Raw genomic sequence first — 62,516 nt, forward strand, 5'->3', positions numbered from 1 at the left:
TCAGGTAAGTGAGTGATGGGTAGAGAACTGATACTAACACCTTGGTTACAAAATGCCTGCTGCTATTTTCCAAATTTCTGGACAAGGTTGGATACAAATGGGATCGTGTTTATATGGTGGGATAGGGTTGAGGGCACAAGTTCATTCCAAGTGGACCATTTAAAAAGATGAAAAAGAAAAAGAAACAACCGTATAAAATGTAAAATGTACATCATCATTCATTGTATAATTGATCATCCAGCATTTACTTCCGGAGGATATCAATATGTTCCACAATCATCACCCATCTCACAATATATTATAATATGTGATATCCACCAATTTTCAATAACTTTTAGTTGGTTGGGGAAAGTGTAGATACAGCATTTGAGCATGTGTGATACTGTTATCCAAGTCACATCCATGTCACAATATATTATTTGTTAATTTAAGATATATTGATCCTCTAGCCTCAAGATTTGAGTTAAGTCAATAATTATTGACTTGTTTTCAGCATGAATACTGTGACCTTAATAATTTTCACTCTATGGATGGACATCTTGTTCATGAACATTATACAGTAGCGAGCATGTAAATCATATCTTCTATCTAAGAAGACCCACCTACACATACATACAGATATCCCATCTTCAAGTTACAAGTATTTCTATGTTGCGTGTATGTGATATTCTGTTAGTAGAGATTGCTTACGGGTTTATTATGGAATCCTAGCTGAGCCCAGGTGATGACTTCCAAGAGCTCTTCTATGGTTCCACACCCACCTGAAATAGGAAAGGAAATAAGAAAACCTGAAGGCTTTAGGAATCTAATTAAATGGGTTATTGAGAGAAGAAGAATAGAACCTAGTAATGTGATGAAAGCGTTGGAATGGCGGGACATCTTTGCCTTCCTTTGATGCACGCTGGCCATTGGTTTCACCTCTCCTTCTGTTTCTCCTGTAATCTGCCATTAAAGAACATCTTTCAGCAGCATAAGAAAATGAGAATAGTTGAAAGAAGCAAGAGAAGAAAGGCATATCTACTTCTTTGCACATGAGAGTCTTCGGTATGATCCTACAAAGAAAAGCCATCAAAGAAAAGGTCAAAAAACGTTCATTAATCCAATGAAAAACAAAACCCATATAAAAAATCATTCCTTTCTTTTATGATTGTGTTGGCTTTTCTCACCCTGAACATGTCCTCCTCCTTTATGAAACGAGTGAGAAAAGAGTGACAAACTCAGCTCCTTTCTTTCAACCAACAGTTATGAAAAATTTTATTTTCTTCATCAAGGAAACAATGATAAAGGTTGATAGAAAGAGTAACAAGACCTTGAGGAGAAAATAAAGTGACGATGAAATGATCAATGCCCCAGTCGCGATTACAGGATTCAAATGTCTAAAAAGCAAGACATGCACACATGCCACTATGATTAATGCCCTAGTCGCGATTACAGGATTCAAATGTCTAAAAAGCAAGACATGCACACATGCCAATATGTTAGCATTAATAGTATAAAAAGCTATGTATCAAAAAAAAAAATTTATAAAAACCTACCGAAAAAAAAAACCAACAAGCTTTTTTCTCTTCACAATTTGTTGAGAGAAACCAAGAAGACAAATAGTTTGATCCGGGTCCAAAAGAAATAGTACCATGCCTGATCAAATGACACCTGATCATCACATCAAGGATTAAAATAGTTTGTGTGATGACTTCCAATGTGTCCACACATGCAAACATGGGTAGAACCCAATTGTCAAACTTAATTCTACAGCATTTAAGCAACCATGAAAGGTAAAGATAAAGTAGTACGGGGTGCACAGGATGAGATTTAGCTTACAGGAATGATTAGCTTTTGCCCCCCACAATGGAATTCAATTCTCCAAAAGGTTCCCTACAAGGACGGTTTGAGTCTAAATACATTATTGAGCATGACGAAAGGAAAAACAAATCTCAGCAGGATAAATGGTGCTAATTCAAGGTAATTACGAACCATCAACTAAAAGATGCTTTTTTAGAAATTGAAACGGGAACTGAAGAAATGACAAATGACAAATGACAAATGACAAAGTAGTAAAGGGTGCACAGGATGAGATTTAGCTTACAGGAATGATTAGCTTTTGCCCCCCACAATGGAATTCAATTCTCCAAAAGGTTCCCTACAAGGACAGTTTGAGTCTAAATACATTATTGAGCATGACGAAAGGAAAAACAAATCTCAGCAGGATAAATGGTGCTAATTCAAGGTAATTACGAACCATCAACTAAAAGATGCTTTTTTAGAAATTGAAACGGGAACTGAAGAAATGACAAATGACAAAATGACAACGAAAACAAGAAAAGAATTCACATTTAGATACAAATGGCAAAACAAAATACCTTTGACAAACACAGTATTGTAATGGAATCCCAATTTCGTAGTATTCATGATGAGAAAGTAGCCCTCAAATTATAGATAGATTCTTTTCAAATCCAACTTGAAAGTAATGCAATTGCAATTTGGAGCATGGTTCCTCAATATGAATGCTGAGGAAGGTTAATTACAATTAGGTTGTTTCTGCTTTATTAGTCTGAATGGGCTCTATTTTTAGTGATTTTCAGCTCCATTGCTGAGCATTGGAGGAAAGTCGATGTGGGTGTCGTCGTTTGCGGCCCGCCAAGCCTTCAATCAAGTGTTGCAGCAAAGTGCAGATCACGAACCATATGGGGCACATCCAATGGACCAATATTCCACTTCAATAACCACAACTTTGAGTTATAGAAACTTTCCACTAATGTATAAAAGATGAGAAACAGTAACAGATCAAACCTCGAGAACAAAACATGGCGAGCACATCTAAGGTCTTGTACCAATCATTTGAAGCTTCAAATTCGAACCTACAGTAGGCCAATGCCGTTTGGCCGGCTTGGTTATTGCAAGATCCAAATGCGATTGAATTAGCTATATATGGGTAGTAATTGTTAGTTGATAGTCAACAGCAATTAGATCATTTGGAACATTACTCATGTGAAAACTCAGTTGTAATTTCTATATTCAACCAAGACCTGACTCAAGACCGACCCAAACCCAAACCATGTGATAAATGGGTCGGGTTTGAGTCCTCTGCTCTTACTGATCACACCAGCAAGAGTACTGCAATGAAATCCCAACAACAGTCTAGCAGGAGTATTGTAATGAAATCCACAACAAATATACATCAGCAGTTAAACATACAATGCAATGGCAATATACAAGTGAGCTTATCCTTTAAGAATCCATCTTCATCTTTCAAAAAGAAAAGGAAAAGAAATAGTTCAACAGTCCATACTCAAACGTAGATGTGTGGCTCATGGGTGAGTGTCCTGCCCTGATTTTGTTTTTTTTTTTTGTTTTTATGCATTTGCCCAGATTTGCTTCAGATTTATCAGAACCGATATGAGTGTCCATCTGGGCAGGGGATAGCCCAAAAACTGGGATATTGGCTTCATGACCTCCATGTTGGATTTGCTTAATTACAACTACATAATTGTGACTAAGTAGGGAACTCCGTCACCTTTGGAAGGAGTTAACCATCTCTTGTCAAGGGGGCATGGAGGATGAATGGTTGTACATGCACAAAGGTCCCCTATGGAAAAGAAAAACAGATATTGTAAAATAAATTAAGCTATATTTACAAAGCTCATCCATGACCAAGCAAGATGGGGCCTATTCACAATTGAATGGTGAGGATTGACAGCCCTACCAACCAATCAGGTGAGTCCGTGTGTGTGAGTGTGTTTTATACAAGCTTCAGTTTCTCCTCACTTGATCTATGAAAACACTTATGTCCATTTGCAAAACTCCAATATGTTAAGTAGGGTTCGTCTGGCATTTGTGATTTCCACACTGTAACTTGGCCATATTGGGTTATGCAAATGATCGAATATGATCATCAAGTACAACATCATTCTAACCGTTGATTCGCACATCCAAGCATTCAGACAGTAAGGATTTCAACCGGTGAAATGGCCCATCTGAAGTGGGACACAATTAGTGAAATTCCAATCACCGAGAGATAGGTTTACTTGAACGGTGAATCATTCAGAAAGAAGGTTAGAAAAGCTTCTCAGGGTTTTCTAATCATTGATTTTTCATCAAATCTAGCCGTTAGGTTCCAGTCCAAAACCAATCCGATCGTACAGCCAGGAGTTGGGTCTGGGTTTTAGAACTGGTTCTAAGATCACCAAAAGAAGGTAAATGAAACAGGATCTAACCAAAAGAACTGGTTCTAAAATTTTCTCAAATATATTGGACTAGTTGTTAATTTCAGGGATGTAACATGTGAAAATATAACAAAATCCAGAGGAAAAAAATAAAACATACTTCTGATAGAATCTCCAAGTCTTTCTTCAGAGAACACGCTTCAAGAACATGCTCATACTTCTCCCTATCCATTTCCTTACCAAACAATACATTTTCTTCAATTTTCCCTCTCTGTATCCAAGTTGATTGAGCAACATAGGTTAAGAAACTGTCCAAGTTATGGTGTACATGTGTGGAGAGAGAGAGAGAGAGAGAGAGAGAGAGAGAGAGAGAGAGAGAGAGAGAGAGAGAGAGAGAGAGAGAGAGAGAGAGAGAGAGAGAGAGAGAGAGAGAGAGAGAGAGAGACAGAGGAGAGAACGATGGGAGAGAGAGAGAGAGAGAGAGGGGCCGAGAGAAGTATCCGTTGAAATTGGAACTGTATGCTGGCGCCGATGGGGGCCGAGAGAAGTATCCGTTGAAATTCGAACTGTATGCTGGCGCCTGGCTGTCACCGTTACGTTGATATGCTGGCGCCTTCCAGCTAGCGCTGGCTGTTACCGTTACGTTGATATGGGTTTGAAACTGGAGGAAGTTCTTGCGCTGGGAATTCAGGTGGGGCCCACTGCGATGTTTATGAGAAATCCACCTCGTTCATCCGTTTTTTGTATTAATTTTAGGATATTAGGAAAAAAATGAACCGGATCCATTGCTTAAGTGGGCCGATGACATGAGAATTGAACGCCCACAGTTGAGATATTCGTGGGGCCACATAAGTTTTGAATCATTTTAATATTTATTTTTTCAGTTAATCCTAGTAGGAATGAGGTTATGAACGGTATAGATGTCACGTAAACATCACTGTCGACTCAGGAAGGTTTCAACGGTAGGAAATTTCCTAAAACCTTCTCTTTTATTACGGCACACTTGATCTTGAATCCTGTTCAATTTTGATTTGATATCCGAAAATGAGCTCATAAAACGGATGGACGGAGTGGATTCCTTAATAACATTAGGGTGGGCTCCACCTCGGTTTCCAGTGCAGGAACTTCCTGCGAAAGGAAATCGGCGTCATTCAAAATTGCGCGCGGATTAGGTGCTACCGCCGCAGAGTGCGGTGCAGGCGGAGGGGTGCGGATTGGATACTGACAAGGTCAGTAGCCAAATCGCTACTGAAGTGACGTCACCATGTTATGTGGACCCACCATGATGCATGTGTTGTATCCATACCGTCCAACCATTTTTATAGATCACATTACAAAGAGAATGAGATAGATCTAATGTTCAAGTATACCCCACCATAGAAAATAATGAGGACAATGACATCCACTGTTTAAAACTTGTAAGGGGCCAAGGTAGTTTCTGATCAAGCTGATATTTTTGTTTTCACTTAATCTATCTTTATTTTAACTTATGAATAGGATGGATCTCAAAAATACATCACTTCGGCCCTGTAAATGTTTCAACAGTGGGTGTGACAGCTCCCACGGTTTTCTCTCACTTGAGATTTAGATATATCTCATTCTCTTTTTAATGCAATAAAACGATTTCTAAAAATGGTTGAAACGGTATGGATATACAACACATGCATTATGGTCGGTCGACAAAGCTTAGTGATGTCACTTCAGTAGCCATTTGCTACTGGCCTTGTCAGTATCCAATCCACGCCCCAGGCAGAGGATCCTACGGCAACTTATGTATGAGCTTTATTGACACTGACCATATATTTTTTCATATTATCCCAAAAATTGAGAAAATAAAATTCTTGAATGGGCCACAGTGGATATGAAATTTCTACGGTTGAAAAATTTTTAGGACCACAGAAGTTTTGTATCAAGATGATATTTTTTTAACTTCATCCCGGTGTATATGACCATATCAAGGGATTGGATGAAAAATAAACTAGAAAATGAGCCCAAAAAAGATTTCAACGATGAGCATTCTTAGCACCTCTGCTTCCTATGGTGTCGACCTCTTGGGAATTGGATATGCCTTATTTTCTATCATTTTTCTAAAGGATTATGTGTTGGTCCTACTTCAATGTTTGTTAGAAATCAAACACGGGCCATGGGAGATGAAATAATGGGGAAATGATTGCCTGCCGTTGTAACCTTCCTAGGCTCCACCTTGCCATTTATATTAGGGCTGAAAGTCGGGCGGGTCAGGTTGGGTTGGGTTGGGTTGGGTTGGTGCTCAACCCTAACCCAATCCAAGGTTCCTGTACCCCAACCCCAACCCAACCTCGGGTTGGAAATTCTCAACCCAAGCCCAACCCAAGCGGGCTTGGTCGGGTTGGTCGGGTTAGTCAAGTTGGTCGGGTGAATACATGCTAGCATTTTCGTTATTACATTCGTCTATTATATTTCAATACACACTTATTTTTTGTATATATGATTTTATTAATTATATATGTAGTTATTTATGGTTAAAGAATTTTATTTTTTTCTAAACAAACAAGCTAAAATATAAGACAACTACTCCCTTAAAAGATGTGTTGTGTGGCATGCAATCTATATGCACCAATGAAATTCGATGGCACTAGAATTTCTTGTGCCTTCAACACCGATGATCCACGTTCAATTATAATTTATAAGTAACTTATATATTGATCGGGTTCGAATTGGGTCGGGCAACCCGAGTCCTCAACCCAAGCCCAACCCAAGTTTTATCGGGTTAGTGTTTGTATAGTCCAAGCTTGAGATCGGACTCGATACATCCTGCCCGAGCCCAACCCAATGTCGGGTCGGTCACGGGTCGGTCGGGTTGAACCCGCCCAACTTTCAGCTCTAATTTATATGCCATCTAAACAGTTTATAAAGTCATTTTCACTTAAATAAAGTAAAAATACCAAAAAAATTATACCGTTACAAACTTTAATGGACATATAAATGTTTCAAAGGTGGCACTAAATCTCCATTGTTTATTCTCGTGTGGCCCACTTGAGTTTTGGATCCTCTAAATTTTTAGTTTCATCTAATAAAATGAGCTTTAAAAACGGACAGAGGGGTTGGATTTCTCACAAACACCTAAGTGGGCCCACAAAGAATTCCTGCGCAGGAACTTCCCACTGGACCAGTTTCAAACCCATATCAACCTAACGGACGCGGATTTCGGATTTCCTGCCTTTCGCAGGAGGTTCCTGCGCTGGAAATCTAGGTGGGGACCCACTGTAATGGTCGTGAGAAATCTACACCGTCCATCCGTTTTGTGATCTCATTTTAGCACTTGAAACAAAAAATTAGAGGGATCCAAGATTCAAGTGGGCCTCACTAAAGGAAAAGGTGGGTAGGGAAGTCGACAGTGATGTTTACATGCCATCCATACCGTTCATAACGCCATTCATGCTGGGATGAACTGAAAACATAAATATTAGACTGATTCAAAACTTCCGTGGCTCCATAAATATTTCAACCGTGGAAGTTTAATCCTTACGTTTTCGGCCCACTTGAGTATTGGATCAGGATCATTTTTGGTCCCATAGACTAAAATAATGTCACAAAACTGATGGACGGGGTGGATTTCTCACAAACATCACAGAGGTCCCCACCTAGGTTTCCAGCGCAGGAACCTCCCGCGCAGGAAATCCGCGTCCCAACCTAACGGTCACAGCCAGCTGGAAGGCGCCAACGGATACTTCCTTTCGCGGAAATCCGCGTCCCAACCTAACGGTCACGGCCAGCTGGAAGGCGCCAACGGATACTTCTCTCGGCCCCCATCGTTCTCTCTCCCTCTCTCCCTCTTCCGAACAGGCGGGAGTATCAAAGTTGTTCGGTCTCTGTATCATGTATGTTTGCCACCGTTTACCGTCCACCATACATGTGTACGATTATCCCGACCATCCAAATTGTGGGTCCATGGTGGATTGAGGATAGCCCAACAAAAAATCGCAATAATTGGACGGTTCCTAGCCACCTCTGCCGATAAAATGGGTTGCTAGTAAGAAAACTGCAAAATTAAAAAAAAAAAAAAAAACTCTGTGGGGTCCACTGTAATGTGTGAGTGACATCCACTTCGTCCGTCATTTAGAATGCCAATCTAAACCTCAAGTAGACCCCACACAGAAACTGGAAACAGGGCCACCTACTAATGAAATCTTAACTTACAATGTGTTGTATTGGTCCCACTATGATGGGTGCATGACACCCAATCCATCTATCATCAGTGTTTTCTTGGGTCATCCTTGCCTCCCAAAAAATCAGATGGTACATATCATGAAAAATCATGCCTAAACCTTTAAAATCCAGTGGTGAGGTCCAACCGGATTTTGAACTGGTCTGATTTTCTCTGTATCAATTCATCCTTGTGGGAATTATCTTGTGAATGGATTAGATGACATATAAATAATAAAGTGTGCCCCCACAAATAACCTAAAAGGTTTCTAATGTTGGGTATTCTCATTCCAACTGTTCCTGTGGCATGGCCTACCCGCCTGGTATTTAGTTTCTAATAACAACACGAGGGCCCACAGACAATGGATGGATTGGATGTGATGCATATATACATCATGGTGGGCACCACACGTTGAGTTGTACGTTGAACTTAACTTACCAAACATCCTATTGGATCCAGCCTCGTTTATCAATGTGGTTTTTGGTCAATGGCCCATCCACAATGGAGCCTGTAATTTGGACGGTGCAGATTGGTGAAATCTAACCCTCCAATGGGAAGTCCCAACTCCCGAGCAATCAGAGAGCTCCCTTCCACCAATTGAAAGTATCCAAGTTATCAATCATGATATCGATGCACGTATGCACGTTGCATACGTGTACAAGATCTGGACCATTCATCTATCAAGCCTTACCTAAGATAGGCCATACCCCAAAAGCTATAGTCATATAATTTTAGCCAAGTGAATGACACGTGGATGGATGGAGATGGATTTTTCAACCTTAGGCCATCCAAGCACGTAACCAGTGGATAGACGGTTTGGATCCACCGCCTAACCTGCCAGGTGTCAAATACTAGGGGCGCACGTCTGCAAGATAATGACCGCTCATCTCATCTGATGGGGGCTCGGACACGTGACATGTTGACACAGATTATGTGCTTCGTCACCGCCAGGGGAAGTGGACACGGATTGCCTAGTTCTGTAGTGGGAAGTTGTGTGGGGCCCACAGATATGCGTGTGACAAATCCACTCCGTCCATCGGTTTTGCAAGGTCACAATAGGATAAAATCATGCAGATACAAACTTATGTGAGCCACACCAAACGAAACAGTAGGAATAGAAATGTCCACCGTTGAAACCTTCCCGGAGCCCGACCATGATATTTATATGCCATCCAAACCGTTCACAGGGTTGACACAAATATCATCTTGTTACAAAACTTCTACGGTAATCACAAAGTTTGCAATGGTGGGTATTCAATCGCTGATATTTCATGAAACGAAACCTCATTGGTGTTTAGGACGGCTGTAAACAATTGGGACACACTTGAGCTTTCCATCAGGCTGATATTCGAGTTCCCCCACCTTTCCAACGGGTTGGATATCATATAAACAAAATAGTGGGCCTCAGGACGGTTTCAATGGTGGGCAGCAAATGGCGTTGTAAATGTCATACAAGTAATGAGAGGTACCTTCACTTCACTTAGTCCTTATAAAAATATGGTTGGTTTCATAAAGGTTTCATACGTTAAAAGTTGTACTGTGTAGCTAGCAATTTATTTAGAAGAGAGAAATCCAACCTATCTTATTAGGAATCTGGATTTTCTTTTTGCAACAAACAGATTTTTTTTTCCTTGCATTATTATTGATCCACATCCTCACTATTAATGCTGTTAGCAGTACTATATTAAATGCAGTATGTGATAATGTGGCCTAATCACATTGCAATAAACAGATTTTTTCTATTTGTAGCAATCAAAGCATCCGGAAATAACATGGACAATGAGCAGTGACACCATTGGATTTTCCTGTGCCTTTAACACAAATGATCCACACTCAAGATCAACATCAGGACATCTTGATATTATTGAAATGTTGACAAAGTGGCCGGTGATGTTCAGATGGACAGTTTAGATTGATAATTGTATTGTCCACATGACCAATGCAATTTACAAAAGGCTAAAGAGGAAATCTAATTTCACATAGATTAAAGCTACATAACTTCCTCACTAAAAGCTGCAGTAAACAGCTATATTTATTGTCATGTTGTAACATATCTTAATATTATTGAGCATGAATGCTGGGCACGTCTCTCTCTCTCTCTCTCTCTCTCTCTCTCTGACCCGCCAAACAAATGGCCTATTGTTGGAGGAGGCGACGGTGCGGGACCCGCGAGACTCGCAGGCCACTAAGGCCCAAGTACGGGTCGGGAGTATCGTAGGGTCGACGGCCCAAAAGATAGGCCTGTTGGCATTCCATGTATAGGACCCAAGGGCACCATATGAAGATAGTGAGGTGAATTCCTCCGTTGCGAGTTACGCATTGAGGCCAGCTCGCCTTAGCGCATCGCACCCATGGGTTTCGATCTGTGTACGGTGCGTTGAGGAAGATCTTCAAGTGATAATACCATTTCCTGAAATCATTCTGGTTCAAGAACGGATGAATCTTGTACACCATCTTATTTCCCATTTGGATCCACCACTTCTCTGCTCTCAGGTACCAGTTCTTGAAGCCATTAATCTGTCTTCGGAATTCACGGCCGAGATTGAAGGCACTGTAACTGAACGAGAAGGACCAGCACTCCGCCAGCCCTGGCAGCTCGGATGCCGCCAACAGCACTAGGAATGCCACTGCCAGATCCTTGCGCTGCATCTTCGGCTGGTTTGGAATGCGAGGAAGAGGTGCAAGGATGGGTATTTATAGAGGAGAGGAGTGGTGGTGTACCTTCTCTCTGGTTGGGTTTTGGAGGGAGATGTGACTGTCAGCATAACGGTTTCACTTTCATGGGTTTTTAATAACGGTGGTTATACTTAATAGGGTGCATGGCACGTGCGATGCACGTGGAGGGAGGTACCCACCTGTTTTCTTTCACTTGGGTAGACGACTTAACATGTATAAAATCTAGACCGTCTATCAGATAAATCACACCTTATTTGGCCTTGATATAAAAAAATTACTCGGATTCAACTCTCATGCCACCTATACCTAAAATCTTTTAAGTCTAGCTGTTATGGCCCAACTAGATTTTGGAATACTGATTTTTGGGTAATTCATTTGTCACAATGAGGCACATTAGATGAATGGATTGAATGGGACATAATTAAACACTTCAGTCAAAACTGTGCTCCTTCTCAATTTTATTGCGTGGGGTTATACTTGAGTTTTAAAGGATTGTGAAATGTAGAGCTGGGCATAATTTGATCCGATCCTACGAATCCGAACCGATTTGATCCGAACCGAAGGCTAAGATCGGACCGGATTGAGTTCGCCTAGTCAGATCAAACCGTTTATCGGATCAAGTTTGGATTAATGTTAATTCGGACCGATCCAATCTGAGCTCAAGAGTGCGGGGTGGCCTTGGCCGACCTGGATACTCAAATGAGCTTCAAGCCTCCCATTATTATTAGGTAGCTGTTTGACTTGTTAACCTGCCTTCATATGTCGTAGGTGACCGACCTCTCTTTCTTGGCCATTGATGAACTCATTAGTCGTGATCGGCACTGGCCGACCAGTGTCTCGTAGAAATGTCCAAGCTGACTTTTTCTCTTTAATTAATTCATTTTTACCCATGACAGTATGGTAAGACATATATTTGGATCCGCTTAAGTTTTGAGATAACATCCTTAAGTGAGATGATAAAACGGATGAGCAATATAGATACGAAATAAATTCTCATCAAGGCAGGCCCCACATGTTAAGGGTAACACCCACTACGGTGTTACCCCGTAACAGCTAATCCGCTCTTTAAATGGTTAGAGTGGAATAGCATACTTGATGGACGCATCAAGTTTTACTTAAAATGTCTTTTCATGTTTTTTATATTCATGTGAAGTTATCTACTGTTTGGGGTGGAAAAATATCTTCCGCTATTCATTATTTAATATTAGATGGACCGAAGAAGGGATAGAAAGAAAAAAAAAAGGGGGGGCCGGGGGAAATAGAGAAATAAAATAGAAGGATGTTAATGCAAAGATCTCTTACGTACGTCTTGATCGTGCCGAGTCACGTCTGGATCTTCAGTGATGTACCATCGCACATGCTACCCACATACATTACACGACGTACACGTGTACACAGATGTTCATTCCAATCGTGTACGTGGGATGATTTTATCATACGCAGTCCCATTGAAGCTCCTTCATGATCGTACGGTCTATACTTCCAAACATCCCAAATCCCGTACGCGTACACACATACATGCACGCACACAAGCGTATTCTATCACACGTGCGCTTGTCATTCCAACGGAAGATCCAAGCCATCCATCAGGTGGGCCCCACTTTCCGGTCACCGTATTCTGAAGATAAGACGCATCGAGTGGCTAATCTTAAATATGCAATAAAAGTCACGTAAAACGTGAGTACCGCCGCAAAGATGACGGTCAACTTGTTAGGTGGACCGCACCTATATAGATCGTCAAATCCATTGATTTTGATGATGTCATCCGCCTTACGAATGGCTAATCTGACTTTTCACGTCAATTGATCCTATTGGACGACCCTACAGATTACTTTATGGACTTTGATTTGATTGGTCCACCTGTATGTATCAATCAGGTCCATCAATCTGTGGGACCCACTGAATTGGTTTCTTGTTCACATCAAATCAACGTTTTAGATTTGTGATCCATGGGACCCACATGTGATCTTAACTGGCTTATTGGATGCTGAGTCATCAGGTGAGATATATGTGTACAAGATAAACGAGTATTGGATCCTTGCTCTTGCACGGGTGGTAGACTCTGGTGAGTTTCAACACCCGGTCAAGGGTTCAAGTATCAGAGGGGGTGAAATCCCACTACCGCGTGAGTGTGCGCGTGTGTTTAAAAAAAATAATAAGATAAGATAGACGAGTATTGCCGGTCAAGGGTCCACCATGATGTAGCCCGCACCATGATATATAAGTTAACACAGACATGAAAGTAGGGAAAACACAAATATCAGCTTGCTCGAAGACTTCGTGTGGATACAACACATATATCAGGGTGGGAACTACAGAACTTGGTGACATTAACTCGGCTCAACCTTTCTTTTTTTTTCACACACGCACACAAACATCCCCCCACACACACTCACACACCCCACACACGCACGCAGTGGGATTTCACCACTGGTGGGTACTCAAACCCTTGACCCAGTGTTGAAACACCTGGGAGTCTACCACCCGGGTATGAGTAAGTACCCGACTCGCTACTCAACCTGTCAGTAGCTAATCCGCATCCGAGGAGATACTGCCAACGTGGCAAAAAAGTGCCCAAGCCACTCACCAGGTGGGGGCCACTCTGAACAATAGCTGGCCCAAAATTCAGGTTGGTACTCATCATCTGATCATGAAAATGATTGAGTGGTTATAGAAAGGAGGATCAATGGTCTATATTCAATGCAAACATGCAGCCCACTTATGAACGGACTGGATTGCTTCCTGGACAACGACAGATACTCGATCCTTCATCAAACCTTCCTCGCACAAGAACGTTTGTCACAACTGCTGTTCTAAACCATAAAAAATCCTATGAATTGGAAAATCCTAGCCACCCATATCAGGACCCTTTTCAATTGAATATGGACCATTGTTGTATTTTTTGTTCTTGACCATATACCCGTACCAAAGTTGCCATTGTACCTGTAAAGATGATCTGGTTAATGTCTATCCACGGTGGGACACAACATGTGAATGGTTTGGATTATCAATCTATGGGCCCCACTCATCAGAATTGAAACTATGTAGCATTACCATATACCGTATATTAGGATTAAGAAGGATGTGTGTAACATATGTTTCACCTTTATCTACGTCTTATTGATTTTGATTCTATCTGCATCTCTAGTAACATCCGGTTTAAGTAGGGGAAGGTTGGTAGTCCTCGGGAGTATGTAAAGATTGGATGGTATCCCACGCCCACCCTGTATTTGGGTGTGGTTCAATTATTAGGTGGGCCCCTTCATCCAAATGCAAAATAGCAGAATCCATGGACAGCCTTGTCCATGCACCCTTGTGCACCCTTGGCCCCAAATGTGGATGGACCATGAACCAAAATGTCTTAGATTGGAAGATCTCACCATCCACTCCTGGCCTATTCTAACTTGGGATCTAGGCCGTTGTATTTTTTCTTGACTATCCATCTGCAGGTCACAAGGGTTGGGATTATCCCATAGAGAAGATTTTTGGGGCGTGGTCCATCCATGGTGGGGCTAATCAGGCCATTGATCTAGATCTCTAAGCTGTGGGTCCCATTTATACTCATGGGCCCATGGTTCATTTATCCAGACGCTGGGTCTAATGGACCCCGCTGTGGGAGATCTTTGGTCATTTCTCAGTTGAATGCAGACCGTTCCTATCAATTTTCTTAAATGTCTGTTTATGTCTATTTGTAAATCACGGATGGAAACGTTCGCATCGGCAAACTGAGGATATTTTTTGGCAATGGTCCATCCACTGTGGGGCCCACCATATCAACGGTCCTTATCACCATAGCATTATTGTATCAGTTGTTCTTTTCATTCGCAATATTATATGTTGCTTACAAGCTAGGAAAAAGCGTTATCTATTAACTTATGCCAAGATGGCATATGTTGAGGGTCATAAATTTATATATACGTTGTAAATGTTAGCAGTAGGGTGATTACTTGTTCTCCTCCAATTTGGCACTCGTGTACAGCTATCCAGACCATCCAAATTTTGGGTAATGTTGTGGGTGAGGCATGTGTAAAAAATCATGCTAATCGAGTTGTTGGCTGCTCAGTTTGTTTTCAATTATGTGGGCGCACTAGAATTAATACAGCTGCTCAATCCAACCAATTAACTTTGACCTCAAGTATCAAAATAAGTATTAGATATATCCAAAATGAATATATATGACTAGCTTTTAAGAAAATTGATAGTTGCAATTATTAGAGGGTGGAGTTCTTCTTGAAAAGATGGGTTACTTTGTGACTTTCAGATAACAGTGCAAATAAATAAATAAAAATTCAAAGTCATTTATTAAGAGCAACTGTAAGAATGTATATCTTGAAAGAACAGTTTGATATTGGATAAATGACAAATTCAATATATGAGTATAAACTTGAATTACAAGTAAAGATTATAATTAAGGATCACTAATACTCCTAAGGTAGATAAAAGAAACATTTAAAAGATATGTTTGATGTGTTTATTGTGTTGGATTTATTGTTTGTTTGGTTTTTCTATATCGAATTCTAGTATCTTCTTATTTTATTGCAATCGGTTATAACAGTCGAAAAGTCTTTTAAGGCTTTTCTTCTTTTCTCTACACTTTTTTTTGAGTATATTTGTCGTGTGACTGTTCCTCTTCTGAATGCCTCTTAACCACTTGCTTCTCTTTTGCCTGTTAAGGTTAATTTTTTATTATCCTTAATTACCTTTTATATTTATATTAGCTTGACCGTGCTTCTTGTATATTGACAGTAACATTTCATCGATTATCTACTCACATATAAAATTAGACTTGTGCCACCCATAAGTCTACAAAAAGCGCTCCAAATCTCCAAAGATCTTTAAAAAAAAAAAAAATTCACTTTCTATGTCTCATGCAATGCCACGTGTCGCCATTCCATTGGCTTTTCGAAAATTACCATAAATAAGGTACAACACAAGCAAGAATAACCAATTGACTTATGGCTGTAATATCTTGAATGGTCCAAATTGGAAGAGAAATCAGATGGTTGCTATTATCCTCTCAGTGTTTCTTTTTTGTTCCTTTTTGGATTTTGCCCCATTCATGGTTGGATCATCAATTTGGATGCTCTGGATTGCCATACAAATATGTTATGAGTGTGGTTGAAAAATCTCCTTTTTAAGTGGTGGGAAACTGACGTGGGAGTCAATCCCATGTTTCATCCCTCTCTTGTTGAAGGCAAATGGGAGATGCTTCACGTTAAGAAGATAGATCAAGGTGGGGTTTTGATAGTGCACAGTGCCATACGTTCCACGCCCGGACTTTAAATGAAGATCTAAACCGTTCACATTCCATCGTAAGCAACATTTGTCGAATGAGTGATTGTCTACGAAAATATGGAAAATAAAATAATATTTTTAGAAAAGGAAAGTCTAACCAATTGGACCACAAGATACGGTCCACCCAATAGATAACTTCCAACCTACCAACTCTTCCAATAGGGTGGCCCCACCATGAGAATCACCTTGGGGAAAAATCAGCCCCATCAATCCATCCGGTGGGCCATAAGATAGATGATCATTTCTATCCATTGATAAATAATAAAATACAATTGTGGTCCACTTGATAAGCAGATGTGGCTGATTTTTTCCCAAGGTGATCCTCGTGATGTGACGAACCTATTAGTTGTGTTAGATGTTTTACACACATACATAAAAGGTTGGAACTTCTCTGTTGGGTGGACCATAAATTAAAGTCCAACTAGTTGGACCTAAGACCTTCACATATTTTATAATGGCTCATATATCTAAAATTTAAAGGTGCATGATGACAACATGCTTATGATAGTAACGAAAACAAGAACGGTTCAGATCAATCTAAGGATGCAATCCGGTGACGGAAACAGGCTGCCAGTTATAACCAACTAATGCCACGATGCAACCCATAGCGGGCAAAGAACTGTAATCCAGCGGACTACCAGTTCAGGTGGTCCGAAAAGGCTTACATGGGAATAGATGAGCGGTGGGCCCACACAAGGATAATTAATCTCCAAAAGTAGTCTTGGATCTTTCCCTGAAAGCGAAAGTTTGGAAACTCTCAACTTCCAAGAGCTAAAAAGGGATTGAAAGTGATGGACAGGATCATCCAATGGGGGTGGTTCTTTAACCATGGGCCACCTATGATAGCAAAGACTGCAGATGGACGGTCCTGATTAGTTTGTCCTACCATATGGAGGTTGGAGAAACGGGCCGGCTCCCTTGTTAACTAGGGTGGGAACACATCAATGATAAGAGTAAGCATTTTTTGCCACGTGTACAAAATAATGCGCCAGATTGAGAGCTTTAGTGGCACACGAAGGAGCGATCTGGGCCATTAAGCAAGTGGGTCCCACCATGAACGTGGTATATGGGATTTTAGTCGTATTTCTCTGATGTGATAAAAGGACGATCCATTTATTAAAGCATGTGTGATGGAGAAAACTCCACGTGTCACGTGACCAAGTGGCCTAGTGCTCTTGGGGCAACGGTACACAAAGGTGGTCAGGAGGTATTATGTTCGCGCCAGAAGGTTCGAGTTTTACAAGTGGGCCCACTTAGCGATCCAAGCTGTTGGTGTTATGGGCCCCACTGTCGATGGCCCATGCCCAAAAGCGTGCCAGATGAAAAACACATCGTTGACGTTCCAAGATAAACATCTTAAGGACATCTTGATATTATTGAAATGTTGGCAAAATGGCTTGTGATGTTCAGATGGACAGTTTAGATTGATACTTGGACTGTCCACATGACCAATGCAATTTACAAAAGGCTAAAGAGGAATTCTAATTTCACATATATTAAAGCTACATAACTTCCTCACTAAAAGCTGCAGTAAACAGCTATATTTATTGTCATGTTGTAACATATCTTAATATTATTGGGCATGAATGCTGGGCATCTCTCTCTCTCTCTCTCTCTCTCTCTCTCTCTCTCTCTCTCTCTCTCTCTTTGTGGCCCACCAAACAAATGGCCTATTGTTGGAGGAGGCGACGGTGCGGGACCCGCGAGACCCGCAAGCCACTAAGGCCCAAGTACGGGTCGGTAGTATCGTAGGGTCGACGACCCATAAGATAGGCCTGTTGGCATTCCATGTATAGGACCCAAGGGCACCATATGAAGATAGTGAGGTGAATTCCTCCGTTGCGAATTATGCATTGAGGCCAGCTCGCCTTAGCGCATCGCACCCATGGGTTTCGATCTGTGTACGGTGCATTGAGGAAGATCTTCAAGTGATAATACCATTTCCTGAAATCATTCTGGTTCAAGAACGGATGAATCTTGTACACCATCTTATTTCCCATTTGGATCCACCACTTCTCTGCTCTCAGGTACCAGTTCTTGAAGCCATTTATCTGTCTTCGGAATTCACGGCCGAGATTGAAGGCACTGTAACTGAACGAGAAGGACCAGCACTCCGCCAGCCCTGGCAGCTCGGATGCCGCCAGCAGCACCAGGAATGCCACTACCAGATCCTTGCGCTGCATCTTCGGCTGGTTTGGAATGCGAGGAAGAGGTGCAAGGATGGGTATTTATACAGGAGAGGAGTGGTGGTGTACCTTCTCTCTGGTTTAGTTTTGGAGGGAGATGTAACTGTCAGTATAACCGTTTCACTTCCATGGGTTTTTAATAACGGTGGTTATACTTAATAGGGTGCATGGCACGTCGCACGTGGAGGGAGGTACCCACCTGGTTTCTTTCACTTTGGGTAAACGACTAAACATGTATAAAATCTAGACCGTCTATCAGATAAATCACACCTTATTTGGCCTTGATTTGAAAAAATTACTCGGATTCAACTGTCATGCCACCTATACCTAAAATCTTTTAAGTCTAGCTGTTATGACCCAACTAGATTTTGGAATACTGATTTTTGGGTAATTCTTTTGTCACAATGAGGCACATTAGATGAATGGATTGAATGACACATGATTAAACACTGCACTCAAAACTGTGCTCCTTCTCAATTTTGATTAAGAAGGATGTGTATAACACATGTTTCACCTTTATCCACATCATATTGATTTTGATTATATCTGCTTCTCTTGTAACATCCGGTTTAAGTAGGGGAAGGTCGGTGGTCCTCGGGTGTGGCCATGAGCTTTTTGAAATGGCCTGACTTTTGGAGCATCCTTTAGTTCAGGTGGGATGCAACTCCTGAATGGATAAGATGGAATATACCAAACACAGCTGGCCCCACACAATTTGGAAAGTTTTTAATGGTGGGCATCCCCATCCAATTGTCCCTTAGGGTGTGGCCCACCTGTGGGGACAATTGGATGCCATCCAACGGTCCATATTCAATGTGCATGTCAGACCCCATTCGTGCAAACTGAAAGCCCCACGTTACAAACTTTGGGCCATATCATTGCATTATGTCATAAGTTAAGAACACCAAATATCTGATCCCATCCTTTGGTCCATATAAATGGGGCCACCTGATTGGATAATCCAAACCATTGCTCTGGTATGCACTCCTCGATAGACCATTCCCCAGAATATCCTGGATTAGAAGATCCTTCCCATCTAATTATCTCACTTTTCTTTTTCTTTTTTCAATGGTGGAAATGAGAGATGACTCCAATATGCTTCCTTTCGTCTCCCACTCGAAATGAAGTAGATTGGGCCAGTTTCATCCAATTCAATAGGACAGGCAGCATGGGAATAGGCCTTTCGTGTTTGAAGATCATATGATTCTGGACCGGAGGATATGCAGGGTGCCTTGATTCTGCACACATGAGCCCACAGTTCGCAGTCATCCATGGTGGGAGCATCCATTAGATGGCTAGGATCTTCCTATCATATTCTTGGTGCATGGTCCATCCATTGCGGGGCCATCAGATCAACAGTCTAAATCACTAACCATTTCGAATTGAAATATTTCATGGCAGTGAACACATGACAATGCAAACCAGATCATAAAAACCAAACAAAATGCTCTAGCTCACTAGCCTCGCAGGTGGAAACGAGGCGAGCGCATGGCATTTAGGAGTGAGGATCCCGTTATCATGTGATCCCTACTTTTGATCTCATGTTTCAAAAGTCGGGCTAATCTGATCATCATGTGGGCCAAACATGAACACCGAATTTGTACCGCTGGTCAATTTCTCTAAACCATTCATCTACAAGTTCTCCAAACCTTCAGCTGGCACCACATAAATGTTCTATGTTGTTCCTTCCACACAGTAAACATGGTAAACACGTGGCAATTGGGACTTTGTTATGGTGGCCACTGAATAGTTCATATCCCAAAGAGAGAGGATCGGACTGGTCGCCATCTGATCAGTGACCTATAAAAGTAACAGCTAGAACAGCGGTCCATTTTCAACCAGCAGAACTCTCAAATGTATCCAGAGGTGTCCAATATAAATATGCTGTGATTTTTAGGCTTATGGCCCATCTAAATGGTGGCCCACTAGATGAACAATCCCAATCACCCAATATGTTTGCCACGTCTAACATGAGGAAACTAAATAGAATTTTATGCTGCGACCTGATATTGGCATTCCTCCAGTATGGGTCACCTAATTAGCAGCTTCTATATCACATATCCCACACACACCTCATATGTTCTCTGGAAAAGAAACAGTCACTGACTTCTGACTTGGAAAATCATAACAAATCATCTATCAGCACTGGATTTGAGACGAGAAAGAACACACAACTGACCTGGCTTTGTAATGATAGCTCTAACAAGAGAAATTTTTGCTGGAATGGCAAGAGAGCTTGTGCAAAATCGAACTGTTGCGAAGAACTGATGAGTAGTTAAGTGCATGGGACGGAAGATGTAAGATGATCACGTCTGCCCTCGATGAATCTCCGATGAAACGAGTTGAACTGACCGCACTTGATCGCATCCCTTATTGATTGAAAGAAACCCAAATAATGGTGGGTGTTGTGGCTGAAATTTATAAGGCAAAGTTCCTGTAAGATACACCGATGGACACATGAATGAAAGGAACAGAGCATGACCAGTTTCAGATGTAGGAGAAGAGTTACATTTCTAGTAGAATCTGAGACAACATTTCGTGGACATTGAGCAGATGATTGATGTATGCTCGTGTGTAGTTCTGACATGTGTAGCAGCTACAGCCATTGATTATAGGTGACTTGTCCTTCCTGCATGGCAAATAAACCAAAAGATTTCCTGGTTATAAGGCATGGAAAGGTTCTTTTTCCTGTTTGGTAACATTACAAAGCTGAAGAATGGACTATGCTTGACTGAGCATTTGCTCGGCCCAAACACTGTACATGTGGGTGGGTTCACCATTGAGTGAACCAAATATTCATATGATGTGGCTCACGGGGGATGGGAGATAAACCAAAGAGACCCCCATTAGATGATCCTATCCATCCAATTGCTCCATGCTAATTGTTGACCATTGGTTATAATTGTCCATTTTCAATGGATTTCTAGGATAACTTGGGGAAGATTTAGGTTATTCAGATCACAGAGCCCATGGTGCATCAGAAATGTCCTAAACATTCCTCCAATTAGATAATCCTAGTCCCCCTCCCCCTTTATTTTAGCATTTGTGTGTGTGTGAGTGTGGAGAATTCACTGAAATTTACTAAAAGAAAGAAAGGAACAGGGGTGAAGATGAGTGAACACCGTAGGCATTACGAAGATCCAGACCCAAAAGAAGCAAAAGATTCAAAAGAGCAGGGTACAAACAGCTTGAGAATCAAAGCCCAAGCCCTGTCCGGTTTGGCCCTCATGAACACCTCATCAGGACTAATATAATGACTATGAAAATGCCTATGATTGTGTTTTGCCCAGATCGACCAAAGACCAGAAAGCAGGGAAAGCCTCCACAAAATGATCCTTTTTCTCATGAAAACCACCCAGTGCCACATAAAAAATGAGTCGATTGAAGCCAGCATCATCCAGGAGCATTGGAAAGGCTCAAAGAATCTTTCCCACGGAGCTTTTGCAGGAATACGGTGCAACAATATATGATCCATTGAACTCCGTCAGGTGGCGAGAGGAACTAACAAAGGAGATTGAAACAACTCATAAAAGGATTTAACAAGGAACCGACATGAGCTTTCCAACCCCCATATTCAACCATCCCTGTCAAGCTCAGAAGGAGCCCAGTTATGCTGCGGGTCCCAGAATCGTAACATGTCCTTCCAGTTCATCTTCCTTCCAAGTTCAGGCAACAAGGGGGAGGCCACACATCTATACCACCAAGAATTGAGAAAGAATGAGAAATGTGTACCTTCTGCTCAGAGCCAATGCTGGTTAGTATAGGGAGCACAAAATAAAGAGGGGATTGCACATTTACCATTTCCCACTGTGAACTCAATTCCTTTCTTGAAACAGTGACTGTTTTTTATAGCCTTTCATGACTCAGAAGCTCTGTAGAAGAGGATCTAGTGAACCAACCCCCATCTACTACCCCATGCTTGCTAGGTATTACCTGTCAATCAAATTCGAAAAGTCCCTCATGCTCCTTGTGATGCGGCTACCATTGAACATCAGATGACATTAAAGTCACATCCAAGGCCTCCCATTCTTGTTTCTGCCAACCCACAGAGAACTAATTAAACCTTTTTCCACAGTCTGAACTCTGAAGCTTAGTTTTCTGAAAGGCAACTAAATGAGACTTTCGACGCCTACGAAAATTCTTAATCTGGGTTTGTTTTGGGGGGAAGTTTCCTCCCATGATATGAATTACCACCCCTTGATCAGCAACCCAACCCCTTGACATTCCGAGATAAAAGCTTCATTAGGAAATGTCGCATATTCCCTGCCCCCTCTTGTCCACCCTTAGGGTATCCCTCTCTTTGTCGCAGTTCATTGATGAGGCCAACTTGGATAACTCACACCTGTCCTTCGGGGTTTTCTCTATTTGGCTTTGAGACAGCTCGGCTTGCTTTCGGACCCCTCTCTTCAGCTAAATTGAATAAAACTAAGAAATCTTCTTTGCAATCGCTGAAAGACACCCCTACCATTTTCCCCACATGTCACATAGCTTCCATTATCCCATGCACCATGCTGACCTTCAGCATCCCTGACAGAGCTGATATTTAGCACCCAACATAGAGATCAGGGTCTGCCCGAGGATGCATGACCAAGCTGAATGGAGCACTGTTCAATCAGATCCTGCAATATCTCATAAGAAGCTTGACTAGCTCATCAACCTTCCCATCAACATGATCCCCAGTTACAGCCAAGTCACCAACACCAAGGGAGAATTCCCCTAACAAAGCATTAACCAAACAACTCCCCAGGAATCTTACTCCAGCTCTACCCCTAGATGGCAATAATGAAGAATCTGAAGAAGCAGTGATGCTGCAACCTGCGTAATATGACTGGAAGAGGATATCAAAAACAGCTGAGAGGAGAGAAGCTCAAAAGAATATATGGACCATTGCCTCTTGGTAAACGCAGACCATGGACCATTGCTTATAGCTGTCCATTTCATTGGATGGCTGGCATGCCAATAAGGGAGATATTGGGGGGCATGGCTAACCCCTTGATGGGGTATATCAGATAATGGCTTATGTTACCAAAACTTACCCCATCCCTAACATTGTTGGGTCGAAAAAAAAAAAAAAACTGTCTCTCAATCACACGTCACATAATTCCTCTACTTGGATACTTGAATGTGCTCAGAGTATGATATCACACACAAGATGAGACCAAAACTGGCACTGGGTACTGGATACTTTTAGGAAATGTTTAAACTGAATCCTATCATATTAGATCATTATTTTTGGAATTTTGGCATTCTTGTCGTAATATGTATGTGTATTGTACTGTGCAAGTTGTAAACATCAACGATTTCATTAAGTTTAGCATCTCTGAAAGATTAAAAAATACCTTGTCTAATAAAACTTGAAGTTAAATATTAATAGAATGGTTTGAATTTTCAACATATTTTTATCAAATAGTGGGGACTTCCACCTGAAATTTTGTTAGATAAACATGAAAATGTTGAATATTCCAATATTACTTCAATATGAATATCATTTAAAAATGGAATACCCACATCCATATATGTAGCCATATCCTGGACTTATAAAGTATCAAAGAGTTTTATCCCCACCACATATCCACATATCCGTGTCCATGACTCCCTATCAGTATCCTATACATGGGATATCATAGGCTACCAATAGATGGTGTCCATGGCCCTTCTAAACTTAAGTTTATAAATTCAGAATTTCCAAAGAGAGCTTTGTTCATTTGAAAAAACTACAAATATTCTGATTCCCAAATTTCTGACTCCTTGATCTTTCTGAACTACCATTTTGTAAAAATGATCATGCCCGCTTCCTTTTCTTTCAGTACCACATGAGTTTCAAGTTTCAACTGAGCTGTTCCTTGGGTGGACCCCATCATATTTATGTTGTTAACAGAAAATCAGACTGGTCTGATCATCTAGTGGGCCACATGTGCAAGGAAATGGATGAATCAGGATTACCCACACCCAAATTCAACGTACATGTGTAGCTCACGTGATCCCTAGACAAGCCAGACTTTCGTCCCTATTACATGCACAGTGGGGGCAATCTGATGTACGCTCAGTTAGTGCACACAGGAGCCACATGAGAGAGTAGGATTAGAAAAACATACTCCGACAAGTAACCTTAGCAGGATTCAAGGGTAAGTACACAATTTGTTGGAAAACTGACAGTCTAATGTTTCCAACACATTAATGGACAAGCTGACAGTGATAGACACATGAAGTACAGAGAGGTCATATCCCTCACCTGTAAACAGTCGCACGTAGATTTATCTTTGTACCGTCACTACCAATATCACTCAGCTGAGAATCAAATGCATGTGTCTCATCCCCATTGAGGGGGAAGGTAAGTGCAAAGCCTCCAATTGTAAGATGGTTAATATACCTACAAATATTTAATAAGCCCGTTAAGCCTTTAGGGAGAAATAAAAATGAGTGAGAAGACTAAGAAGATATGTTCAACTCAGCTACTCACGAAGATTCAAACAGATCAATGCCCGCCGCCACCCCTTGTAAGACCTCCTCTGTAAGATGAAGCCCACAAGTTCACCAACTGAACAAAGTAAGATCAAGCTACTACAATTAATCTTGATTTTCTAAGCAATATCAAGCAGGCCAGGTTTTTGATAGTATTTGAAATGTCCTCAATTTTCTTAAATGATAGAACAGTCATTTTGACAATGTGGATGAGCAAACGTGAGCAAGTTCTTCACTTTCATCAGTGTTTCATGTTGAATGAAGGGGCTAAAGCTTGCTTTAGAACGCTCTCAAATGAAACCAAACCAGTAGGATCATTTCAAGGCTGCATATTATATATCATAACACTTCTTTTTATTAAACAGATAATCATCATCACCAACATCATCATCTTAGCCTTTTCCCCAGCAATTTGGGGTCAGCTTTTGAATGGAAGATTGTCACAAGGCTGCATTGGACCAAATCATTGTCATGAGTTTTACGATTGGCTGCCCACCAGGCATTCAGGCATCTTCCTCCTTTCTATGGGCTTTTGAACTGTGATAAAGGCTCACATAATACAAATATTATAATACTTAAAATAAATGGATTAAGACATGACCTAATCAACAATATTACATCTATACAAAAATCCAGGGAATCACCATCATAGTAGTAGTAGTAGTAGTAGTAGTAGTATACCAGTATCTTCCTCTTTTGTCTGGGCTTTGGAACCATGGTAGAGGCTCACATAATACGAATATATAATAATTAAAATAAATTCGAAAATAAGATATGGTCTAATCAACAATATTCTATCTAGTTTTTAGCTGTTGTTAGTCGTAGTGTGGTGGTGAAAGAATTCAACAATCCTAGGCACTTCTATATGGTGTTAGCTAAATGTAGTATCCAGATCAACCAAGCAAAGAAGATAAGTTTTGAATCTCATCATCGAAAGAAGAGAAAAGGCTTGAGGTCTTTAAACAACAAATCCCATTCACGACATGCCTAAGAGAGAGCTCAGGGGTACAAATGTTTTGCAATTCAAGCCAGGGGGAGTGAATTCCATCATACAGGTTACTGATTTGAAGGACATGCCTAAGAGAGAGCTCAGGGTTGCTTCCAATCAGATACTCTCCCTCTTTCAGGATAATTATCCAGAGATGGTGGCTAGGAAGGTAATTTTTTTGGGGTTGCTGGGGTTTGTTTTGGAAAATGGAATTTGGGTTTTTTTTTTTTTTTTTAGGTTTTTAATTTTGTAAAAATGTGAGGTTTTAAAGGGTTTTATTGGGGAATGTCATCTCGTTTTTTAATTTTTAGGTAATTTCTAAAATTGTGTTTTTTGTAAAAATTTGAGTTTTTGAGGGTTGTTTTGGGGAATAGTATGTGGTTCTCTAATTTTTTGGGGTTATTTTTGAAATTGTTTTTTTTTAATAAATAAATAAATAAATTTGTTTTTGTTTTGTGGGTTTTGAGATTTTTGTAAAAATGTGAGGTTCTGAGGGTTATTTTGGGGAATGACATGCGGGGTTTTTGACTTTTTGAATTTGGGTCTCTTTATTTTATTGGTCTTTTTTTAATAATTATATTAATCCATGGAATCACCATCATTGTAGTAGTAGCTGTAGCTGTTGTTAGTCGTAGTGTGGTGGTGAAAGAATTCAACAATCCTAGGCACTTCTATATGGTGTTAGCTAAATGTAGTATCCAGATCAACCAAGCAAAGAAGATAAGTTTTGAATCTCATCATTGAAAGAAGAGAAAAGGCTTGAGGTCTTTAAACAACAAATCCCATTCACGACATACATATCTGAAATGTTGCAGAAACATTTGGCGCAATAAGTCACAGCCACTTCTCCAAACACACCAAGACGCACCTGGAAGTCCAAGACCAAATATTTGGCGGGGTCTTTCCTGAGGTAAGATATCCTGAAAAATTGGCCAGCAGCATTAGCCCATAGCAAAATTTAAATTTCAAAAACCAAGGCAAGTGAATGAACTATTCTTTTCCAGCCAAAATTACTCAGATCAGATAAAAAATGGAAGAGATGGGATCCAAGAACAGCAAAGAAACCGATGACACTTTCTGCTAATGCAATTTGGAAAAACACGTGTTGGTACTGAACACAAGCAAAGAGTGTCACACATAGACCCCTACAAACCCAAAATACCAGTGCATCTCCACTCATAGTAATGCCTAATAATAGCGTTTGACCTATATGATATTTTAAGTGAGAACATATATAGAAGTTTGTCCAAACTGAAGTACGTTCATAATGCTCCCAGCCAACTTCAAGAAGAGAAAAAAGAGAAGAAATTTAAATATGCTATCGATGACATATTCCAATAAAATACAAACAAATAATCCACAAAGCAGAGATTGCAATGAAAGTAGAGGACGAAGGGAATATGTTTAGTGCTCCAAATATCAAATGCTCAGAAATTTCACTTTGGAAACTATTGACATAGTGCTTACTCTGCAGCTAAAACTGCCTACTCTGCAACCAAAACCACAAATACCTAGATAAAGTTGCATACATGTGTTGATATTGCTGAAGTACCTATTTAATGCAGGGGCATTTTCACACCAGGCTCAAGTGGGGTTGCCTGTGGGATGCAGGGGCCCACAGGGGAGGTCTCGTGTTCGAGACTCCTCACCGGGGGTGATTAATGCGCATTTCACACCGGGCTCGAGTGGGGTAGCCTGTGGGATGTGCGGACACACTCAGGGTGGGCGGCCTGTGTGAGGCGGTACCCATGTGATTTGGGGCCCACGAGGGGGGTTTGGCCGAGGATCTAACCAATGAGATGTGGGGCCTAGGCTATGAGATAAAGGGATTAGTTCGCCATACTCTAACAATTCGAGCTTTTAGAGCAAGTGGTTAATTGTCCTGCATCACTATTCAAATTCAAGATATGTGAGCTAGTGCTTGTTTTAATATGTTAAGTGGGCTTACTCCCAAATCAGCCATGAATCAGTTTTTTATTCATTGCTCCTCCATGTAAAGGAGCCAGTGTCTTTGGATGGTTGGATTTTTTTTTTGTTTTTGAAAGATTGGATAATTGGATTGTTTTTCTCACCTGAGGGGAATTGATGCGGACACAAGCGCATTCAAGGTGTACCAATGAAGAAAGCGCCAACCATAAGTGTCGTCCTTATGGATAGGCGACTATTGAGGAGCTGAAGACCTTTCACATGTGATTGAACATATAGAAGACCCCACTCAGGGAAGATACATGTGAAGGAAGATTGGAGAAAGAAGATCGAGCACCCAAACTTTCCCGTACTTATGTTATTTGCGCGTTTTTGACTTAGTTAGGGGTCTTTTAGTAATTTTATATCTTTATTTGCTTATTCTAGGGGTATTTTAATAATTTTATGTCTTTATTTGCTTATTTAAGTGGGCTAAAGCCCTAAACTCGAATTTCAACTATTGATTAATGAAAAGCAAACCCTTTGGTTGCCTCCTTCCTCTCTTCTCTCTCATGGTGCTTCTTCTCTTCCCTTGATCTTCTTCTTCTAATTTCTTCTTGTGCCCCTCCAACTTCTTTAAGGTAATAATTTTCTTCCTTCTATTTTCTAGTTTTAGCTAATCCTTCTTCGATCAAAATCTTGAGAACCGATCTAAACCCTAAACCCTCAAATTCTCAAATCCCTAATCCGAGAAACTTCTTGGTTCTTCGGACTAGTGATCTTCATTGATCGATTGGGTGTGACCATGCAAGATCGGGAGGTCTCATCCCTCACCGGATCCAACCTAAGTAGTAATTGAATTCCATAATCCATGGTTGTAGTGATGGCCCGCTCCATTACATGTTTCCTTTATGATTTTCTCAGTTATGATGATTACTGTTAGAATTTTAGATCACTTATTCCTTTTATTTCCGCTATTTAATTGTATCTATGAGCATGCATCATAATTAGGGCTGTCCTGCGTCAAATTTGGTATCAAAGCCTAGGCTTGCATGGTTTTTGTCTAGATTGAGTTATCAAATTAGGGTTTTCATTTTTAGGTTTAACTTAGGAAAGTTCCAGGTTTAGAAAGTTTTCAATTTTAGAAACTTTCCAATTTTAGAAAGTTCCTAATCTAGAAAATTTCCAGATTTGAGTTGTTTCCTATTTCAACTTAATTGTGTCAGTTCATAGTAGTTTTGCATTCATCGCATTCATCTTGAAAGTCATAACACCTAGTAGTCTAGTTAGGTAGAGTTTGGTTCAAGTCTTTATTGTATGCCCACGAGAAGAGGTAGAGGTTTCAGACTTCAACCTACCATGAATAACGAGCAGTTATCTGAGCAACTTACTCAATTGATACAAAAGATAACCGCCCTAGAAGCGGGTCAAAGGCGTGAGTTTGCCCGCCTCAAGAACCAAATTACCACTACCATAACTAAGGTGGAGCAACTAGAGGCGTCCCAAAAGGAAAACCCCGCTGTAGGGGAAGATGCACACTCCCAAGTGAAAGGAATCATTGAAGAACGTGCTGCCACATGTGGTGGTAATGAGGATAGAGATCGTGGTAACGGTCGTGGTGTGGTGCGAGAGGCACGAGCCACATGTGGTCATCAAGACCACTATGATCCAGATGAGCGTGCGATGAAGAGTGTGAGAGTTGAGGCCCCGAGTTTTTATGGGCGCTTGGATCCCAAGGCGTTCCTTGACTGGGTTGCTGACATGGACCACTACTTTGAGTGGTATGGTATGTCGGAAAATCGTCAAATGCGGTTTTCTAAGATGAAGCTTGTGGGTCAAGCCAAGCTTTTCTGGACCAACACCGAGCGTAGGATAGAGGGAGTTGGTAGAGCCCCTATCACACATTGGTATGAGATGAAAGAGAAGTTGAAGGAGAAGTACATTCCTCTCTCATACCGTCAGAAGCTCCTTGACCAATGGCAATCCTTACGCCAAGGGTCAATGCCTGCCGCTGACTACATCGCTAAATTTGAAGAGTATGTGATGCGATGTGATATCCGAGAAGACCCTCTAGTAATGCTCTCGCGTTTCAAGACGGGCCTTTGTGCGGATCTTTAGCGCGAGCTTATTACTCGGCCCTTAACGGACTTAGATGAAGCATATCAAGTCGTGCAGGAGTTAGAGCAATATCTGAAGGCTCCTGTCGTTCATCGTTTTGAGTCCCGAGACTCCAGTGCTAGATCTAGTTCCCAAGGAACTAGACCTAATATTGGTAGTCAACCTAGGGCACAGGCGACCATTCCGCCTAGGCCTAGGGAGGACAAGGGCAAAGGGGTTCTTGGTGCCGGTCCTAGTAACATGAGCCAAGTGAGGTGCTATGAGTGTGGCAACCTTGGCCACATGTCTAATCAGTGTCCTACGAAGAGCCGTGGGAGAGCCTTAGTTATAGGCGAGCCCCACGAGGGTGGAGATGACCAGGGTGATTATGAAGTTGAAGAGTATCACCCTGAAGGAGGACTTACTGATGAAGAAGAAGTGGATGGAGAAGCAACGCTTGCAGTAGTCAGGCGTGTGTTAGCTTAGTTTAGAAGTAGTGCTGACTGGCGTCGAAGCACTATCTTCTACACTATTGCCAAGTGTAGTAAAAAGAATTGTAAGGTGATAGTAGACAGTAGAAGTTGTCAGAATGTGATTTCCACTAGCACCTTAGATCGCTTAAAACTGAAATCCACACCTCATCCAGATCCGTATAAAGTTTCTTGGGTTGACAAGACATCCCTACCTGTCACCCAGCAATGTCTAGTCCCCATCGAGTTTGGGTCATACAAAGAATCCCTGTGGTGTGATGTTTTACCTATGGATGTGGGACATGTTATCCTAGGTAGACCGTGGCTATTCGATAATGATGTCACGATCTTTGGCCGTTCGAATGTGTGTACTTTTATGTATAATGGTAAAAGGATCAAACTTAATCCCATGCCACCTGAGAATACACTAGGAAAGAAGAAGGATGAGAAGGCAAGTGAGCCTAGAGAAATGGGGAAATCCAAACCTAAGTCTTTATATATAATCAGCACAAGAGAGTTTGAAAAAGAGGCTAAGGAGGATTCTATGATGTATGCCCTTGTGGCTAGAGAAATTACACCTGAGGTTCCATCAGAGTTGCCCCGTGAGGTGACCTCGGTCTGAAGGAATACATTGATGTATTTCCTGAAGACATACCGAATGAGTTGCCACCTATGAGGGGCATACAGCATGCCATTGATCTAGTCTCAGGGTCTACTCTACCGAACCTTCCTCACTACAGGATGAACCCTGCAGCGCATGCAGAATTGAAGAAGCAAGTTGATGAGCTTCTGCAAAAGGGTTTCATCCAAGAGAGTATGAGCCCGTGTGCCGTGCTTGCATTGTTGACGCCAAAGAAAGATGGCACGTGGCGCATGTGTGTGGACAGCCGTGTCATAAATAAAATTACTGTCAAGTATAGGTTCCCTATACCTAGACTTGATGATATGCTTGACATGATGGCCAAGTCCACTATATTCTCTAAGATAGACCTCAAGAGTGGATATCACCAAATTCGTATACGCCCAGGAGATGAGTGGAAGACGGCGTTTAAGACGAAAGATGGGCTGTATGAGCGATTGGTCATGCCCTTCGGCTTGACTAACGCACCCAGTACTTTCATGCGGGTGATGACACAAACTTTGAGGCCGTTCATGGAAAAATTCCTAGTGGTGTACTTTGACGATATTCTTATTTATAGTACCACTAAAGAATCACACCTTGAACATTTAAAGAAGGTCTATAGTGTCCTTAGGAAGGAAAAGTTGTACACTAATCTTAAGAAATGTGCATTCATGTCTAACCAAGTTGTGTTCTTAGGATTTATAGTGTCATCTGAAGGGATGCGTGCAGACCCTAAAAAAGTCAGGGCCATAGTTGAGTGGCCAGAACCAAGGAACATTCACGAGGTGCGAAGTTTTCACGGCCTAGCAACTTTTTATCGTCGGTTCATTAGGGGTTTTAGTACGATCATGGCTCCCATTACCGAGTGCATGAAAAAGAGAAAGTTCGTGTGGTCTAAAGCCGCCGTCAAGGCTTTTAAAGAAATTAAGGGCAAGATAGTGGAAGCTCCTGTCATGCGTCTACCTGACTTTTTTACAGTCTTTGTAGTAGCGTGCGATGCGTCTGGTGTCGGTATAGGTGGAGTGTTGAGTCAAGAAGGACACCCAATGGCCTATTTCAGTGAGAAATTGAATGAGGCAAAACAAAAATACTCCACTTACGACAAAGAATTTTATACGGTAGTACAATCCCTGAGACATTGGCGACACTACCTCCTACCACAAGAATTCGTTTTGTTTTCTGACCATGAGGCTTTGAGATATTTGCATTCTCAGAAGAAACTCAACCCAAGGCATGCCAAGTGGGTAGCGTTTCTTCAGAAATATTCGTTTGTTTTGAAACACAAGGCCGGGGTTGAAAACAAACCAACGGATGCCCTTAGTAGGAGAGTGGCGTTGCTCAACTCCTTGAGTGTAGAGGTAGTCGGATTTGAGCAACTGAAAGATGAATACCCCATATGTCCTGATTTTGGGGGTACTTACGCATCGCTCTCTAGTGACCAGCATATTATGGGTGAATATGTTCTAAAAGATGGCTTTCTTTTTAAGGGAGAGACTTTGTATTTCCCGTATGTCCCTTCGTGAATTCCTCATCTGGGAGCTTCATTCGGGAGGGATAGGTGGCCATTTTGGTCGTGATAAGACTATTGCCCTCGTGGAAGATCGTTTCTAGCCAAGCCTCAAGCGAGACGTAGCCAAAGTTTTAGGGCGGTGTCGACTTATCAACCGGTAAAGCAAAGAAAGCAAAATACTAGGCTGTACACGCCATTGCCAGTGCCACATGCTCCATAGCAGGACATTAGTATGGACTTCGTGCTCGGGCTTCCCAAGACTATAAAAAAGCACGATTCCGTTTTTGTCGTTGTAGACCGTTTTTCTAAAATGGCGCATTTTCTCCCATGTTCGAAGACGTCAGATGCGTCTCATGTTGCTCGTCTCTTTTTTGATGGTGTGGTGCGTCTCCATGGGTTACCTAAAACCATAGTGTCTAATCGCGATGTTCGATTTACTAGCTATTTTTGAAAGACACTGTGGCACATTATGAGAACTCGTTTGTAATTTTCTACTGCTTACCACCCACAAACAGATGGTCAAACTGAAGTGGTAAACCATAGCCTTGGAAATCTTCTACGTTGTCTAGTGGGTGAACATGTTAAGACTTGGGACCTAATTTTACCAACTGCTGAACTTGCTTATAATGGGTCAGTTAATAGATCTACAGGGTTGAGTCCTTTTGAAATTGTAAGTGGTTATAAACCTAGAATGCCCATAGATCTCTTACCTATGTCTGTTACCCAAAGGTCTTCTGAGTCAGCCGATGCATTCGCACGCCATATTCATGATTTGCATACACATATTAGACAGCGGTTAAATAAGAGCAATGATGATTATAAAGTTTCAGCTGATTCTCATCGTAGAGTGCAAGAATTTCAAGAAGGAGACTATGTAATGGTGCGAATAAGGCCAGAGCGATTCTCTCAAGGATCTGCAAAGAAATTACAAGCGCGTAGTGCTGGACCATTCAAGATATTACAAAAGGTTGGGTCCAACGCGTATCGGGTTGACCTTCCACCTGAAATGAGCATTAATCCAACTTTTAATGTGGAAGATCTAGTCCGTGCCCATACTCCCATTGTTGAGACATCGTCGCTTTCATAGCCTTTTTCTGAGTTTACTACCCAACCCCTTCCACCCCCTCCTCCACCCATTACCCATAAAGAAGCAATTGAGGAAATCTTGGATGACGAGATAGTATCCACGAGAGATGGGGGTTTCCAAAGGTATCTTGTCAAGTGGAAGAACAAACCATCGTCTGAATCTACGTGGCTGTCGGGCGATGCATTACATGGTATTGATCCAGATCTACTCGAGCGCTACAAAAGTTTCAACTCGTCGGAGTCGAGTTTTTCTCACCCGAGGGGAATTGATGCGGACACAAGCGCATTCAAGGTGTACCAACGAAGAAAGCGCCAACCACAAGTGTCGTCCTTGTGGATAGGCGACTATTGAGGAGCTGAAGACCTTTCACATGTGATTGGACATATAGAAGACCCCACTCAGGGAAGACACATGTGAAAGAAGATTGGAGAAAGAAGACCGAGCGCCCAAACTTTCCCGTACTTATGTTATTTGCGTGTTTTTGACTTAGTTAGGGGTCTTTTAGTAATTTTATGTCTTTATTTGCTTATTCTAGGAGTATTTTAGTAATTTTATGTCTTTATTTGCTTATTTAAGTGGGCTAAAGCCCTAAACTCGAATTTTAACTATTGATTAATGAAAAGCAAACCCTTTGGTTGCCTCCTTCCTCTCTTCTCTCTAATGGTGCTTCTTCTCTCCCCTTGATCTTCTTCTTCTAATTTCTTCTTGTGCCCCTCCAACTTCTTCAAGGTAATAATTTTCTTCCTTTTATTTTCCAGTTTTGGCTAATCCTTCTTCGATCAAAATCTTGAGAACCGATCTAAACCCTAAATCCCCAAATTCTCAAATCCCTAATCCGAGAAACTTCTTGGTTCTTCGGACTAGTGATCTTCATTGATCGATTGGGTGTGACCATGCAAGATTGGGAGGTCTCATCCCTCGCCGGATCCAACCTAAGTAGTAATTGAATTCCATAATCCATGGTTGTAGTGATGGCCCGCTCCATTGCATGTTTCCTTTATGATTTTCTCAGTTATGATGATTACTGTTAGAATTTTAGATCATTTATTCCTTTTATTTCCGCTGTTTAATTATCTCCATGAGCATGCATCATAATTAGGGCTGTCCTGCGTCAAAGAGAAGTGGTAACTTTGGAATTAGTGGCCCCTATATACCAAACAAAGTTTAGAATTGGTGTATTGGGTACTGCATCATTCACCAGTGATGCATGTCGCCCTGTAATGGACTGTTTCAGGCCAAAATGGCCTGATATAGCCATATTATTCATGGACGATACTAGTACAAATCAGGCAATACGTACCAATAGTGTTATCAAAATCGTACGATTTATCATATGAATCGTACGATTCATACCATATCGTATGGGTGTACGATTTGAATCGTACACCCAAATTGCAAATCCCAAATAATCATATGATAATCGTACCGAATCGTATGAATTGTATGATAATTGTAGATTACATAAATGGGCCCAAATTTTACTTAAAAAATTCAAAAAATTCAAAAAATTCAAAAAAATAAAAAAATAAAATCAAATTTTCTTCTTTCTTTGTACCCTTTTGCTCATAAAAAAAGGCCTCCCCTATTAAATATATCCTCAATTTTTCTTTAGAGAGAGGGGGGCAAGAGGAGATTCGGGGATTTTGATATTCAAAAAGCAAAACCAAAGAAATCAAAATACTATTTACAATGGAATCGAATGCCATTTTTTCTAACATGATTCTACACTTAAGAAAGGTACAAAAGAACAAAATTATTAAAGGACTCTTGTATGTTTTTTAAGATAAACTTTCGAAAGACAACAAAAGAAAACAAAGGAAAAAGACAAAAATCCTTTAATATCATGATATGCATACTATATACATTTTCTCAATTGATAATATCATGATATGTATTACGTTTTTTGGTACAAGTTGAAGGGAAATGGATGATTAATGAATTTTTAATCTTTTCTAATTTACATATATTTTTTCATTTGTTTTTTATATGTGTGTGTGTGTGTGTGTGTGTGTGTGTGTGTATAAAACTTACAATTTACGATACGATTCAACCCCTTTTACGATTTGCGATACAATAACAATTTTGACAACATTGTGTACCAAGGTATTAAAAAATAGTTGCATAACGGCCATTACAGAAAAAAATGGCCCGTAACGGCCATTACGGCCCCATGACGAGCCACTACGGGTCCGAGATAGGTTTTCTTTGAAAGGAAAGAGTGGGGGGGGGGGGTTGGGGTTTGAAAAAGAAAATGGTTGTAAGGACCGTTATGGCCACTGTTACCATTATACATTCTGATTTTGGACAATATTCCATACCTTGATACCAAAACACTTCTATGAGCTAGTGTCTTCCTCAAGTTATGTCATTGTCTCTGTTAAGTGTCCATTTATTTGTCATGTATCTGTTGGCACTAAAATTTTGCTGAGTCCAAACTGCACTAATCATCCTTGGCCAGCACAAGACGGTCTGCACTCATCTCCAAGTTAGTGCAAGTTCAGATCATGTACTGACTAAGGTCAGTGCAAGACCATCAATGGCGCTCCGTGCTAATGGTCAAGGCCAGCAAGGCACCCTTTAGACATGCTCCGTGATAGCTCAGGATGACAGCCAACAAGTTCCAAGGAATCGAAGTTCGATCCCCGCTCCTTGTCTAAGGGCAGTGTGTGGGCCTGAGGAAGCCACATCACACTTTCTTCAAGGCCACGCAGCACCAGTCTATTCAGCAAAATTCCACTTCGTGCTAGCACCCGCCAACAGAAAACACTGAATTATCCAAACTCGAAATGTGTCCCCAAACTGCCTAATCAACCTTTAGGCAGGAAATAACTGTGTAATCCATCACTATAAATACCCCTTGGTGCCTTCATTTCTGCCATTCACGCACAACTCATACTATTTGGCTTCTGGGATTGCACAAGAGCTCTTTGGATCCTCTGCAAAGCTTTCTTTTCCTTCTCCCACACTGGCTTTGCACTAGCCTATGGGCTAGACCTCCAGCAGTGGCTCTATGCCAACTAAGTACTAGCAGTCTGGCCCAAGCTAACTGTTTGAGATGCCTCAGTAGTGGCCTAGCGTTGACTGTTCAGGACTGGTGGTAGCTCTGCAGTGACTATCCACAGCTCCAAGCAGTGACCCCACACTCTGTTTGAACTGTTAAATAGCACTCCCAAGGTGGTCCCGTGCTAACTGTCAAGGCAATCCGCGCTGACCCTTGGTTTGCTACAGTAGAATAGCCTAATGTTGTTGCTGTCTGAGGTCTTTGGAATGCCTCAGGGTAAGATAGACGTGTTGCCGGAACTTTTGAACTTCTTAAAGCTATATAAGACATGAACACCAGGCCATTTGAGTCCTTGAATTGAAGCACCAGAATGCTTTGCCTAATCAATGATCTGGACACTCTGAAGATGAAAGACAGATAAGGACTGTATGCATCATTTGTATTAGTCTACTCTATACCATATAGTAAATTAGTTCTCTTTGATTTTTACTTTTTTAGTCGAGAGTTTTTCTTCGAGGAATATAATGAAAGGCATGTGCGGCCAGACCACAACCTGGAATGACTTTGTTTCCCATGTTAATAAAAGCCTCTCAAAAGTTCATGTTTGGGTGCATATTCTTGCAATGGAGTCAATATTTGAAATAACATCAAATCTTATCGATCAATAGACATTTGTGTTGAACAATCACATAAATTGGATATTCTACAAATCCACTATGTTAAGTTTTGCATGTTTATCATTGCACGCACTCTATCATTGTATTCCACCACTATGTTAACACATCGCATTTGGACACCTTAGTGAAAGGGGCATTGGCCTATAATAGCTTCAGAAAGAGATAATATACACACCATATGTGTCGGGAATATACACTTTTTTCAGCTCTTGGTATTAGAATAGTACCAATGCATACACAAAAAATTAGGGCGTGGATATCAGTCCCTTTTTATAAATTAACAAAAATATATCTATATATCATGCTGTAAATTACAATTATATACTAAATTTTTTGTCATATGCATATTTTACATATGATTGCCTATTATCCTGCCTATTCCCCCCCCCTGCCCTTGCCTACTATGTCACGTAGCCAACAAAATAACAGCAATAAAAGATAGGGAAGTAATAGAAGCATAACAAAGGGATAGAGCCAGATTTAAATCTTGGGCGGTCTGGTCAGAGTGTCGGACTGGAATTGGGCAAAACAATGGGCCAGGTCACTTGATGCCAATTTTAGGAAAAAAGCCTTATGACTTTGGACCACCCAGTTCAACTGGCCCAAGGTCTGGCACGGTCATTTGACATGACAGATCAATTGCTTTCTTTTCAAAATTAGATAGATAAGAAGCCAACAAAGCTTAACAGTAGTCAAACCATCGACCTCCTAGGTCTAAAGGATGTTAGTATACCAACCACTTTAATAAATGTGCTTTTGTTGTATGATGGGTACCTGATGCAGGATCGATTCATGAACTAACATGTGAGATCAAATAACCGAATTAAGATATTTAACCAAAAAACACAAACGTAGCTATATTCATCACAAATATCATGAAAATCAAAAGAAAATCATGCATAATCCTGACCTAAGTTACCAACATTGTAACACAAGATCATTAAATAAAAAGAAATTACGATCTAATGGATGTAAGGACATCCAATTAACATAGGATATTGTCTATTTCAAAATAAGAAACCTAATATAACATAGGGTGAAAATTAGGGTTTGGGTAATTTGGGAAAGTAGGAAATTTACGTTTAGGGTTAGGGTTTGGATTTTGGATGGGTATGAGAAAGTTAGGTTTGGGAGAAGACTAAGATTTGGCATGGGAGAATTAAGAATCTGAAGAAACTACCTGAATGGGAAAGAAAAGAGAAGATGGTGTGGGGATAAATGGAGACCTCACACCTCCGTTGATGAAAATTAGCCTCGCACCAATCTTCCTTCCAAATCGCCTGTAAATATCTTCAAATCACATGAAGATGAGAGAAGAAAGAAAGAGTTTTTTTTTTTTTTTTTTAAATCACAAAATTCAATGAGGGAGAGGTCACACGCCCTCCTCTTTTTATAGATTCAAGAAGTTTCAAAAATTACAAAAATCCCGTCTTGTAAACTTTAATGAAAATAGCCCTAGTATGAATAAAATCAACTAAAACACTCATAATGTGTCAAAATATAAAAGAATCAAAAACTAAATCCTAAAATATGATAAATTCTAAAATTGATGTAGATGATTAACGATCAATGGCCCGATTATGTGATCCATGTGATCCAATGGCCCGATCGTCGCGTCCCTCTGATCCAACGATCTAGATCACTCCATAAAGCAACCCATGTGCATCTTCCCAGTGTGGGATCTTTCAGATGCTCACACATGCACATGGGGTCTTCAGCACGATTACGGGTACTCACCTAGCCACAGGAAAATCGGCACGGCCCGCCTCCTCCTCTGATATGTACGTAAGGGTGTATGTGACGTGATGTCTTCATCAATACCATTTTATTTAACTAAATGTCATGGGTTAGATGATTTGGCCATTTGGGAACCGCTGACAAAAACAGGTGAGTCTGATCTGGGTTTTCAAACGTTGAATGGAACTGTAGCAGAAAGAGCAGAGTTCAACATTTCAAAGAAACGCATGTTTATCATAAAGAAAGAATGGTAAGGAAATTTTTCTATATTCGATGAACAAGAAGATAGTATTTTATTATATTACATATTTAAATAGACAGCTTATGGCTTGTTTAGATTTGTAAAAAGCATGGGAAAGGAAATAGTGTTTCTCAGGAAACCTTATTGCTAGGAAACTATGAGAAAGAGAATATAGTTTTCCTTGTTTGTTTTCACAAGATTTTCCAAGAAATTTGGACTTATTTTCAATTCTTTGTTTGGCAAAAGAATTTTTTACTTGAAAAAAAATAAAATCCTAACAGTTATTGCAATATGTCAGCTTAGCACATTTAGCAAGAATGGGGCATTGGAAAATGAATAATTGCACATGCATGTGGCATACAAAACATATGTGGGACACTTGAAGTTGAATTGTGGCACATGAAAGGTACTTGAAGCTGTATGATGGTACATATTACATAAGAGACACATTGGCACATTTGACATGTAGGCACTCAAAGCTCGTGCGTAACACTTGTGCACAGTGGCACATTGGCACATATGGCATATATGGAGCAAGTGAAGTTGTACAAAGGCACGTGTCACATTGGCATGTGGGGTGCAAAGGGAAACAATTGTCTGCAAACCTTGGTCAAAGGGGCCCCCTTGTAACCCTCACTATTGAAAAGGTACCACATGTGTAGATAAGATGTGGGGTTGGCATTTGACGCATGCACATGACGTTATAATGGTATTGTCCAACTCACATAACTTGTAATGGCAACGTCCATCTTCGTGCCATTGCAAGGATTGCCAAATGCGGGGGCTACAGGGATCAAATGGCATATTGGCACATGTGATGTTATAATGGCATTGTCCAAATCACGTAACTTGTAATGGCATTGTCCATCTTTGTGCCATTGCAAGGATTGCCAAATGCGGGGGTTACAGGGACCAAATGGCACGTTGGTGCATGTGACGTTATAATGGCATTGCCAAATGTGGAGGTTACATAGACCAAATGGCACATTGGCACATGTGATGTTGTTATGGCATTCTGCAAATCACGTAACTTGTAATCGACATGTCCATCTTTGTGCCATTACAAGGACTGCCAAATGCGAGGGTTACTGAGACCAAATGGCACATAGGCGCATGTGACGTTGTCATGACATTGTCCAAATCACATAACTTGTAATGGCAATGTCCAACTTTGTGCCATTACAATGACTGCAAAATTGGGGGTTGCAAGGACCAAATGGCACATTGGGGCATATGAGGTTGTAATGGCATTGTCCAAATCACATGGACCACATCACATTGGGGGTTACATTGGCAAATGTGACACATGTGAGACTATCAAAGGTGGATGATGCCACATTTGGGTTTGACTCTTGAAAACTCATTTTATTTCCATTGTGGGAAAAATAATTTCTTAGGGGAGGAAGCGAGAAAACTAATTTAATGATTTTTTTCAATTAAAAAAAAAAAAAAAGAGTAAGCAAGAAATTGTGTTTCTCACAAATTCCCACACAAAAGGACTTACAAACAAAGGAAAGTTAGTTTCATGGGGAACAGAGTTTCATTTCCCTTCTTTTCTATGAATCCAAACAGGCCCTTGGAGAAAATGATGATTTAAAGCCGTACAACTTATTAGACTTGAAAAATAAATTCAACATATCCATGAAATATATCTTCCCAAAAAGCGCTTAATTCCATTTAAACCAGGATTAGTATCTTACAGTTACTGCATTAAGAAGAGCAGGGCGTTCCTCCATACTCTCTCCTAGCCCAAAGCCTCCTATCCAGTAACCTAAATCAAGCATTTTTTCAACAATTTCAGAAAATTTGAAGCATCAAAGAAGCAATCTATGTCTGAGACTCTGAAGAAATGAACTTTTAGTGAACCAAATCAAATACTTTCTGAGATTCAGAAATGGGAAACAATACAGTAAGTCATGCCCTATTGTAATAGGGTACATTTACCAATCACAGGATGCCATGTGATAACTTAAAATCACTTAAGAAAAAAAAAATCAGAAAAAAAATACATGAAGTGATTTTATATACCACATGCCCCTCGTTGAATGGTACGGTCCGCTATTACGGTCGAGCATGACCTACTATATCATTTTCCTCCAGAAATTAACATAAGGAGGAAATGATCAAATAATCAAAGTCCAATCTTTTCCTCACTTCCTACAAAATTGAGGTGAAAATATGACATAGCACAAACAACTAAGAGCACATGAAGTAATTGCACATGGGTTGCAGACACATGTTATGCAATTTAGCATAATAAATACATTTTTATAGTAATATACAAATATTCAGCACTTACAGGCTTCAGCTATAGCAAACAACAGCTGATTTTTTATTTTTTTTTTCAAAGGGTAATATTCAAATTTGTTAACAAAGCAACATATTAGTACAACAGGAACATCTCAAGAGCTGCAATGAAAGCTCGAAGAGGACCTTCCCCAGGACCCCAGCAAACAACAAAACACCCGAATACACCAGCCAAAACTGCTAATGCTCTTGCTTGCAGGCTTCTGAGATTGAAAATCAGCAGCTCATCTCTGGACGACCTTGCTTTCGCCTGAAAATCCGTGGTTTCATTCGCCTCCCTCCCCACATGCTGGAAAGAAGGCTGAAGGGAGAGAGCCCCAAAGCTTCCAAAACCAGGCCAGCGACTCAGGTTGTCCCTGATCTCAGCCCACCTATAAAATCACGTACCCAGTCTCTGTTTGTCAAGCTCAGGTGACACATTGTCCTACTTTCTTGTTAGTTTCTGTGTAATCTGGACATGGAGACGTGTCTCAATAATGGGCAAAATGCATCAGATGCATTTTTTAACAATAGTTACCCGAAACGGGGAGCGGGAACTGGTCTCAAGAAGAGTTCCCAATACATTTTCTTTTCTTTTTTTATAAACCCATTTTCATCTTTTCTTCCGAGGTAACTTAGGAAGAACCAAATAGGATTGAAGGGGACTTCCGACGATTGGTTCTCATGTATGAAGAAAATTGAGCTGAATACACATATAGGTAAGAAAAGTTTGTGAATTCAGAATAAATAAATACTTGAACATAAATTACTGTGATTGTGTTTTAGGATTTTAAACTATAGCTGCACATTGTTCAGGTGCTTCTTTACTTTTGAATTGATCTACATGTACAAAAGATTAAAGTTATGGGTTCTTATCTTTTGTATGTCTCATGACGTAGCATTTGGTTCCTCAAGAGGCATGGTTTTGATTTGTGAATATCGGTATCAGCTTAGCCGAAAAACGATATGATACAGGCATCACATTATGGTATCAGCCTGTATCGGTTGAAAAAAATATATATTTAACCAAAGATTTATGGAAAAAAAAAAAGCAGAAAAGGAGAAACTATGAGATATAAAAGAATCCACCACTTTTTGTATTGTGGACATGTATATAATGGTGTATCCGACCTTTCTTTTATAATAATGTTGTCCGTCGGCTTGACTTATTCAAAGTTAACCAAATGGGCCATAATTGAACACGAACCAAACATGATTTGGTGAATTAAGGCCCAATTCATTGAAATACAACAAAACGAGGGTTAGAACAAACAAAAACAAAGTGATGGTTTACCCTTTTCTGATTTTTCACATATCTTTTATATGTTGAATCCCATCCAACTTCGATTTGTTGAATCCCATCCAAATCTTTTATATTATCCCCAAATTAAGCCTAGATCTAGTCTAAAATGACTTCTCCTCCATGGTTTAAATGAAAAAGAAGATAAAATTTTTGAAAAACAAAATTCAAATTTGGGCCTTTATGGCCGTATCACATGCCCGATACAAGTCAATTCAGCCCTGTATCATGTATCATATTCAGCCGATATAGATACGAGGTGCCCGTATTGATATTTCAATTCATACTCAAAGGTCCACACTAACCCTTCCATTTTAGCAAAGCATCCAATTCTAGCTATTGCCTTTTATTTGTTAATTTGTTATATTATTTAGTTTTTAACACTCTAACTAGGTATCTTTCATAAGCACTTGAAAGTTGAAATTAAAGGCCTGGACCTAGCATGCAAATACCATTTTACATCACATATAATCCAAGTAGCAGTATGGAGCCACAATGCCACAGAAACTTGGTTTGTTCGTGCCCATGCCTAAAAGTAGCATAGCCTTGCTATCTCTCTTGGCTATGTGGATCATAGGGATGCATTCTAGAATAGCTAAGCACTCCCAAAATTTTTGCAAAACCTCTTCATAGTGCAAAATTCAAACTCATCTTCAACCTAGTCATTCTATTTGACGAGCCACCTTATCCTTAGCTAAGGGCCTGTTTGGTTTTCCAATTTCCAGTGTAATTCAGAGTAAATGAGCCTTCATTGCCATTTTAGGGTGTTTGTTTAAGAGGGAAGTATGGCACAAAAATCTATAGTGAAATACAAAAGTAAACGGGTAAAGGAAAATGTAATCAGTACATTTTTGCACTATAGAATTACCATTTTTCCAATGATGGCCCTCAAAGCAAACAATGGTAGAATGTAATCATTGCAGTCGAATGTAAGTGGTACACAATTACATGGTAAGTAATCATTGCCCATTTTCAGTCAACAACTGTTATAATTGGAAAAACCAAACACCCCCTAAAAGTAAAATGGTGGAGAAAACAATAAAACAAAGATGATTCATCACAAAACATCCAGCTAGAGACTCATCAACAACACATGCAAGGCAGTCATTTAAGTCTTGAGAGTTGAGTTATATGAGGTTATGTCAGAAATGCTTTGAGATTTTCTTTTATATTAAATGCATTTCTACTGTTATATATTTGGGAGACTTCAGTAGGTCTGCTTAATATCTGAATTGCTATAAATAAAATCATTACAATATGCACTCCCCTATCACTTTCCATTCAAATCAGGCATCTTCCATTTGTAATATTTGAATAGGTTATTGAGCCTTACAATTTAATACGTAAGCAATATTCTAGAATTTTGAATTTCCAAGAAATTTTTGATAAAGAAGCTAGAGAATAGGCACCACAAAGAGTCAAACTAACCTGAAACGTTTCTCCTTGCAACTTCTTGAGCACAACGCTTGCGCTCTTCTAAACTGGATCCTCCAACAATGGCTCCCAAAATAGTTCCTCCGCCTGCCTAAATTATTTAAAATAAAAACAACATCATGTCATTTATTTCAAAATAATTATAAGATGCATGAGGAGAACACAAAACATGACCACATAGTGCAACATAGTGATGCTCTTATCAAGGCCTTAAAGCAATTGAATGTGCAGTACACGAGAACAGAAATAAATAATGCTGTAGCAAAACGAATAAAATTTTAACATGGAGATTCTTAAACCACCAGAATCTCTAGCTCATAAGTCATACCCATTAACACCACATCTTAAAATATGCACAGAACAAATAAAATATGAATACCACTTGAAACAAGGGACGAAAAGCATTAACATTACATACTGGGTCCAAAGAAATGCACTCATCAAGCCAAAGCACGGTTCGATCAACAGAGGTCATGTTCCTTTTCTCAGAAACCCAAGCAGGCACTTCATCAGCCAAACTGGCCCACAGGTCTGGCTTTAAAGAAGATATCAATTCCATGTACTGTGCAGGCTTCACCTGAAAAACAGAAAAGAAGTCAGACAATAGTTATCAGCATCATCTAAGCCTTATTCCAATAATTGGGGTCAGCTACATGAATCCTATTCCGCCATTACACCCTCTCAAGGACCATAACATCACTTAGACCATAGGTCATCAAGTCTTAGCTCCTTCTACCAGTGAACATCCAGAATGGTGCAGGAACCCTTGCCTACTTCTCACAAGTCACAACAACCAGGTGTTGTTGTGGCATGTCACTTCCGGGGGACGCCCTAGCCAACCCTTGGTCATTTCTCACTGCACCTAGGTTCCAATGCAGCGTGTTGCTTACAGGGAATGCCCTAGTATGAGTTTGGAATGCCATACAGTTTGCATTCATGATTGCAGTTATGGCATAAGTTTGGCACCGGGTGCCAACCTGATGCAACCCTCCTCTTTATCTGGGCAAGGGACAAGCAATGAGAGCACAAATCTCCCATAGGCGCTACATAATAGACTATTGCATAGGTTGATTATAACCAAGTGCTATCTAATAGTCTATTACATAGGTGATTACAATCAACGTGTTAGTAATAATACAAAACCATGCATGAACAATACCAGTCGGCGACCACAAGTTGTCTCAAAAGAAGCTCCAAGTTTATTGGTGTTTTCATAATTGGGAAGGCAAACGATAGAATCTCTTGCTGCTGCTATGAACCCATACTCGTGCAAACCCATCATCTTGTGCAAACCTCCAATATTTGAAATAGTTTTGGGCGAAGGGCACTCTAAGCTGCAAAAACATCCAAAACTCACTTATAATAGAAATTGCATGAATTGGGCAGACCACAAACAAGTCTAGAATTGCAGTGGAGTCATGATGATATTTGTTTGGAGATATCAAATTGCAGGTGACAATGACCATTTTGAAAGTATAAAGGCCTCTACTTTATCATCAAGGATTTCAGAAGGTTGCAACAAAATATAAGCCCGTCTAATTGGCCATGCCAGCCAAGAGGCCGAATTAAGAGAGATACAGCTTGATACATAGACAGAAGGTGAACATTCCACCCAATATCAATGATGTGTAGGCAGGATCTTCTCTCACTAAGCATATCACTTAGCAAAGAAAGCATCTAATTTAGTCAACAGAGATAATATGAGGCTGCCCACCTTTACGCTATAATAAGGATCTTGGGATGTCAGAAGCGGGCCCCGATTGTAATCATGAGAAGGATTTCTGGTGTTAATTAGGATGGTTATTTGGATTGCAGAAAGTCAAGCACATGATTCTAAATTTTATAGTAGATGATGCCTCTACCCCATGTAAAGGAAGAATCAATTTATGAGGGTCAAATGCAATACAAAAGCCAAATATCATAAGCATTTCCTCATGCAATTGTGCCAATATGATGTGTTCTTGGGGGTACTATATCTCTATTGATGTTTATCTAACTATGGATATACACATCAATCATCATCGCCACCACCACCACCACCATCATACCTTGTCCCAACTATTTGGCTTTGGTTTTATGAATCATGTTTAGGGGTGCAAATGGGTTGGAATGACCTGACGGTTTGTTGGACCCAACCAGGATTCAAAATTGGAGCTACTGAGCTCGGTATGGATCCAACATGCCACCCTGATTATCAACTGGTTGTCTAGGACCTCTTATAGTTGACCTAACCAGACTTGTCCTGAAGCTGACTGCCAAATGTGTTAGGATCGTTTGGACCACCCAACCTGATCACAACCAGACCCTTCAATTAAGGTATAAGGGAATTAACTAAGATTTAAAAACCTACTAAAAGAAAACATGTGGTAGGGTGCTTAAGAAGCAATCCACATTAAACAGGGAACTAGAAATTAGGCGAATCAACTTAGACCGAACCCATAGAGGATTGGTCCTCTTGCTTTTGGTCTAGATTCCATCCCACCTAGCTTATTTGGAATTGGACCCAACCAACACAATTATGGATTGAGTTTAGGGGATGAAACCCAGGCCTGATCATTAAATGGCTCAAGTATGGAAGTCACTCGACCTGATCCAACCCATATGCACCTGTAATCATGTTCTACTAATCATTCTCATTTAAGGCCCTATCCTCAATAACGCACAAACCTTCATATGCCTTCTCACCACCCCAATCCAAGTCCTTGTAGGTCTCCCCTCATTCTTCTTTCAGGCCCTTGAATCCTAATCAAAGTTCCCCCATGGACTTGTCTCCAGCTTTTTGTAAAAACCTAGATATACAAACTATAAGGAGAAAACATGTAATTTCCTATGAACAAGTCTTTTTTTCTTTAACAAACAATCAAACATGTTGACACAGATTGCACTCCACCTGAGAGGATCTGAAAGTTAGAGGACCAAAAATATCAACTTAAAGTTGCTATCTAGAACTCGACATTAGGTCATCCTCACCTGGTGTTACCCAGTAACTCATCCACAACAATGATGTTTATGGTTAATGTAGTCATGAAGAAATCTTCTGCAACAAAATCCAACAATGTTGGGTAGTAACAAATTGTCTTTTCTCTGGGTATTTAGACAATCACTTCCAAAAACAATAGTTCATGAATTGCGTTATTTATTTCTCCTTCATAGGTAGTTCATTGACCCCATCTACTGCAAGTAATCAATCTTCTACTTTTAGGTTTGTTTCCTAAACAACTAGGAAACAAAATGCCAATGAATCAAGAGGGCACATGACAACAATCCTTAAGGAACAGTGAGAAATTAACTCATAGTTGTCTAGTTTGAGCATGTGCAATGAAGACTGGAGACAACTCTAGTAAGGAGGGAAGCTTTAAAAAGGATGAAAGGAAGACCTAAAAGGACTTTGATCAAGGTCGTGAGAAGCGAGGAACATCCAGTTAACTTACCAATGATATGGCCTTAAAAATTATTGGCAAAATAGGATTCCTGAAGGCGAATCCAAATACATGGGACAAGGCTACGGCCTACGGAAACAATTATGATGATATGGTTGGTTGCACATAGCAAGACGGGTTGTAATTACCAAACTCAAAAGGCAAGAATGTTTGTAGAGAAATTGTGTATCATGATGTCAAGTCACTATAAATAGAGAGTTAAAATGGGTTCAAGTCCAACTTATTTAGAAATAGAGAGTAAAACATCTAGTGTGTGTTTGGACACATGGATTCCATTTGGATTCCTATGGATAATATAATGATTGCCCAATAATAATTTACATGGTCACAGTAGAAATAGGATTCCAAAAATGGGATGCCTATTTGGGTAGCAAGGGGAATCCTCAATTTAATTAGATAACATTCACCTTGTTTCTTGTGCTAGAGAATTCTGACCATGGGTAAGAGAACCGATTACTCTATGAAACTCACGTATCTAAACCGGTGTTTCAAATAGCACGCGTGGCGTAGCACTGCGTAACATAGCTAAATAGCGTAAATCCCTTGTAGCATACGCTACAAGGGTTGTAGCATATACTACATTTTTTAAAAAGTTTTGTTTGTTAAAATTTGTGTAAAACTCACATTATAAAAAAAAAAAAAACCTAATATATAAAGTTAAAACCAAATTTTTCTTTGTCTATTTTCACTTAAAATGGTGGTCATCCTTTGTTAAAGTTGGTATCAAACTCACACGCTAAAAAACTTTAAAACAACTTAAAAGAAAAATGATTTAGAAAACCCCTCTTTGTATAGATGACATCTGTATTGTACTTCATACTCTTAACTAGTGGGATTTTTATTTCTTTTCATACTTGTGGGTTGTGGCTTGTGGTTTTCAATTAGACATTATTAATTAAAGTGGGTTGCTCAGAAAAATGTTGATGTGATAATTATTTGATTTGGTTTATGACTTTATATATGTAGATTGGCTTTTGATAAATTATAATTAATAACTTGTTTGAACACGCTTATACTTGAAAAACGAATCATCTTTTAGGCATTTTTATATTTTTTTTGCTTTTTTTTCTTTTTTTTACTATTTATCATATTCATCATATTTTTAAATTAAAAAATAAGATGTATTATGTAGTGTATGCTATACACTACGCAATTTATGCCTCACGCTATAGAGGGCTAAATACTACGCAACATGCTACCACTATTTAAAACACTCATCTAAACAGCCCAACTGTCTAGTCAGTGGAAAACAATTTCCATTTCTGCATGGATTCCATCTATCCAAGCATGCCCTATGGTACATTAAAGTATCACGCGAGCAGTACTAGCGTCCATTGTATAGGAAGGAGGCCAACCGCCACCCACAGCTCATCGTCCATTGTATAGGAAGGAGGCCAACTGCCACCCACAGCTCATTGATCACCCTTGTTATGCGCATCATAATTCTGCATGAAGGGTGCACAATTTAAGGGTCGTTTGGATGCCTGAGAGTTTTGTAAAATGTAACTTACTAACCTATAAGTTACTTATTGGTGGTGTTTGGGGGAAGAAACTTACAGATAAGTTACTCTCAACCAGTAATAAAGTCTCAGGTAAATCTGAAAGAAAAGTTACAGGGGAAAATGCCATATTTTTGCTTACAAGGGGCTTTCTTACAGGTTAACGGATTCTTTTTTTTAATTTGGAAAAGGAAGGGGGAAACGCAATTGAGTGAAGACACCCATTCATGGGCATTGAAGGAACCACCAGCCGTCTCCAGCATCTACCTCAACTTCAGGGTCGCTTTGACCCCACATTAGCTCTAGCAGAGAGGTATGTAAATCCCACCTAAGAATCAGCCCAACTATTCATATAGATGGGCTTAACAAAATGGCATGCCTTGTGCCAATCTTTCTTATGAGTCAATCAGATTTTGAAACAATTCCCTACTCTAAGCTTTGCTTAGTATAAATATACATCTTCTTACATGTAATTAACTTACAGGTTAGCCAAACACAAAAACCAACTTAGAAGCAAGTAACTTACAGGTAATCTTACATCCAAACAAGATTACCTGTAAGTTACTTTCACCTGTAAATCACAACTTAAAGAACTTACAGGCATCCAAATGCACCCTAAGTAGCGGTTTTAGAGTGTGACTCGCCAGGGGACCAAAAATATACTATGACTCGCCCTGTATCAGCCGTTTCAGTCATTTCCGATCCCATATCAGTGTTGTTACTCAGTTACATTTGGGACTGAAATCGATCCAACTAGGATGATGAATCATATCAGAGGATATTTAAAACCGACATGTGTACTTGAAATATCATTTCCTTACTACTTGCATGAAAACCAGATATGAAATTTTTGTTTATTGAATCTGTGAAGTGATGATATCTAATAAGGAGTGAAGGGGTACTTGAAACATGTAAAATCCATACTCGTGTTCACATAGCACACGTGCGTCAATCCAAACCGTCCAACTCATGGGACCCGCTACAGATGGAGCATGGGCCCAAAGTCGACTGCTCTAACCTCATAATGATGGAAATCAGTTCGTTGAATTTGGACCGTTGTCTACTTTTCATTTTATGGCCCAATAATCGGAGGCTCTCATTGTTCTTTAATTGTGATAATTGGGTTGATGAGCAATCCGCCGCGCGGGCCCACGAGTAGAACGGTTTGGATGGGGGGCACGTGGATGCCACGTGTAGAAATGAGAGGAGAAGGATGGAAGAGAGGAACTGCTTTTGGTACTTACAAGTGGAGAGGGCTGGTTTGAAGGAGAAGGGAATTGGGGGAAGGGAGAGAAGGGAGGAGATCCAGGGTAATGAAAACGGGCAGCCCCTTTCGGGTTGATAGAAGGAGGGATGGTGTCTCGATCGGGTTCGGGCAGCTGCCCAGGTGGAGAACGCCTGCCCGTGCTCTTCCATTGCTGCTATTACAAGCCTTCACCACGAACTTCATTTCTCTATTTTCTTCTTTCAGCGGCTGTCTTTTTACTTTTGAGTACTTGAGAAGAGAAAGAGTCCAGCAACCGGAATCTAGTAGAGCCATCTAGCACCGTACACGTGTCATGATGATATCAATCGGGTCCATTCAATTATTTGACCCAGATAGTAGAAAATGAGAATATTTCACGGGAGAATATTCAGTGCCAGTACGAAGAGGTATTCCTGATGGAAAGGAGGCGGCCGGTTGGGCGGGACGCGGTTTGGCTAGTGACGCTGCCATCAGCCAGGTGGATAGTGGCCGGTGCTATGTGGACCCTAACATGATGTATGTGTTTTATCCACGCCGTCCATACATTTTGAAAGATAATTTTAGGGCTTGATCCCAAAAATAAGGTAGATATAAATCTCAGGTGGACCACACCATTGAGAAAACAGTAGTTATTGAATGTTCACCATTAAAAACCTCCTAGGGCCCACTGTAATGGTTATTTGACATATAACCCATTGATTAGGTCATACAGACTTGGATGAAGGGAAAAAATATATATCGGTTTGATCCAAAACTTTTGTGGCCCCGAGAAGTTTTTAATGGTGGGCGTTCAATTAACACCATGTGGTTAAATTGAGATTTGGATCAACCTCATTTTTGAGCTTATTCCATAAATTGATATGAAAGAATGGATGGACGGCATGGACGAAACACATACATCATGGTGAGGCCCACAGAGACCGCTAGCCTTGGCTAGTGGCTGGATTGGCTACTCCCCCTGCGGTGGGTGCAGTGGCTGATGGTCGGTGCTCTGTGGGCCCACAAACCATCGTATTAAAGTAATTACGCAATGCAATTGATAATCTAATTGTTTTGGGATATCATCTGCCTAGTGATATTAATAGTCTAGTAACACACATGTTACACATACAACTCTTGAAACTTTTTTTAAGGATTTGAAACTCTCTTTATTGTGCCAAAACATACCAAGGGGTTTGAAATCCTCTTAAACCCTCCAAATCTAAGGTGCTGAATGACCCTAAGTGCTACACATGGATCAATGGGGTGTGTCCATGACATCCAACTCTTACGGAAGGTGACCCCACCATGGAAATTGGGTGTCCCAATATTTCAGGCTTAACTAACAATTACTTGGGCCAATTTGGAGATGTTTGAATGGTTCTCAATTGTTGTATGAGTCCGATCCTTTGCTTGCCAAAAGTAGAAAAATCCTACTTCTTGCAATCTAATGAGACCACATTATCATTCACACTCCATTTAATATAGCAGTGCTGAAATTGTCAGTGATAATGTGGACCAATTAGGATGCAGGCAGGCAAAGAATCTGAATCTTGTTTTATACGGTATAGCTTGCTTAATGATTGGATAAACCTGATTTTTAGAGCACCATTGTCATCATGGTTGTAGTTCAGGTTGTCACATCTAGCTTCTGGGCTTGTTTGGCCTGCCTTGAGCTAGACTTGGACTAGAGTATCAAGACTTGAGTGTCGGGCTCAGATCAAGCCTGTTTTTAAATTAAGTTAGGATTGGAATAAATGTCCAAAAACTTTTGACCCGGCCTAATCCATTAGCTTTTTAAAAAATTTGAATTTTAACGTATCTTTTTTTTTAATTTTTTGTTTAAATCTCCTTTTCAAATGATAAACTGTCTTTTCCTCCTTTAAAAAAATATTAAATGTGTTTCTCTTAATGCTTATCTGACACCCCTATTTGTGATCATGCAATTTCTATGGTGTATGTCATATATACATGACACCGTGGGTTCCACCACATAAACCAGTGAACAACCATTCAAAATCTTCACATTCGCACAGTGGCCCACATGATGGGACTAGCCTAATTTTCAGGTCATCCAATATTCATGAGGGGTGACTTTGTAGGCATAATGTGCAAGTTGCCTACTATCAGGTCCACATGAAGTTCTTGCAGTCAGAAACTACCTGTGGTCCACATGAAATATCTTTAAGAAATCCACCTGTACATCAGTTTCTCCCACTAATTTTAGAATATGATTCTAAAAATGAGTCATATCTAAAACTCAAGTGAACCACACTACAACAAACAGTGGGATTGGAGCGCCTACTGACAAAACCTTTACAGGGATAAAAGTTTTGTATCAGGCTAATATTTATGTTTTTCAGTTCATCATAAGTCTGACCTTATGAGCAATTTAGATGGCATATGAATATCATGGTGGCCCTAGGACAATTTCAATGGTGGGTGGGTATTTTCATCCCTACTACATCCTAGTTCACTTGAGTTTCGGACCTGGCTCATTCTTGGAATCATGTCTTAGCATGACCTCTTTCTTATAATGTAGTCCACTTAAGTATCCAATCTGACTCATTTTTGAAATGTCCTTACATGAGCTGACTGATCATGGGCTGAATTTCTCACTGCACAAACTTTCTGCAGGGCAATTGACTGACAATGATCATAATGCAGGGTCATTTTCACACATGCTCGAGTGGTGCTGCCTATGGGATGCAGGGGTACACTCAAAGTGGGCAGCCCATGTGAAGTGGTACTCATGTAATTTGTGGTATGGGGAGTTCGACGGAAGTCTTAACTAATGAAATGTAGGACCTAGGCAATATAAAATAAAGGGATTGATTCATTATACTCTACCGTTTGAGCTTTTAGAGCAAGTGGTTAATTAATGTCCTGCATTAAATTGATATCAGAGCAAGAGGTCTCATGTTTGAAGAGCTCAAGGCCAACTGTATATTTTTCAAAAGTCAAACGTATAAGATGATCACACCATTGCAAGCTGGCCACAAATGTATTTTAAATGTGGACCGTTAGCATGTTTTTTTTTTAGCCGTCCATTCTTTTCATTTATTGGGCGCGGCTGGCCTGATGCATGGACCAGCCTGTTTTCTAGACCACCTATGCACCTCTCAGCTGTGCCACGCACCTTCCATTTGGCTCGAACCGACCTGATATCTACACATCTATCCTAGAGTTGGAAGGGTAAAACATGGTGGATCTTGATGATGAACGTTCGTCATACAGGAGACATGCATATACTAAATTAGGACCTTCTAATCAGTGTTTTCACCGTAAAAATGACCGGAACGAACGCATGGTAATCACATGATATGCAAGTTCCATCCTACCCGTCCATTATATGTGCTCCCACATGTTTATCCAAGATCCGAAACCCCAGAGTTATAGTGGGCCATGCAAAAGAGAATAATGGGTAGGGTGACACTGACCATGGAAACTTACAAATGGAATATGGCCCCCATGATGTTCTGTATATTCCATCCAAACCATTCATCAGGTTCTATCCGATCAAAACTTAGAGGGCCACACCCATGGAACAGGCGTGATTTTCCATTGCTCCTAGTATATATGTCCCACCTGAAATTTGGATAGGATGATTACTGGATGTACAATGAAAATGAGGAGCTCAACAGATGTACCGTTTGGATTCCACACACATCACAGGTCGCCCCATGTAACTCCATGGAGGGATAAGTATCATAAGTTCGAATGATTGTGATCATTCCCCAGTATATAGAATCTTGCAGTTTCAATCTGCTGCCATCGAAAGGGATATTGCCAAACAACTGGGCAAAGCACACCAAAAAGGAGAGGATGAAAGAGATGTTTTATGAAATCACCACTGGCTAAAATCTCATAATCTACAATAAGCTAGACGTCCTAGAACGACAATGACCTAGGTGTCGATAAAATATTTGGATTTGAATGACTCTCAGTGATCTACATTTGCATTTCAAATAAGGCTTTAGCTCTAGAGAAAGAAAGTATGAGGCACCATTCTCTACCTGTGAAAATGGATAATCTCTACTTTACAAGATTGGATTATTTGGGATTCTAGCTATAAATTATTATTTGAAAATAAGTAAATGAATAAAGAAAGAAATAATGTAACTCTACACTAGGGGGCATATGAGAAAAGAGATACATATAATAGCATAGTGAATGAAAAATAATGTAAATCATAGTAGTAAATGATTGCTAAGATTAAGCTAAGAGCCTAGAGTTATGAGTGGAGAGGAAAAAAACTTAGACACTTTTAAAAGAGCAAATGATCGGAGCTCTTAGATCTTTGACTCTTAAAAAACAAAATTTATTCTAAGATAGCAGACCTTGGTTGGAAATGTGAGTGGAAAAGAAGAATCTCAACATTCCTCAATTAGAGAAAATGGCTAGCTCTTCAATCTAGACCCAACTCCTAGAATCTTTTCTACTAACTTGTAGGAGTCGTCTTAGAAACAAGGAAGCACTTGATACTATCATCTAAAACGAACTTAACTAATTTTCATAGTTTTTCACCAAAATTTGTGGGAGGATATATAATCTTATAGAGAGGAAGCACTTTCCCCCCTTTTTAAAGGATATCTTTACCTCGTAAAACTCTGAGTTGTTATTATAGTGTATGTTGTAAATGAGAGGAGAGGGGTATGTATAGTTGGAGGAGATGGCCTTTTAATTATTAACTCGATGTAATTGGCTCTTTAAAGTTCTTAAACACACAACACGCTTTCATTGTTTGATTGGTGTGGCTGGTCTAGTAATTTATGTGGAGTTTAAGGATGAAAGTGTTAAAAAAATTATTTTTGATTATTTTTTAAAAAGTAAAAAAAATATATATGATAAATAAGCTGATGAGAAAAAAATATTTAGAAAAATGATGTCATAAAGATGTTGTGTCAAAAATAAAAACCAATTTGTGCTCATTATCTTTGACAAAATCCTTGCATCTGACTTATTGTTCATTGATTGTATGAACACTTGACAACTTTAGGAGGAGAAGATAACAATAGAAATTGAATTTTTGCTCCGTCATTCTTTTAAGTTCTCTATTTTTGAAAAGTTACTATTTCTAGTAAGAGCAGATTTTGAATTTCTATTTTTACAAATAGCCAATTTGGCCTTATTTTGGAATTTGAATAGCTTGAATTAGGCTTTGAATTAGATAAGATTGAACTATATGGGTGAAATTGAATATACTTATACATACTTGAACATTAGGTATGGTTCCAATTTTCTATGTGAGAAGCGATAAAAAATTGGGTGTGATTGTCCATTCTGTACTTGGTGGGGTGTCTATGAACAGCTAAAAATAAAAATGGTCAAGAGCTAAGACATTCATTTAGCAAACTATCTTTCGTAGTGGGGAACACCTATTGAAGGATTTGGATTGACGTACATACAAGTGATCATGTGAAAGGCAGGCATGTTGATGAATGAATGTGGCCCATGTACATACAAGACATGTGAAAGGCAGGCATGCAGATGAATGAATATGGCCGGCAGTCCTCTGTCCATGACTATTCACAAAGACAATGCGTACAGGGAGTGGAATTTGTGGGCACTGAAGTCACAAGAGCGCTTTCTGCAAGGCTGTAAAAGATAATATATCATGTAAGAGATCTGGGCTGTACGATTATCAAGAATTCAATTTCAAGTAAGAGATCTGGGTTGTAGATCTGCTAGGTCCCTACCACAGTGGGCCTCATATCACAGAGTATTTGTACCCCATAATGTCAACTGTTGTCTGGACATTTTTCTTTTACATGCCATAATGTCGACTCTCGGCTCAGCATTTTTTCCGACTCCATTGCAATCTTAAAAAAAGGGTACAATATATGGCCTCCATGGAGAAGCTGGAGAGAGCATTTGCATGGAAATGATGCAGGTACCAAAGAAAGAGAGAGAGAATGGTGCAGGCAACTAGCAGAAAGAGACGGACGTTGTGGGCTGCACCACCCAGATAGAGAGATTATGTAGGCTACACAGAGAAAGATGATATGGGTTAGATGGGGAGAAAGATCGTCTATCATAGCTAGAAAATCTGTTGGTTTTATTGGTAAAATGTAAGTTGTTTAGGACCTGTTTGGGACATTATAAGTTGTCCACATCAAAGGTCTGCCCTAAGGATGAATGGCCCATATCAAAGGCAGGCCATGCATGATGAATGGAGCCCACATGATGGACGGTCCACATCGAAGGTGGGCTCCATATGATGAGCAGTGGATATTGAAGTTGGGACGGACAATAACATTGATGGTAAGCCCCACATGATGGTGGACACATTAAAGTTCGGCTACTAATGATGTATGACCCACATCCAAGGTGGGCCCCATATGATAACTACCCGCATCAAAGGTCAGGCCCACACAATAAACTGTCCATGTCAAAGGTTGGCCTTACAAGACTCCTATCACGGAAATAATTCAGTGAAAAACCACTTAGCGCTTTCCGTCTTCCATGTTAACAACATATTAACAAACACCACTAAACATAGAAAATTTTTCCAATTCCGCGTTAAGTGCAAAAATTCAGTGTTAACAAACACGGCCTTATATTAAGTAATTAAGTTACTTTTATCGCTAAAGTTAATTTGATAAGTATCTTTGCAAAAGTACCTTATGTGCCAAAAGTTACCTAACTTAATAATTAATTTCTTTTATCTTTTTACATTATGGCTTTTCTACTTCTTACTTCCCGTGAGAGACCAGGGCTTTCTCTCACTTTCCATATCCAAAGAGGGCACGTGATGCACTATACACGTTAAAGGTGGGGGCTACATGGTGGACCATCCACATTGGGCCTGACATGATGGCTGACCCCGTATTTATGTGAGCCCACATATGGATGGTCCACATCAAAGGTTAGCCCATAATGATGAAAAGTCCACATTCAAAGTGAGCTATATGATGGATGACCCACTTCAAAGGTGGGGCCCACACAATGGATGATCTACATCAAATGTGGGCTCTACATGATGGGCAATGGACATTGAATTTGGGCCCCATGTGATGGATGACACATATTGAGGTGGTCCCATATGATGCACGATCCACATCAAAAGTTAGCCGTAATTATGAGTGACACATATCCAAGGTGGGCCCTACATGATGGATGACCCACATCAAAGGTGAGGCCCACGTGATGGACAATCCACATAAAAGGTGGGCTCCACATGATGTACAATAAAATTGATGGTGGACTCCACTTGGTGGATCACCAACATTAAGGTGGGCCTATATAATTAATGGTGCACATTAACAATCCAGCCATAGTGATGAATAACCCACATCCAAGGTGGCCCATATTACGAATGGTCTGCATCAAAGGTGGGGCCTGTACAATGCATGACCCACATCAAAGGTTGGCGTCACATGACAGACGTAAATGTGAGGAGGACCATATTTACAAGATAATTGCTTATGATGTTGGAAAGCAAACATGCTTTTTTAATATTTAGGTTGATAAGTATGTTAGTTACCAAACATGCTAACTACAATCAAAATAAGCTCCTTATGACATAAATAACTAATCCAAAGTAATTTATAATCCAAATACTCCCTAAATATATGTATCTTCTAAATAAGCAGGAATCAAAATAAGTTACTTATTGCATAACATTTTATAAGCAATATTTGAATACTAAGTTGTTAAGCCGCAATGCATGCAACTCTAATTTATTAATATACCCATTTCTATTTTCAGATGTCTTTTCATGCCCTTTTAGTATTTGCTCTTGTAAAGTTCACTGCGGGGGTAAAGCTATTCCCCACGTCACCCATTTTCCCTTCCTTCCATGATTGGACCCAACAACTGAAGGGTCCAAGCTTAGGTCTACCGTACAAATGCCACGTGAAAGGAGCTTGGTGCCGATAATCAAGGGTGTTTTGATGCCACCTCTATTCATCTCCACTAAAATTGTCGGTGACTGGCATTTGTCTGTCTCCCTTTTTCTTCTTTTTTTACGTTTTTTTGATCTTTTCTAAATTAAAACGTGGTTAGCCAAGCTGGGATTTACCATCCCTCTCATGCATATTCACATATACCATATGTTCATAAAATTCAAACTGTCCATCAAACTCAGCATCACTGAAAGACCATTCCGTTGAAATTTCTGGAATGTTGGATGCCTGAATGGGCGACAATCTGAAGTTCAAATCCAGTGGTATGATTCTAACACTCGCTGACACCGATTGTTGGCACGGTTTGGAGAAACTCGTTCCCAGTGGCATCCAAACGCACCCGTCCCAGCACACGTGTCAACCTGTCATGCGAACAGGTCATCCCAGCTCTGTAAAAGTTGGGCCTTGCCACTAAGATAAACCTGGCGGAACAAAATGGCTGCTAACTCATCAGGTAGGCTATCCTATTGGAAAACAGTGGACGGTTTGGATTAGATGCCGGTTTGACTCGATCCATGCACATGTGGCCTGCTTAATAAGTGGACCGGCCTGAATTTTTGCACCAGGAATCTTTTATGGTGAGACCTACCGTATGCATAAATCAAATCCGGGTGCGGTTTGGGTGGATCCTTGGCGGATCCCTAATTGTGAGCCCCACTGTGATGTATGTACCTTAAAATCTACCTGGTTCATCCATTTTGAAAGCTCATTTTAGGGCATGATCTGAAGCTGATTCAAATCTTAGGTGAACCATATCACAGGAAACAGTTATAATTGAATCCCCACCATAAATAAATAAATAAATAAATAATCTTGAAGAGACTATAAATATCTAATTGATCTAGGACTTTTGTGGCTTATATAAGAAGCTTTTAATAATCAATTACAACTATTTCCTCTATTATATTTTTCTTGAGATTTAGATTCTACTTCATTTTTTTAATTTATTTATTGAGATGAGTTTTCAAAATAGGTGGACTAAATAATTTCTTATCCCATTCAAACTCCTAATTCTTCTCCAATAAATGGACAAGGTAAATAAAGAGAAAATTGGGAGATTAATATTATTCGTCTATCTCATCCATCAAACGTTTTGACCTGTGGTTGTAATCTCAAATGTTATTTTTACTGTAGAATCAGGGAAATGATTAGATCCATTTACTCTAGTAATTATTAGAAGTACCATCAAACCTATATTGTCCATCATCAACTTTGTGAAGGTTCCTTATTGTGCGGACTATCGAATCATGATGGCCCACTCTTTTGCCTCTTTTGCCTAGACTTTCAAATGTGACATCCATTACACATGGACTCATGTTAGAATATTAATCAAAGGTAAGGCAAATCTAAAACTTGATCTTGCAACGTCCATAAAAGTGAGATGGGTTGCCCAAGGTTAACACACAGATCTATCCTTTCTATATCATCCTTTCTTGCTCCTTACTCTCCCTATACATGCATTGCACGTGCCATGTCCCCTAGTTGCATTTGAAAGGAAAAAAGAAAAGATATGTTTATTCATATAGGTGTGGATGTGAACGGTAGTACTTGTGTAGATGAGAACATCAGCTCCCTTTGATCAAGTCCAAGTTTTGCTGAGCACACGTGTATGAGTTACCCTGATGTGCTAGCATGCAGAGGCATTGAAAGCCATGCTGTCCATCCAATGGGACCCATTACTAGAAACAGGTGGACAGCTTGTGGACCGCACTGAAGTCCTACATGGACTAATTGCATTAGAATCACGTCCACGTGTCATGTTAGCACACGTGGGAGCATATGGATAGGCTGCCTTGTAACACACGAATGGGAATACCAAATCACAAATTTTATTGCAAGAAATTAGGAAGGAAAAAAGTTCATGCTCTTTTCTTATCTTAGGGGTTAATAGCAAGCATGTTCCATTCCATTTGGAATGTCTTTGTCGAATGTGAGGCCACGTGGTGTGTGTATATTACATCTGAAATCTGGTGGGCCAGGGAACAGGGAATAAGGTGAGAGGAAATACTCACCCTTGATTCTCATTGGGGCCCACTTAAATTGCAGAATAACCTGATTTTTAAAAGGCAGGGCAGATAAAGCGTCTGGATGGCCTGGATTCCATATACATAAGTGGGGCCCATTTCTTCTCAGTAGTCGATACCACTGTAGCTTTCATGGTACACTGGAGCACACCTCAAATAATGAAGAGGCGATACAAGGGACACGTGTCATCATTAGGTGGACCAAACAAGTTAGCTTAATATAGGTGGACACGTGTCACCGGGCTACATTTTTTTCTGACCATCCAATTTTATCATACACCTGTGGCCCACCTGATAAGTGGAGGATTCTAACATTCATGCTGGGGTATGTTTCTGGTGAGACTCACTAAATGAATGGTCCGGATCTTGAGAATATCTCCTGAATTGTTACAAATCTCATTCAATCCCGAGAGTATTTACCGGCCTTAGTGTGAAAAACAGGTATGAAGTCAGATGCCTCAAGGCATTTCATGTTACTACATCTAGCTAAAAGAGGACACATGCATTGGTACGAGATCTACATCGCCTTCACCTGCCTCCAACCACTCCTATCACCAGCTTTTGACGTTGGTACGACAAATCAAATATCTTATGTTTTCCAGGAAGCAGGTTGCGTACTGGGTAAACTTGTGGGGCCCACCATAGTTGTATGCGTCTTATCAACGCCGTCCATTCGTTTTTTTCAGATCATTTTAGGGCATGACCCCAGACTTAAAGCACATCCAAAGCTCAAGTGGACCATGCCACTGTAATCAATGTGAATTGATGGACTATATATATATATATATATATATATATATATATTCCTTTCATCCATGTCCGTGTGATCTTATGAATAGGTTGGATGACAAATAAATATCACTTTGGGCCCTAGGAAGATTTCAACGGTGGACATCATTATTCCAACTGTTTCCTGCAGCGTGGTCCACTTGAACTTTGGATATTATTCAGTTTTGCATACATGCCCTGAAATAATCTGGAAAAACGAATGGACAGTGTGGATAATACGCATGCGTCCATGGTGTGCTGAAATTTCATGATATTTCGTTCAACCAAACGCACCCTAAGCAAGAAATACCAAAGCTATCGATATAAATTTTATTGAGTTACTGGTAACCTTGATTCTCAACTGCCATGTTAGTAGCTGATGTTTATTATCGTGCAATACAGTGCTAGTTCACCACCACTTCTCAAGATGGCAGCTACTCAATGACCAACCGCACATGCATGCACACCATCTAGACGGTCCAAATGTGACGCATGATGAACGTGATGAGGTGAGGAAATAAAGCAAGAAAGTATAAATAAATTCTAATAAAATTTGAAATTGATTAATGAATGAAATAAACAAGTTCACAACCCTTTAAATAGGAATATCAAGGAAGAGAAATCAGAAGCAAACTACAACTAAAACTCCTAGAATTCATAACTTACTATAAATAGTAAACTTACTACTTATAGACCAAACCGTTCTCCTAATCATTCTAAGCTCTTTTCACGTTGGGCACAATTCTTAAAGCCCGACAGATGAAGAGTTATAATCAAACTAAAACTTACTATTTATAGTAAAAACGAAATTAAAACAGAGAAACGATCGTTGATCCAGAGGTATTTCGCAAATCTGGCTTATGCAACCCGGCGTAGCGGGTTAGTTGGCTAAAGTAGATCGTTTATCCTAAAATTATATATTTTACGCCCGATAACTCATTTCGAATTGTGAGATATGCCCGATCTAAGGTCTAATGGTCCGAATCACTTCTGTCGTCGACAAGGCATTTTCTGGTCCATCTTAGCCATGAAACTGTCCGCGACCCGCTCTACATCAAAATCACAGGCCCCATTCTACAAGGATAATCATTGTCCAATAATACCAGTTTACATTCTTAAGAGTCTGAATAACCCTTTGCTTTTTGACCAGTAACTATTAATGGTCGGTTCAATGGTCACTAGTTTGATGGCTACGGTCATTTTATCAGTTTTATTTTCTGTCCATGATCCATCCATAACTGGGCCATGATTTGAAAGGTGTGAATCATGCATGCCACGCATACCATTCTAGCCCATATTTTATTTGCCGCTGAATGATGTTATTATTTGTGAA

At 40.1% G+C, this 62,516-nt stretch overlaps 1 protein-coding gene across 2 annotated transcripts; it reads right to left on the reverse strand.

Annotated features, from left to right (window-relative positions):
* Nucleotides 1-20,531: 20,531 nt before the first annotated feature.
* LOC131236726 (uncharacterized) lies at nt 20,532-50,895 on the reverse strand. Of its 2 annotated transcripts, XM_058234112.1 has the most exons (10): nt 50,504-50,895; nt 45,480-45,654; nt 44,739-44,897; nt 44,315-44,411; nt 41,001-41,071; nt 26,822-26,873; nt 24,964-25,012; nt 24,736-24,873; nt 21,013-21,132; nt 20,532-20,914 (listed from the first exon to the last, which is right to left on the reverse strand). In XM_058234112.1, the coding sequence occupies exons 1-10, from the start codon at nt 50,797-50,799 to the stop codon at nt 20,779-20,781; spliced, it is 1,293 nt and encodes a 430-aa protein (XP_058090095.1). In that variant the 5' UTR covers nt 50,800-50,895; the 3' UTR covers nt 20,532-20,778. The 2 variants fall into 2 exon arrangements, 1 of the variants encoding a protein (XP_058090095.1); XR_009166861.1 differs by lacking the exon at nt 20,532-20,914 and having other exon boundaries at nt 26,751-26,873.
* Nucleotides 50,896-62,516: the final 11,621 nt, after the last annotated feature.

The sequence above is a fragment of the Magnolia sinica genome, chromosome 2 (assembly GCF_029962835.1).
Source record: "Magnolia sinica isolate HGM2019 chromosome 2, MsV1, whole genome shotgun sequence".
NCBI lineage: Eukaryota > Viridiplantae > Streptophyta > Magnoliopsida > Magnoliales > Magnoliaceae > Magnolia > Magnolia sinica.

Coding starts and splice junctions, on each gene's coding strand:
- LOC131236726 (XM_058234112.1), bottom strand. CDS start 50,799: ATGGCTCTACTAGATTCCGGTTGCTGGACTCTTTCTCTTCTCAAGTAC. Junction 26,874..41,000: donor CTCTTCTTAATGCAGTAACT/GTAAGATACTAA, acceptor CCAATTTTTCAG/GATATCTTACCTCAGGAAAG. Junction 24,874..24,963: donor ATTGATCTGTTTGAATCTTC/GTGAGTAGCTGA, acceptor AAATATTTGTAG/GTATATTAACCATCTTACAA.